Source organism: Capsicum annuum, chromosome 12 (genome assembly GCF_002878395.1).
Source record: "Capsicum annuum cultivar UCD-10X-F1 chromosome 12, UCD10Xv1.1, whole genome shotgun sequence".
NCBI classification, from domain to species: Eukaryota; Viridiplantae; Streptophyta; class Magnoliopsida; order Solanales; family Solanaceae; genus Capsicum; species Capsicum annuum.
The window spans coordinates 13,598,597-13,670,685 of record NC_061122.1 but is presented as its reverse complement, the minus strand read 5'-3'; the positions used below and the strand labels follow the sequence as shown (position 1 = coordinate 13,670,685).

At 34.8% G+C, this 72,089-nt stretch overlaps 1 protein-coding gene, 3 long non-coding RNA genes and 1 pseudogene across 4 annotated transcripts; 2 read left to right on the top strand and 3 right to left on the bottom strand.

Moving 5' to 3' along the window:
• Positions 1-2,882: 2,882 nt before the first annotated feature.
• Positions 2,883-3,539, bottom strand: LOC124889502 (5-epiaristolochene synthase-like). Its single transcript, XM_047401425.1, has 2 exons — positions 3,363-3,539; positions 2,883-3,255 (listed from the first exon to the last, which is right to left on the bottom strand). The coding sequence occupies exons 1-2, from the start codon at positions 3,489-3,491 to the stop codon at positions 3,121-3,123; spliced, it is 264 nt and encodes an 87-aa protein (XP_047257381.1). The 5' UTR covers positions 3,492-3,539; the 3' UTR covers positions 2,883-3,120.
• A 4,679-nt stretch (positions 3,540-8,218) lies between these two features.
• LOC107849997 lies at positions 8,219-10,709 on the top strand (annotated as a pseudogene).
• A 15,032-nt stretch (positions 10,710-25,741) lies between these two features.
• On the bottom strand, positions 25,742-40,417 carry LOC107851409. The gene is made up of 3 exons (XR_001668986.2): positions 40,009-40,417; positions 38,655-38,726; positions 25,742-25,800 (listed from the first exon to the last, which is right to left on the bottom strand). It is a non-coding gene; the product is annotated as an uncharacterized LOC107851409 (long non-coding RNA).
• LOC124889501 lies at positions 29,724-34,523 on the top strand. Its single transcript, XR_007048545.1, has 2 exons — positions 29,724-30,828; positions 33,890-34,523. It is a non-coding gene; the product is annotated as an uncharacterized LOC124889501 (long non-coding RNA).
• Positions 40,418-42,993: 2,576 nt separating the features above from the next.
• On the bottom strand, positions 42,994-44,828 carry LOC107850031. The gene is made up of 4 exons (XR_001668413.2): positions 43,803-44,828; positions 43,549-43,706; positions 43,342-43,462; positions 42,994-43,247 (listed from the first exon to the last, which is right to left on the bottom strand). It is a non-coding gene; the product is annotated as an uncharacterized LOC107850031 (long non-coding RNA).
• Between the last annotated feature and the right edge of the window lie 27,261 nt (positions 44,829-72,089).

Here is a 72,089-nt window from a genome sequence, read left to right as displayed (position 1 = left end):
CGCACGCTCTATTTCACCCCTTATTTTATAGCTTCTGAATCCACGTAATTTGGGGGCAATTAGGACATTTAACTCACTAAAAATCGTCCAAAATACAAGATTTGAAGCACCAAAGAGCATTGTAACACCATTATTCTCTTCTTTTCACTTCAAGAAAATCCTAGATCCCCAAAGATCAAGAATCAAGATCTTAAGTCAAGAATTTCAAGAAAATAATCAAGATTTGGATTGTTATTCTTTACACCTTCTAATCTAAGGTACGTGGGGGTTTTCTAAAACTATATGGGCATGGTGAAATTGTTTTTATGATGAATAAATGTTTAGAAATCATGAATTTACAAAGGAGTTTGGATTTACAATTACAATTATGCATTATGAAATCTTGTTGATGATAAAGTTTTCGTCTTGAGGTCTTCCCCCCTTAAATTCGATTTCGTTCATCTATGTTCATATGTGGGTTGAATGTTTGAAACTTGATTTGAGAGCACAAAGATTTATACTCCCTCTCTCATTATGAATTATTCGATTGCATATTGAGAAGCATGACATAAATGTCTTTACTATTATTTGTTGACTTGGTTTTGATGATGACTTGAAGAGAGGGTGTCTTTCTTAATTGCATAAATGAAAGTGATGATTTTAAAGAGAAGTGAATGATTTGTTACAAGGTACTTGACCACCATGTGTTTGTGAATTGAATTGAGGATCCTTGACTCTGTTTTCATAAATTTCCCTATACGTATCCTCTTATACTGTTTGACTAGTTTGGTGGTCTGAAAATAATGTTTTGAAAGAGAAGAATGTAACATGATATTGTATGGCTTAGAAATATGACTTCCAAGTCTTGGTATGACGATACGAAATAAATAAATGTCATAGCTGATTCAGAACAGACTAAAAATATAGATCTTACTCAGATTTTGAATTCAGAAATATGTATGTTTAGAAAAGGTCAAAAATAGGCTTAAAGAGAGTTAGATGGTTTCCTGAAGAAAGTACTAGTTGAAAGACTCAATGCTAGAAATCATGATTTGTCGACACGGGGTTATGGTACCCTGTTGTATGGCCTTGTGTACATTCATTCATGCCATCCCAATTAGGGACTATGGTTAGGAGCCATGCTTTTTGGTCTTGTGCACTACCATGACATGTTGATTTGATTGGGGATCATGGCACTATGTTGTGTGGTCTTGCGTGTCTCCCCTTACTGATACTCTAATCCTTGCGGTAAACTTGGATTGGAGGCTTGGCCACTGAGTCAACGGCAGATTCCATATAACCCGTTGAATTTTAGACTGTAGGGTGTACCATCTAGCTCTAAAGTAAGATAAAGAGTGAGTCGTGGATTCAAAGAAATATTTTAAAGTCTTTAAAGTGTGCCCATGTGTTTTCATATATTATATGTTAAGTGTTTTATGAATTGTTCTCACTTATGTTATGTATAAATACATTATTTTGGATTGTTCTTCTTACCAATACATCTTTATTGGCCCCCTATATTTCAGGGTCTGAGGTTTAGTCCAGAAGTTTCCGCTAAGCCGTAGATTTATCAGACAGAAGTGTGCAGTTGGTGAGCCTTCTTTATTTTGGAAGGCTTGTTTTTAGAACATTGTTATTTCACTTTAGTTTTGGGTCCGATTGGCAGCCTTGTCCCAGTTTTAGACAAGTTGTTACTTTCTGATGTATTAGAGATTTCGCAGACTGAAGTAGATGTTGTCTAGATACTTATGGATTTCATTCAGTATTTCTAAATTAAACTCAGAACATGACCATGATTCCGTCTGTTAAATTTCTGCATCTTTTCTTTATTGTTTATGAATGGTGTCCAGGATTGACAGATAGAAAGGGGAGACCGGGCCTTCATGATTCGGGATGCTCGTTGCGGCCAAGGCCTCGACTCGGATCGTGACACCAGGTGACCGAACTAACCAATGAAAAGGCAAAGCTGAAGGAAGATCTCGCAAAGTGTGAGAAAGAAATGGTTGAGATGAGTCTGCAAGTTGCTGAACATTAAGCAACTTGCACGACTCTTCCTTATGAAAATGATCGATTGAAGGAGAAGCTTAGTGAAATATCTAAGCAAGATTCAAAGGGAAAAGGTAAAGGGAGTAGAATACAGCTTTAACTGGACGAAGAATTAGTTGAGGTTAATAATAATATGACTTCTTAACTTGAAAGAAACTCAGTCCTTGCTAGGAACCTAGTTTGGGTTAAGTCTGACCTTGAAAAGGCTCTCAAGTGGACTACTTCGTCACAAGATTTGACTACCCTTACCGACCAAGGGTCTAGTAGCAGGAGAGGCTTAGGATACCACAGTTAAGGTGAGGCTTCCAACTCTTCTATAAGACATACAAGGAGCAAAGATAATATTCTATGCAACCATTGTGGCAAAGATGGTCACACAAGAGAAATGTGTCCATCCAAAGCAACAGCTCAAAGAAGCATGAGAAATCTCACTGCTTCAAGAAGAAAGAAAGGATGATTACCCAGTCGTATAAGAAAGAAGATGATCTTTCCTCTATCTCCTTATTGGAAACTCAGACTGAAATGGATTCCCAAGACTAACAACCGATTTATGATGTAGGTAAAAGCAAGAGAAAGCAGCTAAAACAGGAATGTTGATAATGGCTGCACTAAAAATGAAGGCTTAAATATCCCCTCTTGTTGTAGGCCCATGAAGGAGGCAATGTCTCCTTGGTGATGGAGTTGAAAAATTAAAATGTATTGATACTGGCGGTGCTATGCACTTGGTTGACAAAATTTATGTTCTCACTATTCTGGTGGAGGTGGGGGGGGGGGGGATTGCATATTCTTAGTAGATCTTTGAAGAAAGTTGGTAGGAAATTGGTTGAGTGAAACAAGAAGGGGTGGAGCTGATGAGTTCCAATTAAATGCTAGCTAACTTTAGAATTCTCCTTACATGGATATGAATTGGTGAACAGGTATCCTGGTTAAATGATGTCCTACATATCTAATTCAGTCTCATATCTTCTGTAGATATACACCCATGGCAAGGAGAAGAAGATGGAAAAAGAGAGGTGAGACAACACAAAAAGATCGAGTTCAAAGAATCATTTAGGGACCAGGTCCCTAATCAAGTTAGTATCATTTACTATTCCTCTACGGTGACCATTGTAAGCATTCAATAACACCAATCAAATTCAATGTCTCTGCCAATTTCCTCCCGGTAGCTAACAACATACTCCTTGTTTCTTCCTTCAACGCTTCAATCTCTTGAGCATACTTTTGTGCAACCTTTAAATAAATCGAAAAAAACAACAGAAATCAAACTACATTGTCTAATAAAAGCAAAGAACTAAGATGGAACTATGAAGAAAAGATAACTAATATTAATTACTTACGTTATTGTCAATGGAGAAGGAAAGAAAACTATAGCCCCATAGAATTGGAGAGAAGTTGGCAACTGGACGAATGATCTTTGCTTCTTCGATGTGGTTCACAACATTATTTCCAACTTCAGCTGAGGCCATTGTTGCAACAAACAATTATAAGAGTGTTTTTGGTTCTTCTAAGTTGGAATGAAAGAAACTCTCAAGTTGATGAGATAAATGGTAGGCAATGGACAAGTATTTATATTGGTGAGAGACACAACCAGTTTTGAAAGTGTGGAGTGATTTGACACCACATTTGGAAATTGTTTCCTAAAAAACAGAATGAGCTTCCATATATTAATCTTTTCCCATCAGTTGCCTCACTTGACATTATACAAGAACAGATAGAGGATACCTTTTATGATTATTATTACAAGAGTGAATGATGGAAGCACTGACTATTAATTTTTTAATATTTTTCCAGTTGCCCTACTTGACATTATACAAGAACATATTTGCAAGATACAGTGTGTTAATTACTGCACGATCATTGAATATATAAGATATCATTGTATTATCATTTTAAGTATCTCCTATTAGAGATCAAAAGATTTAAAAAGTTAGCTTTATGGTACCTAGTCCTAAGACTTGGCATACACCTGATATTGTTTGTGTTCATAAGACGACAAAGAAGCACGGCAATGATGGCGACTCAAATTAAATATTGAAAATAGATTAACATTTCCTACGATTCCAAGTGCCAACTAATACTGTTTTATGATAAAATATTTATATAATATAGTACAAAATTGAATCTCTAGAAAAGTAAAAGACACGCGAATTTGAGTGGAAGACATTGCAAAATCAGTAACGAACTGATCACAATATATGCTGCGATAATTAGATTCCCATAAGATTTTAATATAATTATAATTATAATTATGTAGAGGTATAATATGTCTGTGTTACTTACAAATATTTCGGTATAAGATGTTTCTTTTTAACTAGTTTAATCGCGGGTGCTTGCACGTGTAACCTTTGATTATTTAAAATTAATGAACTGCAAAAAATTTAAATCAGTTCTTAAAGATCCTTCACACGTTAATATAATAACATAAACATAATATATATTTTATAGTAAACACATATATATTTTACCACCAGAAGTTCAAGTGATAATGGATTGTCACTTTTATGTATGTCATGCACTTCTTTTTTCCTTGCTGCTAGAGTCTAAGAGAGACAGTATGATCATTTTCTTTATTTTTTCTATATTTAAAATATTTTTTTATTTTTAAAGTTAAATCTTTAGAAAAACTTTGATTACTTACTTAAAACTTTTAAAAATTTGTTACTTCTTATATTTTTTTAGTTCTAAGATTTTCATATTTATCCCTAGTTTTTTCAAATCTTCTTAAGTTGATTCAGAATTCTTAAACTAATGAAAAAGGTATTAGTTATCATTAATTGTGAGGACTTCTAATAAGGAAAATTTTTATTCTAAATATTTAATTACTTTTCAATGCTTAAATATTAGAAAACTGGTCAAAAGATGATTTTGTCTAAAACAAAGACTTGAAATGAAGGGCAAAAAGTTCAAACAATATTCCTAAGGCCTTCACACTTACATATTCTTCGATGATATCTTTATTGATTGATGAGATAGCATATATGATTCATGCGCTAAGAGAGCAATAAGCATTTTCTCAGTTATTTATTTAATTTTTTTTAGATTAAAAACTTGACAAAAAACACCTTAAAACTTCATTACTTCCACAAATATATAATTCTTGAAGGTCTACTATATCTTTAATATTATGTTGTTGACGTTTGACGGCTGATTTTTATCCCAAATACTAATATTAAAATACTTTATGAATTTAAGTTTGATGCACAAATTTAAAAATTATCTAAAAAAAACTCTATGAATTAAAATACTTCATCCTTTTAATGTTCTTAACTTATTTTGTTTTAGGTGCTCTCTTGACACCATCTATGGCCTATAATAGGAGATATTGATAAACCTCCTTCAGATTCTGTGTTATTATACGAAGACTAATCCTTAATTTTATAATTAAAAATTTATAAAGCTTTTGATTTTCTTAAGTTATTAATTTACAAGTTATTTCATGCTTCATATTGAACAAACTCATTTCAATTATCAAAACCCGCATTCACATAGTATAATCCTCCTAAAGGGACGCCATCTAGTATTAATAAAATAATATTTCTGACATACTAACCTTTAATTTCATAATCAAAAACTTATAAAGCTCTCGATTCTAGCTCTCAAACTTTCAATTTTCAAGTTATTTCATGCTTCATATTGAACAAACTCATTTCAAACTATTAACATTCACGTAGCATAGTTCTCACAAAAGGAAATATAATATTGTTAAAATAATGTTTTTGACAAAATCTAATTGACAAAATCTCAGTTGATCTTAAAGTCATGATAATTAGGCTAAATCCTTATACTAATATTAGAAAGCATGTTAACAATCCATAATTGAAGAAAAATATATACAAATTAAATTTTATGTGGGCAAGATAGAGAGTGATAAATTTTAATGAATTACATCTTCTATATTCATCTTGCAAACAATGTAATTAATCAAATATAAAGAGAACCGTACATATTAAGTTATTTTTTTTATACAAATAATTACTATACTTCCTTCGTCCCAATTACGTGTCCTCTTTCAAATTTAAGATTCAAAATAGTCTTTCTTTGATGGGTTGTGGATCTATTTTTTTTAAGAAAATTATTTTCTCGTAAAATATTTAAGAAATAAATTTGTTATAAATAATACTATTTTAATTTTATGGGAACCATCAATATTTCCCTTTTTCTTTTCCTATTGTTATATAATTTAACTCTTTTTTAAGATACACCAGGAAAAACATACAATATTACTCTTCTAAATATTTTTTCTTACCATATATTTTAGAACTTCTTCATTTTAAAGATTATAATTAATATTATATTAATAATTAAATAATAATTTAAAGAAAAATAGTAAATGATAATTTTGGCTATTGCAAAATCTTTTAATGAAGAACAAAAAAAAAATGACAAATATATTGAAAATTTGGAACGAATAAACAATTCTTCTAAGTTGTAATTCAAAAATAATTTTCACTTTCATGTATAATAATAAAAAACCATATCTTAGTTTACCAAGATTTAAATAAATATTTTATGTGATGAACAAAAATTAAACTCCATCTTATTGAAACACAGTACCAAACTCTAATTTTGTCATATTAATGCCAAATAATTTTTCCTATAACCATTATGCATGCTACAAAAGTTATAAATAGGATTGTTAATCTTAAAGTCAATTCTTTAAAGTTTCCTCATTCTCTCCCCACAATTATTTTTGAAATAAATTAGAGCATCCCAAAGCTTTAACATTTGTAAACAAAGAAATTTATACACAATTAGCTTGGACGACACATTCATACAAATAAATAGTAAAATCAAAACTTAAAAGCAATTAGCAGCAATATATTTTTGGTCATCATCAAACTCTACTATAACTATAGTATCATCAAACAACGATATTGTAACAGTCTATTTGAAACTCCATTTGAAACTCCATTGCATATTTCATTGAACAATACTATATTGTCTGCAAACAACATATATATACATGCATGATTAACCATTGCTCAAAATCTATAACATTGAAATATTAAACATTAAATAAAAAGTAAAAAAGAAATAGATATTGAAATTTATTAGCAAGTTGAGCAATTACAGAACTTAAGAAATCATAGCAAATAATATATAGCGATACTTTAAAAGCATACCTTGAAGATGTATTTGACTTTGGTGTTTCTTGATCTATATATTTATATAAAGTCCTAAACCTTGTTAACTAAATTTAGTGTATAAAATTTTTCCATAATTAGTCGATATATATAGAAAGTCTAATACTTCCATGTCACGAAGAAAGAAACCTAATTGCCTAGAATATATTGATTCAATTAGGGCCGAATTTCATCCATCTTCTACATGAATTAGTGCTTACTTTTGGTGAAGTTGAAATGTGATTCTTTACTATATTTTAGCACCCTTAATTTCTTTTCATATATTTTGGATTCATATATTTATATTTTAACACTCTTAATTTCTTTCCATATATTTTGGGATTCATATATTTTAGGACTCATATATTTCACATATTTTAGGATTCTTATTTCTTTCCATGTATTTATTTGACAAAGATTTTTCTCATATATTTTATGAGTCCTTAATTTAATAAAATAATAATAGAAGAAAAAAATTAAAAAGACGATTTTGTCTATTAAGAAAATTTTTAATGAAGGTAAAAAGTTCAAATCACATTTCCAAGGCCCTTCATACTTTTAATATATTATTATTATAAATATAAATATAATTATAAATTATAGATATAGATTATAGATATAGATATATGAGTTGAATATACATCATTAAAAAGATACTAACATAAAACTTTTATGAACACTTAAATGTGGCTTGAAGTGGCTTACATCGTCTACCACACATTATTATCTGTCACTTAAAACTCCGTAGGACGAAACTTTGATACCATAAAATTATATCACCCAAAATAGAGGCATTTGTGCTAATGAACCCATGTTATTTTCACAGCAGTCAAAATTGCTTCAACTTAGTAGAACCAACTGATTGGATTCCAAGGTGGCAACTACCTACTAATAAAATCAACTCCCCTGTGATGAGTCAAAATTAGGAAGACAAAAAACAATTGTCATATTTTTACCAATTGTATTCCATGTTGTTGAACAAACTATTATTTTATTTGCCAGAAACTTATAGAAGAGCATATAATGAAAATGAACTTTGAAGAATCACAAGACATAATTACTATCTCTCCCAAAATGCAATTCTTCAGCTTTACTTCCATCTTCCTTTTTCTGTCTTTCCTCTTTTTCCTATGGAAATTCTGGAAGAACTCCAATACCCAAACCAAAAAATTGTCTCCAGGTCCATGGAAACTTCCTATTATAGGAAACATGCATCACATCTCTAGTGGACCTCCGCACCACGTCTTTAGTGATTTAGCCAAAAAAATATGAACCGTTCATGCATCTTCAGCTTGGTTAATTTTCTTCAGTTGTTGTTACTTCTTCTAAGTTGGCTAAACAAGTACTAAAAACTCATGACATCGCTTTTGCATCTAGGCCTAAACTCATGGCCATGGATATCGTCTTTTATGATAGGTGTGACATTGCCTTTAGCCCCTACGGTGAGTGTTACGCATTATCCCTAATATCTTTTCACTATATTAGGAATTTAAATTTTTCTTGAAGGAAAAAAGTATATTTTTTCCATAATTGATTTTAATTTTCTTAGAAGAAATATGTGCATAAAAATTCTTTAGAAACCTTAATTCCTTTCAATTTATATATCATATTCCCAATAAAATCCTGAAAGGAGTCATGTTTAGTGGGACTTCAGGATTTATGTTTAGTGGGAGAACATAAACTTGATTAACTCATATTTAGGTTACTAAATTGACCAAACCATGTAACATTGTTGTGTTTCTTTTGATATATTTCGATTGTTGTCTTATTTATCGTTATTCAATATTTGTTTTGTTAGATTTTGCATGACACATGATCATATCTATCTATCTTAACAGGTGAATATTGAAGACAAATGCGTAAAATTTGTGTCATAGAACTGTTGAGTGCAAAGAATGTTCGCTCGTTTAGCTCAATTAGGAATGAAGAAGCCACAATCCGATCCTCTTCATTTTCTGGTGAGCCAGTTAATTTTACAGAAAGTATCATTTGGTTCACAAGTTCCATGACATGTAGATCGGCATTTGGGCAAGTACTAAAGGAGCAAGACAAGTTTATAAAACTAATTGGAGAAGTGATAAGATTAGCCGGAGGTTTTGATGTGGCTGACATCTTCCCTTCATACAAGTTTCTTCATTCTCTCAGTAAAACGAAGAAAAAACTTTTAGATGTCCACTGTCAGGTAGATTCAATTGTTGAGGATATCATCAACTAGCGCAAGAAGAATCTTGCAACAACTCACAAGGGTGATCATGCATTAGGAGATGAAGACTTAATTGATGTGCTTCTAAGAGTTAAGAAGGATAGAAGTCTTGAATTTTCCATTACCAACAACAATATCAAAGCTATTATTATTGTAAATTTTGAATACTATCCATGTTCTTACTTACTCAACCATATCGTCCTTCAATATCCATTGTCATAGCGAAAATATTAATCAGAAAAAAATTCTAGTTAGAAAATGTCAGATAGTCAAAATAGTTAGGTGAGGAAAGAGCTTGTGAAATAGTCACATTATACAATTAACATATCTTGCGCCGTATTTGATTTAATAAACTGCCATAAATTGCAGGACATGTTTGGTGCTGGAACAGAAACTTCATCAACAGCTACTGTATGGGCTATGGCTGAAATAATGAAAAATCCAAGTGTATTCGCCAAACTCAAGAAGAAGTGCCAGAAGCCTTTAGGGACAATGCAACATTCAATGTAGAGGAGCTAAACTACTTAAAGTTAGTTGTTAAAGAAACTCTGCGACTTCATCCACCAGTTCCACTTTTGACCCTAAGAGAATGCATGGAAGAGACCGACTTAAACGATTATACGATTCCACTGAAGACCAAGGTCATGGTTAACGTTCGGGTAATCGGACGAGACCCAAAATACTTGTATGATGCAGAAAGCTTTAAGCCAGAGAGATTTGAGCAGTGCTCTGTGGACTTTAATGGTAATAACTTTGAGTATCTTCCCTTTGGCAATGGAAGGAGGATTTGTCCCGGAATATCATTTGATTTGGCTAATGTTTATTTGCCGTTGGCTCAATTGCTTTATCACTTTGATTGGAAACTCCCTATTGGAATGGAGCCAAGCGACTTGGACTTGACTGAATCGGCTGGAGTAACTTCCTCCTTGAAAAATGTGTTGGGTTCTATATGTGTGTTGAATGGAAAATGGAGAAATCAAGTGGAAGAGAAAAATTGAGTTTACACCAAAATGGAAAGTGTACTCAAAATTGAAAAGTTTACTCTTTCTCCCACATTGGTGGAAGAAGAGAACTTTAAAGTGTTTATATTGTGAAACACACTTCCACATGGATAAGTGAGGCAAGAAAATAGAGATGTCTTGTGTCGTCGTCGTCGCTCGCTCGGCCTTGAACTTTATTTGAATTCTGAACAATGCCAAGAGAAAACACAGTAAATATTTTCTGTGTTTAATCCTCCATTTACGTATGTATATATGCATGAAGTAATAGGGACGCAGGAACTGATGCTACTGTTTTACGCGAACAGTGATGCAGAACAGTTGCACTGCTTCGGAAATGTTGCATTGCTTCAGAACTGATGCACTGTTTTCTATTTTTTAACTGAACTGATGCACTGGTTGAACAAACAGATGCAACCATTCAGCAAAAGACACACTGATTCATGGAAAGATATGACTGTTCAGGAAAGGATGCAATCTTTGATGAACAGACATGAACTTACAGCAAAGGTGCAACCTTTGGAGTGAACCATTGCCTCCTTTCTAAAGAGGCATCTTGTGGCTATAAATAACCTGGTTTTCATCCACAGGTTTGAAATAGAAATTACAGAAATTTCAGATTATAAAATCTTTTTCTTCTCTTGAAAAACTATTCTGTGTGATTATTAAATCGTTCAGTGTGTTCATAGAATCCGCCTATTTGAGGAACCGCTATAGTCGGATTGAAGGACATTTTATCCTGGGAGGAAAATTCCACAACCTTGGAGGGGAATTATTTCCTTAAGGAAACTCCGTGAATTCGGACAACTTGGCCTTATTCATTTTTGTTTCATCTTTATTTTTCTGAAAAATAAATACACCTCTTGAAAAGGTCATTTTGATCTTGTGTTGAGGGTATTTGATACTTCATTGTGTTCTTGTTTAAACTTGAACTCGAGTTGAAGTTATTGTGTTCTGCTATACAAATTCTGCATACCCGAATATATTGTGGAAATAACAAAATGATCTTTACTTGATTGCCACTCCTTATCAACCTTAATGGCATCAATTTTCAAAGTTCCTTCTTCATCCTCATCCTCGTGGCATCTTTCTTGTGTTTTAGGTTTTACTGATTTTTAGTGTATATATGTTTATCAAATAAGATTTTATCTTTTATCACTGTGTATGTAGTTCCTCTGGTAATTTTGTTTTTTATATTTAACATGCGTAGAGATACTAACCCTAGGGATGGAACATAATTCAACGAACTACATAGAAAATGAATAGTGGACAATGAAGGAACAGAGGTCATTGCTAAATGCCTTTTCATTTAGTAGTAGGATATACAAAACATAAAAGCGATTAAAACTTTTTATGCTGCTCCATTTAATACCTTGGCCATGAAATTTAGGAATGATGCTCCTGTAATTCTTTCAAAACATAGCCCCTTTGCAAACTATTTATTACATGACACGAGTTCTTGTAATTAAGAATTATGTGTCATGGCTGATTTGGAGTTATCAAAATGGTGACTTGTGGAGTATGCCTCAAATGGAAAGGATCAATATGGACAAAGCTGGTAAAGTTAGAAATAGTAATGGAGAGCTGGTGTATGCCTTTGCTGTCACGGTACAATGCAATAACCATAATGTGGCACAAGCCATGGCCACAAAGTACGCGACCCAGTAGATAAATGGGGTCTCTTCAAAATCTATAATTTCTTTACTAAAACTTAAGGAAACTAGGCACCTGTATGTTTGCCAACTTGATCAGTGTAACACCCAGCATTTCGGGCTAGAACGAAAACCGTCATTTTTATGCATGGATGAACCAAAAGCCTTAAAACCTATGCAAATTTGACATTTTAATCAATTATGTGGTGTGGGAACCTATTTGATCATGAATTGAGATCATAGAGGTCCCTTAACTCAAGGACTAGTTGAAAGCTTTCCTATCGTTCAAGTTTTTGTGATTGTCAAAACTTGGATTAATTTTAATCGACTATAAATCTTTGTATATGATGAACTGGATAGCCTACTATATATCAAATGAAAGGTCTTTGAGTCCTCTTTCCAACACCACTGGTTTCGCTTTAATCCGATATCGGAGTAGAAAGTTATGCTTATTTTACTTTAAAGTGTTTGTCTGCCAAAACGTGACGACGAGGTTGACGACTTATCAGCTGTGTGACGGCCCATCAGGCCTAGTTGTAAACCTAAGGCAGTGAATGGTGAAAACCAGCCCAAAAGTGACGACTTGGGTGACGACTTATCACCTGAGTGACGGCCCGTCAACCCTGATCGTCAACTGATGCAATTATGCGATATTTTTTGGGTTCCTTAGGGGTATTTTGGCCTTTCCCTCACTCCAAAAACCTTTCACATGAATTAAATCACCCCTTAAGCATTATTAATCAATCACTATCCGTTTTACAACATCAAAAACCTCCTCTTCACTCTCAAAATAAGATCAAATTAGGGTTTTCTCAAAGAACAAGAAATTCAAAAAAATCAAGCCTTAAGTTCAAGATCTCCAAGAAACAAATCAAGATCCGTGATATTAAGATTTTTATGCATGAATTTCAAAGGGTTTTTGGAATCTATGTTCTAAATTACATACTCCGAATGTTTTAATGTTACTATTATTTTAACCTTGTGGTCCTATCCCCTAAATTGATTTACATGTATACTATATGTATGGGATTTGAGATTTAAGATTGTTTGAGAGAATAAATTATGAACTCTCTCTCTTGTATTGGATTAAAGCTTATGATTTTGTTGGAAAAGAGTTGAAATGCATGTTTTATGATTTGAAAGATGTTTTCTCAATGTCCTTGTACTTGAATATAATTTTGAATTGTTGAGAGGGTGTTTCTTCATATAACTATGTGATGTTAAAGAGAAACAATTGCATGAGATTGATACTTTTAACATGACCACCTTTGTTTACTAAATCATTGATAAGGAGAATTAACTGCATAGTTTTACATGAGTTTCTTGAAATAATTGTTGATATGGTGGTCCTAAATTTTATGATTTGAAAACAGAGATATAAATTGCTATAAATGGCTCAAAGAATGTGACTTCCAAGTCAATGGTATGACGATACCATATATATGTAATGACATGCCAGAGTTAAAGATTTTAGAGTATGTTTTCAGAGCATGCATTTTTAAAGAACTAAAAATGGGCATAAAGAGGGTTAGGTGGTTACACGAAGAAAGCATGAGTTCAAGTAACTCTTTGCCTGAAATCGTATTTACCGATACGGGTAGATTATTATTGTACGCTGGCGACGGCCGTGTGGCGTAGTAGATTCAGAGACTCCGACCCTTGCAGCACACTTGGGTTGGGTTCTTGGCTGCCGAATTGATGACAGATTCCATATAGCCCATGGGATTATAGATTGTAGGGTACACTACCTAGCACAGAAGGAAGACAAAGAGTGTCACAGATTTTAGATGTTTTCACAGAGTTTTTTAAAATACCTATGTGATTTCTTACTATATGATATGTTTATGAACTACTTTAAACTGCTCTCATATATGTTGAATATAAATGATTATTTTGGATTTGCTCTGCATACTAGTGCATCTGTATTGACCCCCTACCCTACCTCTCATGTTCTGAGGCTTATTCTATGCGTCCAGATAAGCAGTAGATAATTTAGACAGTAGATCAGATTGTGTAGTGGTGAGTCTTCTCTATTCCAGAAGGCATGTCCTTTCAGATTATGTCATCTATTATAGTTTTGGTCTACTGGGGGACTTGTCCCAATTTTCAGATAGTTGTCAGATTTTCATGTAGTAAAGATTTTGCAGACAATTCCAGATGTTGTTTAGTTGATTTTGAATTTCATTCCTTATTGTTAAACTTAATCCAGAGTATGACCATGTTTCTGTAGTAGATCAAAACTCCGCATTTTATTTTATTATATGAATATTGTGCATGACTACCAGATAGAGTAGGACGTCCAGGCCTTTATGGTTTGGGATGTCCGTCATGGCCAGGCCCTAGTTCGGATCGTGACAAACTTGGTATCAGAGCACGGTTCATGGTCCTAGGGTGTCTGCAAAATCGCGTCGGGTAGAGTCTTGTTTATAGGTGTGTAGCATGTGACACTTATAAGAAGGAGGCTACTAGGCATTTAGGAATGTCTCATTTTCTTCATGATTTAGTTCGTGCCATGGAGTCAGAATGTTCCTCTTTCATACTCTAATTCATGCTATGGTGTTGCCCATATGAAAGTAAAGTTATCCCAATTCTTTCCTTACTTTGATGTGCTCAGATATGTCTCATTATTAGGGTGATTCAAGTACAGAAGTTTAGAGTTTAAATGGTATGGTGCTTTCTGATTGATCCATATAAGATTTTAAAATTTTTACAAGGGCTTGAGAAGAGTCTATTTGTGCTTCAGAGTGTATTGATTCTAGTGTGAACTTTGATTCTGATGAGATCATGATTTTCAGCCTACAGTATTAAGTGCATTCAGTCCTTTCCAAAATTTATGTTGCAGATGTCATGCCTAAAAACGGGAATAATGTGTAGCAGAATGTTGGAACAATATTTCCACCTGGATAGTAGTATGAGTTAAAGTGTTATTGTCATGACCTATTGGTAGTGATATTGGACCAATAAGTTGGAGATATGAAGTCACAAAGTTAGAAGTCAGAGTGAGGGTGACTTATGTGTAGATAAATATTTTAGTTGAATAACCGATGATTGAGGATGATTTATCCCTTTTATAATGATAGACTAATGCGGTAGCTAGTAGCATGTGTGGATTGTATGGTAGTCTGTAGGGAAAGTGTCACGACCCAAACCAGGGCCCTGGCCGTGACAGACATCCCGAACCATGAAGGCCCGAGAGCCCTTCTAACTTGTAATCATATACATTATTCATATAAAAATAGGAAATGAGGAAATAAAATCTGCTACAAAACATGGTCATAATCTAAATTTAGATTAATAATGAGGAATAAAATCCAATATCAAATAAATACCGTCTGAAAACCTTCTGCGAAATTTCTACTACATGATCAAATAACAACTGTCTGAAAATTGGGACAAAGCCCCTAGTAGACCAAAACTATAATAAATAATAACTGTCTGAAAGAAACTAGGCCTTCTGAAATATAGAAGGCTTACCAACTGGTACTCTTCACTCCATTCTGATGAAATCTACTGCTTATCAGGACCCCTAGACTGTGCCTCAGAACCTGGAGGGAGGGGGTCAAAACAGATGTACTGGTACCAGAGCAATCCAAAATAAAGCTTCTATATAAATAAAATAGTTGAGATCTATTTATAAACATCATGAAAGATATAATTTTCCAAACAAATGGGCATTCTTGAAAAAAACATAAAAAACCTTTCTGTCAAAAGAAATTTCTGATCTTTGTATTACTTCTGAGTTAGGTGGCACTCCCCTACAAGTCCGATATTCCACGGGCTATATGGAATCCGCCATTGACTTATTGGGAAAACCCCCAACCCAAGTGTACTGCAAGTGTTGGAGTGTTTGAGTCTGATATGCCACAGGGTACTAGGCCAGTGTATAATAATATACTCGAATCAGCAAATCACAATTTTGGGCAATGAGTTGTCTGAACACATGCCTTCTTTGGAGAACCACCTAAGCTTTATTTATGCCCAATTTTATCCTGTTATGAATCATGCATTATTCTAGTTTCAACATCTGAAAAATCTGACTTCAAACATGCATTCTATTCTATTCTGAATTACCATGGCATTATCTGGATTGGTGTCATCACACAAAGACTTGCAAGTCCTATTTATGAGCCTAAATGAATCATTCATGATTCTTTCATTAAAACATAGTTCAGACCGCCCAAACATGCAATTTAACAAATAGAATTCATGCTCCGAAAACATAAGTCAAAACTATGCAAAATTTTCATCCTTTGAATAAACAACTGGTGGTCATGTAATCTTTAACAAACCATGCAACCCTTCTCATTATATGATTATGTTCAATATTCATCAACATAAACAACCCTCTCTATTTTAAAATCAAAATCATAACCCAAATATAACATTATTCAAGACATTTCATAACATGCTTTTCAAGATGCATTCAAACGATTTCATAGTATATCATAAGTAAATGAAAATCATCACAAGAGAGGGATTTTTCATGAATTATGCTCTCAATTCAATCATCAACTTTAAAACACATGTTTTCAATATATATAATTTTAAATCAATTTTGGGGGAAAGCCTAAAGTCCAAAACAATATCATCAATTCTTCTAAAGCATGAATATATTCATAAATCTGAAAAACCCTTTCTTAAATCAAGATTTCCATACCCATGAGATTTTAGGAAAACCCCGCGTACCTTAAATTAGAAACTTTTGAATGAACTCTAGCTTTTTGGATGCTATACGTATGATTGATGGGTGCCTCTTGTATTCCTCACAATGGGAATTCCGAAACTTGAAGAATTAAGAAAAACCCACAGTTAAATCTTGAGATATTTGAGTTTTTAGTTTGAAACCCTAGGGTGAGTTCTTGATGAATTTGAGAGAAAAGAATCATATTTTGGTGTTTTTGGAGTTTAATCCCATGTTATATCTGGATAAGGGATGGAAGATACCCATATTGCCCTTAAAAATGCAGAACAGAACCTGAAATTTTAGTGCGTGTGTCGCACGCTTATCGCATGATGCTACTGTCTCAGTCACTAAAATGGCCACAACTTTTTGTTCAGAAATCAGATTTTGGCAAAATTAGTATCGTTAGAAGGTAATTCGAAGAGATTTCATTTGATATATAGTAATACCTCTAATTCATTATATACAAAGAGTTATTGTCAATTGAAGTTGACCCAAGTTTCGACGCTCACTCAAACTCGAATGATGGGAAAGCTTTCAACTCATCCTTGAGTTAGAGGACCTCTATGATCTTAATTCATGCTTAAATAGGTTCACACACTACATAATTGATTAACATGTCAAATTTTTATTGGATTTATGTATTTTAGATCATCTATGCATAGAAACGAAGATTTTTATTCTAGCCCAAAATGCGGGGTGTTACATTATCTCCCTCTTAGAATCATTCGTCCCTGAATAATAGGTAGGAATGTTGAAGTCTTAAAGGTATGGAATAACATGGACATGATATGTCTTCGAATAAAGAATATACCGATCTGAAACATTTAAATTTCCATCATGAAACTAAATTTTGAGCTGACTTGCCCTTACTTACTTTAAGAAGCTAATTCATGCTGAGAATTTAGGATTCCCTTGAGGTGTTCATGATCTAATCATACGTATCAAATTGAGAAGTGATAAATTATGTAAGTACGATTCTTGAGACAACAAGATTTAGATCGTACAAAGGAATTACACTGTCTGAGATAAAATGTCTAGAGATATTTGAGACTATGCGCTGAACTCTTATGAACTGAGTCATGACAAAATAGCTGAATTTGAAACATGATGTTCGGACTAAAATGAATTCGCAATTTTCATGGATGGAATAGATTATCTCTTGGGATGGTCATACACATGGGACTTCGGATAGCAGGACTGGGTGTAAAGGTGGAAAACCACATTAACTTGTCTGCCTGACTGTTAAACTGAACTGCTAATTATACTGGATGAATTATACTGGAAACTTATACTTAACTGGAGTATCTCTTTAACACTTTTTCTAAAGAAGTTCTAGTAGCATTCGGGATCAAAGAATCTTGGGCATGAGTTACACAAGACACCCAACTAAGGAATAACAACAGTGACACTACTCTATAGCATAGAATATAGACATATAACTCATAAAATAGGATAGAATTACTAGGCCTTAGGCAATGCAACTTCTTACTTTCAATCTTAGCGCACTTCTCGAATACTCCCTTAACTATATTATTCCCTTTAAATACCATACTCATTTGATTTAACTTAGAATTCTTCTATGGGCATTGATAAATCTTTCTACTAATTCCTAAAGTAACATAAGTCTTCTCACCATGATCAAGCCTAACTTCAAATCACAAAATACAACATGCCACACCACGATACTAGTCTAAACCATATGATTCAATTTTTTATATATATATTTTTTCTTTAGAGATCACACCCTAAGCATATCGTGCCTTACCACTTCAATGACTAACTTTGATCTCTTACTATGGATTCACTAGCACATATTAAGTTCCTCCACTTAAATCTCAATATGTCATTTAAGCCTATCTTTATAACCACATATGAACTCAAAGGAAAACACCCATAAGGACATACTTCACATATTCTCTAATCCACTATCAATATAACTCCCATGCGCTACCCCAAGAATATACACACATGAATTTCCACTAACTATCACATATATCAAAGACTTGGCCCTAGATCTTACTTCATACTTATGGCCTTATCTAAAACAAGCATACTATGATCTTTCATTAACAAGAAACATTTACTCATCACCACTATCATCACATAAGGAGGAGTCACTAAAAGGTTAAAACATAAGACCTTGAAGTATGGGAGGATATTATGCGAGACTTGACACTTAACTTAGGCCGAAGGAATAGCAAATCAACATCAGGGATTCATCAAAGTGATCTGAATTGGGGCATACATGACTATAAGTTGAATCTCGTCAATCATAAAGAGTATAGCATGGATTATGGGAACTGAGCACACCATAAAGCGTAAGTACATGAGTCATGAACTGCATGAACTCAATTTGAAGTTCATAACATATGGAATGTGATTCCAACTACTGAATGAACTAGAACTCCTCATTTTAGAACTGGAAAAGCACGTGATTCTCTATCATATATATGAACATAAACTATGATCATGGAACTAAAACATAAGGCATGAGTAGGTATTGGGATCATTGAAAAATACTGAGATAAGAATGGGTTGAGTCTCACCCTCACTTTCTGATGTTCTATATCATACTGACATCACTACTATAATCTGAGAGCCTGACTTAGTTACTTGTTCTATCATATCCCCCAAAGCTTTAATCCATCATCTTAAGTTTGAGAGATACCTTACTAGACTCTAAACTGAACTAGCAACTCAATCTCATGTGAAAAGATTCGATTATACATATATTCAACCAACACAAGAACAACAAGTTGAACAACAAGTTGCTAGTGAATCGAAATAGACCTCAGACGGCTTCACTAAACTTTGATTTTTGTGTTTTGAACAAGAAAATGAAATAAATAACAAAGCAACTATGCTAGTGAATCCAAAGAGCCCCACACAACTTCACTAGACTTTGATTTTTTTTTTTAAAAAAACTATGATAACAAGATTACATATTACAAGAGATAGAAAATTGACACACAATATTCAATAATCTAAGGATACACATCTTACTCTATATAAATAAAAATCTGAGTCAAGCACTTTCCCCACAGACTATCATATGATCCACACATACTACTAGCTACCACATTAGTCTATCACTATAAAGTGGTAAATCATCCTCAAACATCGGTTATTCAAATAAAATATTTATTTATACAAAAGTTACCCTCACTCTGACTTCTAACTTTGTGACTTCATATCACCAACCTCTTGGTCTAATCTTACTACCAATAGGTCATAACACCGACACTTTAACTTATACTACTAATCGGGTAGAAATATAGTTCCAATATTTTACTACACATCATTCCCCCTGAAGCATGCCATCTGCAACATAATTTTTTGAAAAAAGATGGAATACTCTTAATACCGTAGGCTGAAAAGCATGATTTTACCAGAATCAAAGTACACACAAAAATCAATACACTCTGAAGCACTAACAGTCTCTTCTCAAGTCCTTGTAAAAATTTTAAACTCTTATATGGTTCAATAAAAAAGGACCATACCATTTAGACTCTAAACTTTTGCATCTGAATCACCCCAATAATGAGACATATCTGGTCACATCAAATTAAGAAAAGAATTAGGATAACTTTATTTTCGTATGGGTGACACCATAGCACAAATTAGAGTACGGAAAAGGAATATTCTAGCTTAATAGCATGAACTAGAACATGAAGAAAGAAAAACATTCCTAAACGCCTAGTAGCCTCCTGCTTATAAGTGTGGCGTGCTATACATCCATAAACAAGACTCTACCCGATGAGATTTCACAAATATTCTAGGACCATGAACCGTGCTCTGATACCAAGTTTGTCATGACCCAAACTAGGTCCTTAGCTGTGACAGACATCCTAAACTATGAAGGCCTGAGAGCCCTTCTAACTTGTAATCATATACACCATTCATATATAAATAGGAAATGCATAAATAAAATCAGCTACAAAAACATTCTCATAATCTAAATTTAGTTTAACAATAAGGAATAAAATCCAATATCAACTAAACACTGTTTGAAAACCGTTTTCAAAATCTCTACTACATGATCAAATAACAACTGTCTGAAAACTGGGACAATGCCCCCAGTAGGCCAAAACTATAATAAATATTAACTGTCTAAAAGAAACTAGACCTTCTGAAATATAGAAGGCTCACCAACTAGTACTCTTTACTCCAGTCTGATGAAATCTACTTCTTATCAGGACCCCTAAACTTTCCTCATAACTTGGAGGGAAGGGGGTTAATTCAGATGTACTTGTATGAAGAGTAATCCAAAATAAAGATTTATATAAATAAATAGTTGAGAGTTATTCATAAACATGACAAAAGATATAATTTTCAAAACACATGGGCATTCTTGAAAAAAACATAAAAAACCTTTCTGTCAAAAGCAGTTTTTGATATTTGTATTACTTCTGAGTTAGGTGGCACTCCCCTACAAGTCTGGTATTCCATGGGCTATATGGAATCTGCCATTGACCTGGCGGGGAAGCCCCCAAACCAAGTATGCCGCAAGAGTTGGAGTGTTTGAGTCTGATATGCCACAGGGCTATAGGCTATTGTATAATAATATACCCAGATTGGCAAATTACGATTTTAGGCAATGAATTGTCTGAACTCATGCCTTCTTCGGGGAACCACCTAAGCTCTCTTTATACCCAATTTTATCCTATTCTGAATCATGCCTTATTCTAGTTTCAACAGCTAAAAAATCTAACTTCAAACATACATTCTATTCTGTTCTGAATTACCATGGCATTATCTGGATTGGTGTCGTCACACCAAGACTTGCAAGTCCTATTTCTGAGCCATAATGGATCATTCATGATTCTTTCATTAAAACATAGTTTAGACCGCCCAAACATCCAACTTAACAAAGGGAATTCATGCTCCGAAAACATAAGTCAAAACTATGGAAAATTTCCATTCTTTCAATAAACAAATGGTGGTTATGTAATCTTTAACAAACCATGCAACCCTTCTCATTATATGATTATATTCAACATTAATCAACATAAACAACCCTCTCTCTTTTGAAATCAAAATCATAATTCAAATATAACATTATTTAAGACATTTCATAACATGCTTTTCAAGATGCATTTAAATAATTTCATAGTATATCATAAGTAAATGAAAATCATCACAAGAGAGGGATTTTCATGAATCATGTTGTCAATTTAATCATCAACTTTAAAACACATGCTTACAATATATATATAATTTCAAATCAATTTGGGAGAAAACCTAAAGGCCAAAACAATATCATCAATGCTTCTAAATCATGAATATATTCATAAATCTGAAAAATTCTTTCTTAAAATCAAGATTTCCTTACCCATGAGATTTTAGGAAAACCCCGCGTACCTTAAATTAGAAGCTTTTGAATGAAATCTAGCTTTTTGGATGCTATACGTACGATTGATGGGTGCCTCTTGTAGCCCTCTCAATGGGTATTCTGAATCTTGAAGAATTAAGGAAAACCCACAGTTAAATCTTGAGATATTTGAGTTTTTAGTTTGAAACCCTAGGGTGAGTTCTTGATGAATTTGAGAGAAAAGAATCATATTTTGGTTTTTTGGGAGTTTAATCCCGTGTTATAGATGGATAAGGGATGGAAGATACACATTTAACCCTTAAAAATGCGGAAACAAAACTTGAAATTTTGGTGCGTGTGATAGGGCTTGCGTCGCACGCTTATCGCATGATGCTACTGTCTTAGTCACTAAAATAGTCATAACTTTTCGTTCGGATATTAGATTTAGGCGAAATTGGTATCGTTGGAAAGTTAATTCTAAGATATTTCATTTGGGAATGAAGTGATACATCCTTGTGTGTTAGTTTATTAGAAGGTAGAGATAGAGTTATTAGTCAAGGTGATATGAGATTGTGGTATTTTTTTTTTCCTTCTAAGGCTATTACATTTTGTGTGTGGCTAGTGGTACCGTTGAGTTTCTAGGGGGATAAAGACTAGTTAGATGGTACATGGTGTTATAAATGGCCAAGTTAAGGAGTTTTGACTGCTAGTGCTGAGCCTTTTGATATGATATTGATCCTCATAGTAGAGAGATATAAGTTTGGGGTCACGATATTAGTAGACTATGACGGAAGAAGTATGGTTCTTTTAAAGCTTGGTGATATCCATGTTAAGTGTTAGAATCTAAGTTTGAGTTTTGAACATTGAACTAATATAAATAAGAGTAGAAGCACCAGACAGTGTGCACTTCAACTATGGGGATACTTATGAAGATTTGAAATTAGTAAGTGTTCATGTGTTATATGATAACTATTAGTGTCTATAGAAGATAGAGTGTATCTCAAAAGGTAGTATTAACTGTGGGTTTTCAACTTTTAGGTGTAGTCATTTGGGTTAAGTTCTATGATATGCGTGTATGGTTACTTTTCCATACTCTAGAGTGAAATAAATGTCGTTCAGTAAGATTCTATTAAGAAATCTCTCAAACTTAAGATGATAGCTTGAAGCTAAGGGGGAGATGATAGAACAATAACCAAGACAGGCTCTCAGATTCTAGTAGTGATTTCAGTATGATATAGAACATCAGAATGTGAGGGTGAGACTCAACCCATTCTTATCTCAGTATTTTTCAGTTATCCTAATACCTACTCATGCCTTATGTTTCAATTCCATGATCATAGTCCATGTTCATGCATATGATAGAAAATCATGTTTTCTTTCAGTTCCTAAATGAGGAATTCCAGTTCATTTCAGTAGTCGTCCATAAGTTATGAACTCCAAGTTGAGGTCATGCAGCTCATGACTCATGTACTCACGCTTTATAGTGTGCTTAGTTCCCATAACTCATGCTACACGCCAAATAATTGGAGAGATTCAGCTTATAGACAGGTATACTCGCAATTCTAATAACTTTGATGAATCCCTGATGTTGATTCGTTGTTCCTCAGGCCTTAGTTAAGTGTCAATTCTCGTATAATATCCTTTCATGTTTCAAGGTCTTATGTTCTAAACTTTTAGTAACTCTTCCTTATGTAATGATAGTGGTGATAAGTAGATGTTTTTTATTGATAAAAGTTCATTGTATGTTTGTCTTAGATAAGACCATAAGTGTAATGTAAGATTTGAGGCCAAGTCTTTGATATATGTGATGGTTAGTGGAAATTTGAGTGTGTATGTTCTTGGGATAGTGCATGGGATTTATATTGACAATGGTTTAGAGACTATGTGAAGTATGTATTTACGGGTGTTTGCCTTGAAAGTCATATGTTGTTATAAAGATAGGCTTGAATGACATGTTGGGATTTAAGTGGAGGAACGTAATAAATGCTAGTAAATCCATAGTAAGAGTTTAGAGTTAGTCATCATTGAAGTGGTATGGCATGTTATGTTTAGGATGTGATCTCTAAAAGATATAAAAGACTGAATTATATGGTTTAGACTAGTATCATTGTGCGGCATGTTGTATTTTGTGGTTTGGAGTTAGGCTTGATCGCGGTGAGGGGATTTAAGTCACTTTAGACATTAGTAGAAAGATTTATCAATGCCCATATGAGAATTTTAAGTTGAATCGATTGAGCATGGTATTTAAAGGGAATAGTACAATTAAGGGAGTATTCGGGAAGTGTGCTAAGCTGGAAAGTAAGAAGTTGCATTGCCTAAGGCCTGGTAAGTCTACCCTAGTTTATGAGTTATATGTTTATATTCCATTCTATAGAGTAGTGTCAATGTTGTGATTCCTTAGTCAAATGTTTGATGTAGATTATGCCTAAGATTTTTTTGCTCCTTAATTTTACTAGAAATTCCTTAGAAAGAGTGTTGAAGAGATACTCCAGTTAAGCATAAGTGTCCAAGTATAATTTAGTCTGTATAGCCAGCAATTTAGTTTAACAGTCAGGCAGACAAGTTACTGTGGTTTTTCACCTTATCACCCAGTTCTACTATTCGAAGTCTCATGCGTATGGCCATCCCCAAGAGATAATCTATTCCATCCATGTAAATTGCGAATCCAGTTCAGTCCAAGCATCATGCTTCAGATTCAGCTATTTAGTCATGACTCGGTTCATAAGAGTTCAGCGCATAATCTTAAATTTTTCCAAGTATTTTAGCTCAGACAATGTAATACCCTGGTACAGTCTAAGTCTTGTTACCTCATGATTTATACTTGACTAAGTTATCACTTCTCAACTTAATATATATTATTGGATCATGAACACTTTGAGGGAATCCTAAATTCTCAGCATAAATCAGCTCTTTGAAGCAAGTAAAGTCAAATTAGCACAGAATTTAGTTTCATGATAGAAGTTTAAATATTTCAGATCAGTTATATCCTTTCTTAGAAGAAACATCATGTCTGATTTATTTTATATCTTTAAGCTTCAACATTCCTACCCACCATTCGGGGACGAATGATCCCAAGGAGAAGATAATGTAACACCTCGCATTTTGGGCTAGAACAGAAACCGTCATTTCTATGTGTAGATGATCCAAAAGCCTTAAATCCTATACAAATTTGGCATGTTAATCAATTATGTAGTGTGTGAACCTATTTGAGTATGAATTGAGATCATAGAGGTCCCTTAACTCAAGGACTAGTTGAAAGCTTTCCTATCGTTCAAGTTTTAGTGAGCGTCCAAAACTTGGATCAACTTTAATCAACCATAAATCCTTGTATATAACGAAATGGGTGGTCTACTGTAACGCCCCAAAAAATGGGTCCCGGAGCGTCACACGGTGCTTGAGGATACGAGTAGGCCCAAGCTAACCCTTTGAGCCATTTTCATTCAGTTCAACACAAATCAATGGGGTTTCCATAAATAACCCTCAAATATCAACAAAGTAATCATTATCCAAGAATAAAAGAATTTCAGAAAGATAACAAAATACGACTTATTAGTCAACTCCCAACATCTATACTAGTTTGACAAGCCTCTAAGAGAATCAATAAAACCAGCGAGCCATTTAGACATGCCCCAACTGACTCATACTCAGTTATCAAATGTAAACAATTTCGTGAAACCAACATCAGACATCACATCCTCGGAACATGAGGACTCACCATAATAGAGGATGTAGAACAGCGTGCCAGAAAAATCACTGTCAAACCTGGAACTTAGCACCTGAACCTACATTCCGAGAAAATGCAGTCTACATCCAAAGATGTGAGTCAGTACCATGGAAAGAAATCGAGTATATGGGGGTGTATACAATTGTATAAATATCACCTTCATAAATATTTATAAGAAATAGGCAGGATGTATGAAAGACTCACATAGCCCGAGGAAAATCATCATAATCATGAGAGGATGAAATAAGTACAATAACACATGTGAGTCATCATATAATTTGTCAATCACTTTAAGTTCATCAAGAATTTCAATTCTCATAATGTAAATATCATTTAAATCTTTCGAAAGAATAACTTTCACAATTCCACTTTCAAATCACTTCACCATTCACCATAGACACAAGGAAACACACACACACTAGGAGATCCTATAACTGACATAAACCATGTGAGCTACATGGAGTCCAACGTACAACCCACATTGGGGAGAGCCATCCTATCCTTTCCATAGGAGTAGGACTATCGATATCAAATCCACACCAACTAGTGATCACTATATAAATCAGCCTCAGGCTCACTCCTACAGGGGCACATAGTTCTAGGGAAGTAAGGTCGCTTTATACCTCCCACTCGGTGCTAAGGATTTCTCCCAGACTTAGCTCAGATCATTTCAAAGACAATCCACAACAAAATAATTTTAGTAATATATAAATATATATCGGGAGTCATCATGCTTCCCATATATCAAAATCAACCACATTGTAGATTTCTTTCACACTCGAGTTCAAAATAACTCCATTAAGACCAAAAGGTCAAATCATTCAAAATATCTCAAATATTCAACATCAACGTGCTTATAACACATACTTTCTCAAAAAAATAGAATTTTCAATGGGGATTCATGACCCAAATATCAGAATCATGATAAATATCGTTCAGGATTCATGTTTTATATCTCCACATATGTAAATTCATCTTTCAAAATCATAAACATTAAGATTTCATAATAATCATCATAAGATATGGGTTCATGCTTCGAATTCGTAAAAATCAAATAAAAATCATGCCTTTGTAAAGAAAATTACTTTTGGGCACAAGAACGAAAGAGAGTTCTTGTTGAAAAACCCCATATACCTTGAATGATGAACTTTAGATCGATAATCATTTTTGAGCTATTAATCGTGCCTTTGAATGATGGTTCTTGGAGTTCTTGAACTAGGAACTTAGAATTTTGAATAAATTTGCAGAATTAATGGTGAACTTTGGAAGTTCTTGAAGTTGGATGTAGGAGCTTAGGATTTTCTTTTTGAAGGATTTTGATGAAATATAACATATAATGCTTCTAATAGGCTTTAATATAGTGTTTGGATGGATTTTGGATGAGGGAGAATGACCAAAACGCCCCTAAAAATCAAAAAAATTCTCGAATTTATCCTTTGGTGGACTGTTTTGATAGTCTGAAGTAGATCAACCATAACATTTTACTCTGATTTTCAAATTGGATGAAACCAATTTAATTAGAAATAAGACTCTCATATCTTTCCGTTGATATATAGTATCTCACCCAGATCATTGTGTACAAGGAGTTATGATCGTTTGAATTTGACCTAAAAATTCACTTTTGATAGGCTGAAGTAGATCGACCATAACTTTTACCTTCGATAGACAAATTGGATGAAATCAATTTCATTGGAAAGAGAACTTGCATATCTTTCTGTTGATATATAGTATATCAGCCAAATCATTATGTATAAGGATTTATGATCGTTTCAATTTGGAGCAAAAATACGCCAGGCCTCAGTACTTTTTCCTGCACATTTTACTATTCACTACTATTCACGGTTCGATCGGAATATTCATAACTCGTCGTTCGGGTGTCCGTTTTGGATGATCCACATATCTTTGAAAATATTATTCGATACTCCACATAATGGTGGGTCATAATCTAAGACATTTCGTACGAAAAATTTATAATTTATTCTAGAAGATAGAACCCAATACGTTTACGCACAAAATTTCAACGAAAAAATTTCCCGGGATATTACATCTACTATATATAAAATTGAGGGTCTTTGATTCCTCTTTCCAATTCCATTAGTTTCTCTTTAATCCAATATCAAAGTACAAAGGTATACTCATTTTACTTTGAAATGTCTGTCTTCCAAAACGTGACGACGAGGCTGACGACTTATCAGCTGTGTGACGGCCCATATGACCTGGTCATCAGCCTAAGGTAGTGAATGGTGAAAACCATCCCAAAAGTGACGACCTGGGTGATGACTTATCACCTGAGAGATGGCCCGTCAACCTTGGTCGTCAACTGATGCAATTATGCAATTTTTTTGGGTTCCTTATAGGTATTTTGGACTTTTCCTCACTCCAAAAATCTTTCACACGAATTAAATCACCCCTTAAGCAGTATTAATCAATCATTATCAGTTTTACAACATCAAAAACTTCATTTTCACTCTCAAAAAAAGATCAAATTAGGGTTTTCTCTAAGAACAAGAAATTCAAGAAAATCAAGCCTTAAGTTCAAGATCTCCAAGAAACAAATCAAGATCCGAGTTTCATCTATCAAGATCTAGGTTCCATCTTTTAGATCCTATATTTAAGGTATGTGGGATTTATCCTAAAAACTGCATGGGCTTAAAACCATTAGAGCATGATTTTAAGATTTTTATGCATGAATTTCAAAGGGGTTTTGGAATCTATGTTCTAAATTACGTACTCCGAATGTTTTAATGTTACTATTGTTTTAACCTTGTGGTACTATCCCCTAAATTGATTTACATGTATATATATGTATGGGATTTGAGATTTAAGATTGTTTGAGAGCATAAATTACGAACTCCCTCTCTTGTAATGGATTAAAGCTTATGGTTTTGTTGGAAAAAAGTTGAAATGCATGTTTTATGATTTGAAAGATGTTTTCTCAATGTCCCTGTACTTGAATATAATTTTTAATTGTTGAGAGGGTGTTTCTTCATATAACTATGTGATGTTAAAGAGAAAGAATTGCATAAGATTGAGACTTTTAACATGACCACCTTTGTTTACTGAATCATTGATAAAGAGAATTAACTGCATGGTTTTACATGAGTTTCTTGAAAGAATTGTTGATATGGTGGTCCTTAATTTTATGATTTGAAAATAGAGATATAAATTGCTATGAATGGCTCAGAGAATGTGACTTGCAAGTCAATGGTATGACTATACCATATATGTGTATATGTCATGCCAGAGTTAAAGATTTCAGAGTATGTTTTCTGAGCATGCATGTTTAAAGAACTAAAAATAGGCATAAAGAGGATTAAGTTGTTACCCGAAGAAGGCATGAGTTCAAGTAACTCTTAGCCTGAAACCGTATTTAACTAAACAGGTAGATTATTATAGTACGCTGGCGATGGCCATATGGCATAGTAGATTTAGAGACTCCGACCCTTGCGACACACTTGGGTTGGGGGCTTGTCTACCGAGTTAATGGAAGATTACATATAGCCCATGGGATTATAGATTGTAGGGTACACCACCTTGCGTAGAAGTAAGATACAGAGTGTCACAGATTTTAGATGTTTTCACAGAGTTTTTTAAAATACCCATGTGATTTCTTACTATATGATATGTTTATGAACTGCTTTAAATTTCTCTCATATATGTTGAATATAAATGATTATTTTGGATTTGCTCTGTATACTAGTACATCTGTATTGAACCCCTCCCCTACCTCTCAGGTTCTGAGGCTCAGTCTATGGGTCTAGATAAGTAGTAGATAATTCATACAGCAGATCAGATTGTGCATTGATGATCCTTCTTTGTCCTTTCAAATTATGTCATCTATTATAGTTTTGGTCTACTGGTGGCCTTATTCTAGTTTTCAGATAGTTGTTAAATTTTTGGGTAGTAGAGATTTCGCAGACTGTTTCAGATGTTGTTTAGTTGATTTCAAATTTCATTGCTTATTGTTAAACTTAATCCAGAATATGACTATGTTTCCGTATTAGATCAAAATTCTGCATTTTCTTTTATTATATGAATATTGTGCATGACTACCAGATAGAGTAGGACATTCGGGCCTTCATCATTTGGGATGTCCGTCACGGCCAGGCCCTAGTTCGAGTCGTGACAATCAGTAAGCTAAGTTTGAGTATATGACCATAGAGCAGAATTTTATCTTCCATGTTTACGATAGATATTAAAAGGAAAGCCTCTCTGGTCATCAAGATAGGGATCATTAATCGGTTGCAAGATTCATACAAATAGCATTTCATACAGTTTAGCATGTTATGCTGAGACTTCATGCATAATTTTTCCTTTCCCATAATAAATTATTGCATAGAAAAACTCGTATCAATTAAAATTTACCTGTTAGAAGATCATTATCTTGAAATAGTTATTTCAGTACATATGATAGCTTCCATTCTATAGTAACACTATCTTTATATTCTAATCTTTCCATCAGCTTCTTTATAGGTTCACTAAAATGAAGATACTAACCTATGCTCAAATTTTCAGTATCAGTTACTGTTGAGATTTTGCATACTGTACATGTAAATAATAGTGGAATAGGATAGTTTACATACTATAACTAATTCTCTATGTGTTTGGCCCAATATTGTTTTAGGCCTGTTTATTTATGCTTATTTGTTATCTTTCTGGGTCATATATAAAGGGACAAGGCCCATGTCATAAGCTGAACTTTCCATTTTTACTTAGAGATATTTTTTCATCCACTCTAGAAGATTCTTCCATCAGTGAACTTTTCTCAATGGAGGTTTCATGATTCTAACGTGGTATTAGAGCATAGGCCGTCGTAGATCTGCTCCTAAGCTTTCTTCTGATTCTACCCTCAACGATTATTGTTGACATTTGTTTGTGACAATAAAAATTCCGATTATCTCCGGTTGGTGGTTTCGTTGGAGTTTTTCATCGGATTTCAGGTGTTGCAGATTCCAATTACTATTTTATTCAGAATTATTATAGTTTCTTCAGAATTGTTGTGGTTTCCTCGGAATTTTTTGTTAGATTTTAGAGTTCCAACTTCTCATTCGTGAGTTCTTTTAGTGTGTGGTTTTGTAGTACGAGGCCGTCTCCTTTCGGTTGCGAAGGTATTGGTAACTTTCTTGTCTTCTCAAATTATTACTTGTCTCTGACTGTATTTTTTTGCTGAAAATTTTATGTATGTCGACTTCTGCGGGTGCTTCTACTTCATCGACCACAAATCGCACTGTCTTTCATGCTGAGGATTATACTCATCCTTGTCATCCTCTTTATATTCACTCTTCTGATGTGTTGGGTACATCCCTGGTTCCATCTCCATTTGATGGATCCAATTTTGGTAGCTGGCATAGGACTATCTTGGTTTTACTGTCTATTCATAATAAACTGGTATTTATTGATGGAACATCTATTAGACCTCCTTGTACTTCACCATTAGCTAGGCAATGGCAACGTTGCAACTACCTTGTAGTGTCTTGGCTGACTAACTCCCTTTCCAAGGAAATCGCTCGTAGTGTTGAGTACTCTGCCTATGCTAGAGATATTTAGGTTGAATTAGAGGAGCGTTATGGAAAGGCTAATGAGGTTAGAATATTTGAATTAAAGAAAGATTTAGCCTACATTTCCTAGGGTCCACTGGACATAGCTTTCTATTTTAATGAAATAAAGCAACTCTGGGATGAAATTGCTTCTTTAACTATAAATAATGCTTTTTCCTGCACTTGTGGTGGGTATAAGAAATCCGATGATGAGCGAAAAGTTTATCAATTTTTGTTGGATCTTAATGATACATAAATCCAAGTGCGCAACAACATTTTTATGATGAAGCCTCTTCCCTCTGTTGGCACTATCTAAACATCCTGTTGGCAGATGAAAAATAGAGAAATGTGCCTTCCTCATCATATTTTTCTCAACGGACTGCTTCTTTCCAAGCTGGAGGTTCAAAGGAAATTTTTACCTCCAAGATAAATTTTGACCCTCCTAAGAACCCTTTCACCTCCAAGGTAAATTTTAATTCTTCAAAGAATCATTCCTCTATTTGCAAGTATTGCAAAAATCCAGGTCATAATATTGAAAAATGCTACAAGCTTTATGGGTTTCCCCACATTTCAATTTTAATTCTGGGAATGATGACACTATTGCTGACCCAAACCAATTAGAACGATCTGATATTTCTGGCCTCACCAAATAATAGTATTCCATGTTGATTATGCTACTACAAAGGGCTCAACTTCCTAATTCGTCTAATGCTCCTTCCTCTATTAGTCCTTTAGCTTCAGCAAATTTTGCTGGTAAGTTTTCTCAGGAAAATACTTTACACATGTTTATTGAACAAAATAGATAAAACAGTTTGGATTATAGACTCTGGAGCTTCTGATCACATGACTTCTGATTTATCTCTTCTTTTTAATATTCAATTACTTTCCATTTCTTACTTAGTGTCTTTTCCTGATGGAGATAAAGTTAAAGTCAGTAGAGTTGGATCTTTGACTTTATTCCTTGATCTTATCCTTACAAATGTTCTCTACATTCCTAGTTTTCAGTACAATCTTATATCTATGTACAAATTGGTTGAACAACCTAGTTTTATGATACAATTCACAAATCTGGTTGCACATTACAGTCCCTTTTTCTGAGGAAGCCAGTGGTGCTTGGTAGACCTGAATGTGGATTGTACAAGATGTTCAACTCTTTGGATTCTACAACTGACTCACTGTTTTCTTTTAATTCTTCATCCCTTATACATAACAATCTGTTACTCCTTCTTTACCTTTTAATGTTTCTCATTCTTGTGCCACTGTAAATAATATTGTTCCTATAAATAAAACTGATGTTATGTGGCATTATAGACTCGAACATGCATCTTTTTCTAAAATGAGAAATGTTTTTGGTCTTGTTGATTTGGTTTCTACAAAACAGTCATTTACTTGTCCTGAAAAATGGAACTTTATTTTCTGTTCAAGACCCTCGTGAAAAATGGGATTTTACTTCTGTTCAGTACCCTCCTAAAAAATGGGATTTTACTTTTTGATCAGGACCCTCCTGAAAAGTGGGATTTTACTTTCTGTTCAGGACCCTCCTGAAAAACATGACTTTACTTTATGTTCAGGACCCTCCTAAAAAATGGGATTTTACTTTCTTTTCAGGACTCTCATGGAAAATGGGATTTTTCTTTCTGTTCAGGACCCTCCAGAAAAATGGAATTTTACTTTTTGTTCAGGACTCTCCTAAATAATGGGACTTTACTTTCTGTTCAGCACCCTCCTAAAAATGAGATTTTACTTTCTGTTCAGGACCCTCCTGAAAAATGAAATTTTACTTTATATTCAGGACCCTCCTGAAAAATGGGATTTTACTTTCTGTTTAGGAACATCCTAGAAAATGGGATTTTACTTTCTGTTCAGGACCCTCATGGAAAATGGGATTATACTTTCTGTTCAGGACCCTCCTGAAAAATGGGACATTACTTTATGTTCAGGACCCTTCTGGAAAATGGAATTTTACTTTCTGTTAGGACCCTCCTGAAAGATGGAATTTTACTTTCTGCACAGGACCCTCCTGAAAAATGAACTTTACTTTATGCTCAAGACCCTCCTGAAAAAAGAGATTTTACTTTATGTTCAAGACCCTCCTAAAAAATGGGATTTTACTTTATGTTCAGGACCCTCCTGAAAAATGAGATTTTACTTTCTTCTCAGGACCCTCCTGAAAAATGGGACTTTACTTTATTTTCAGGACCCTCCTGGAAAATGGCACTTTACTTTCTGTTCAGGTCCCTCCTGAAAAGTGGGACTTTACTCTATGTTCAGGACCCTCCTGAAAAATGAGATTTTACTTTTTGTTCAGGACCCTTCTGAAAAATGGGACTTTACTTTTTGTTCAGGACCCTCTTGAAAAATAAGATTTTACTTTTTGTTCTGGACCCTCCTGAAAAATGGGACTTTACTTTATGTTCAGGACCTTCTTGGAAAATGGGAATTTACTTTTTGTTCAGGACCCTCCTGAAAAATGAGATTTTACTTTCTGTTCAGGACCATCCTGGAAAATAGAATTTTACTTTCTGTTCAAGATCCTCCCGAAAAATGGGACATTACTTTCAAAAAGGAAATCCTTCTTTATCATAATCTTTGTTTAGGATAATTGTTGCTCTAGTTTTGATTTTGATTGCAGGAGCCCGTCTGAAGAACAGGGTGAGAAAATTGCAAGTCAGGAGCCCGCCTGAAGAATAGGGTAATGGAATTGGAAGTTGATGAAACCGAAAGTCAAAAATGGCAAGTCAGAAGTCCGCCTGAAGAACAGGGTAAATAAATAAAAGTCAAGCAACACAGTGAAGCAATTGAAAGCCAAGCAATAAGCTGAAGAAATGGCAAGTCAAGAGTTCGGCGAAGAATAAAGTGATGAAACTTAATTCAGGAATCCAAAAGAAACTACATAGATAGGATTTTTTCAACTTTATTTATTTTTAGCTTGTAATTTTTCATTTCTGATGTAATAATAGAGCTGCGGACCGAAACCTCGACGGGACCTTACACGACTCTCCAACTTGGTGTAGTCCTTCTTCTTCCAATCTTTTGAGATACCTGTCAATTGATTCCTTCATAACTGGGGTAGGTACGATGTCCTAAGTCAAGACTCGGTTGTCCTTCCTCCTTCTGTTTCTTCCTTTGAATGATGGTCGGGTCAAAATTCTGTCTCATTGTCTACTTCTTTATTTGAAAACACTTTGTGTTTACATTCAAAGGGGGAATGATGTAGACACGTAATTTTGTCCCTCCGAAATATTATTTTTCGCCTATTTACCTTACTCTACCACGTACCCTCACCACATTCTAATTCCCCTATTAAAAGATAAAATAACAAACTCCCTAACAAATTTTATCCTATCCTAACCCTCTAGTCACCCTTCCATACCCCTACCCCACCCCACCCACATGACCCTTTTTTATTTTTTGTATACAAAGAAAAGAAAAAGGACCTTGACAATACACTCTCAAGGGGGCCCATAGAATAATATTCACACAGGACACAATTCATCATTTTTCACGGGAAATTTCCATATATACACACACCGTGCACGCATATGAGGGCTTCTTCGATTTTTAAGAACCAAGGGAGAAGACAATACCTCACTGGAAAGGAAAATATACTCACAGAATTCCATCACCCTCTTAGAACACAATAATTCATTCGCATACACTCAACTTCTCCACCAAAATCGCACACACACATCAATACACATAGAGATGGCGAGAAGAAAGTGAGAGATCGGAGAGAGGCAATATAGAATTAAGAGAAAAGGAGAGAATCGGGAGGGAGAGTGAAGAACTAAGAGAAATACAAGAGAGACAGTGGGAAACGGAGGGGGAAGAAAGGATAAAAGAAAGGTCCGAGCGAATATTCCAGTGACGTTCTCACCGAAATCATCATCTCATCTTGTAATCCACCTACCTTCTCTCCAAATCCGTTCAAACCCATTGGAAACACCTTCTCCTTGCCGGAAATGTGTCAAACAACTCAAAAAACCACCGAAAACGTGACCCACTTCTTTTGCTGCCACTATGGTTGCTGATTCTAGTGAGTTAAAATGTCGTAAAAACATCAAGAACACGGCGGTTTTATCTCTAAAAATTTGGGATCCGAGTTAGGGTTTGAGTCGAGGTTATCGGACGTGGATTCTCCCAGTTTTAATTGGAATAACACATTAATTTTGAAAGCGTGATTGGAGGTCCCATTCTATCTCTTCTTACTTTTATTTTATTGTATGGGTTTGATTTATGTGAAACATGATATGATATGAGTGTTTCAATGATTTTGATTCTTTGTTTGATTTCATTGACAATGATTGTGGATTGTTAAAATGGTGATCGTGAATTGTTGATTTGGGGTCGGGATCGAAAATTATGAAATGAATATGGATTAGTCCTGATTTATTGATGTTGATTTATTTTGGGATGAATATTGATGTTAAACGTGATAGTATCATGTTTTAGGTTGAGTTGGGTAGGCAAATGCTAAGTCGGGTAGACAACTTTTAGGTGTTTTTTTGTTGAATGATTGAATGTGCGTGCGCATGTTTCTTTCTATCTTAACGCACAAAAAATTAAAATTGTACTCATTTGGCCGGGAAATACTCCGAGGAATTTGTATTGATTCATTCGGGGAATGTCCCGAAGAATCATGTACGCAGAGGGGGCTCGTGATCAAGGCCCGAGGCATCAGGTAAGGCATTGGAGCGTATTTTTAGGATTAGCTTAGAATATGATTTATATTTTCGCATTTTTCTATTTGTTGGACTGTATAATTGGACTGGACACTATATTTTGGATTATTTTGTTTTGTTTACTTGCTTGATTGTTTTTGTGTGGTTTATGCACTTGCAATGTCAAAATTTGTCGGTACGCTCTACCAAGGGACTGTGGTCAAACCACGGGATCGAGGGGTGCCTAACACCTTTCCCTCGGTCAACAGAATTTCTTAGCCAGAATCTCTGTTCGCGGATTAGTTTAAAAGAGTCAAAAACAGTTTTGAAAAAGGGTTCCCAAAGGTGACTTGGCACACCTAATTATGCCAAGTGATGACTCTGAGTTTAAATGTAAATAATCCTTTTCGAAACAAAATTTTATTTTTTGTCACTTTAATAAATAAAATCCTTTCTAGACCTAAAATCGATAATTCTTTTCAAGTTGAAAAAAAAAGGGTGTGACAATAGAAAGTAAATATATATTTTTGATAAGTAATACCTTTTAAAATATAAATAGTAAATACATGTAAATATAGCTACTCATAATTTTCCCTTTTAAATATAGTTAATTTTAGTGTTTTTTTTTAATTCTTGCATTAATTACGAAATTGATTACTCTTACTATTTTTTATATATTAATTTTTTTATCATAGTGTTAACTTAATATTGTGTTTTCAACAATTTATGTCACATCTCAAATTTTGTAGGCATTATAGGCTAATATTTCATTCACAAAACCTATAAATATTTAAATACTTATTATTTAAATATATTATCGAATGTTGTTTTTATAAGTTTTAAAAGTTATCTATGCATTAGTACGTACAAACACACACACATATGGACAAAATGTATTTGTGCTTTTTATTTATAATATATGAAACCTTTTCAAGGTTAGATATTTTAAAAATTAAGGAGTCCTAAAATATACAGTAAAAAAAAATTTTAAATATTAAGAAGTTTTAAAATATATTACAAGAGAAAAATTTAGGATAAATGCAAACTAATTCTAAAAATATAGGATTCTTAAGTTGATAAAATTGATGTTGCGATGTAAGTGGGACTTTTCCTAACTTTTAAGAATCATACATATTAGTTTTTTTTTTTTTTTTTTTAGAAAAAAGGCCAAGAAGGTCACTTTATTATTTAAAAAAAAAAAGAAAACATACAAAGTTAAATCAAAAAAGCAAAACATACACGTCTTAAAAGAAAAAGTAAAAAAAGGACAAAAAACTGTGAGTTTATATTTGAAATTCATATTATTTTAATATTGATAAATAATTTATGAAAAAAAATAAAATTTTATCATATTTAGATGATTTCTTTCTTTAAGAAAAAGGTTTTCAACTTCTAAATCAATTAGAATTTTACCTTTTATATGTGAAAAGAATTTCAGTAATTTTATTTAAATAATATTTTGGTCAAACTTTAACACAGAAAAGCCGTCACTTCGGTTATACTTTTCTTCTTATCTTGATTATGATTGAAGTTGTATTCTTTCATCATTATCATCAGTGATAAATTTAAAGGTTGTTTTTGAATTATAGACAATCAACAACTGACAATGATTTATTCCTTTTCAATAATTTATTGTGTTTCTCTTTCAATAAAAAATTTCTGATTGAAAAATTGGAGAAGACAAGTGTGTTGCTTCCGAATGAAGTAGCTGAAAAAAAATGAAATGTTTATCTTGTCTAGAAATTGATGTTTCTGTTATAAGAATGATGATTCTCTTTTTTATTGCCACAAGTTTGCTCCTTTCAAAAGAATTTCATAGTTTTTATGCAATTTTTTAAGATAATAGGGTATATATTTAGTTACAAAGAAAAGAACACTTTGAGCTCCATTTGGTTTTGAAGTCTTTATTTTTTTATTTTCTATTTGAACTACAAACAAATTTTTCTTTCATTCTTTTCTATTTTGAACTATGAATACAAAGACTTCTATGATAACAATTAAGGGGCGTTTATCGGTTGGTTTATAGTTCAATTTTATGCATTACCGATTCGATTCATTAGCTTTTGATTTCTAAACATGCTAAATTAATAACCAAGTCATAAGATATTTCTTATTGATTTGGGTCCTTAAAAGTTCTATTTTTCAGTTAAACAATAAAAAAACTCTCATTTTCATATGCTATATGAAAATATTCATATGGTCAAAGAATTTGTTATTGATTTATATGTAAGTAGTTTGATATTACGTGTATGCAGTATAATTTTGCACTATTTTAATTTTTATTTTATAACTTTATTATTAATTAATGTGACATACGTACAAAGCACGTACACTTGACTAGTATATATATATATATATACCGCACGTACGTTGCACGTGTGATATGTTTATCTGTCAATGGTTGAGTTGCAGTAAAAGTTTTTTGCACTCTTCGCAAGGCTCTTTCTCCATCAGTCATTACTCTACGTTTGCATCCTATCAATTGTGTAATGTGACGATGTTGCTAATGTGGTTGATTTTACAGTTCACTATAAAATAGACACTTTAACTTTTGTTAAGCTTACCTATTATTTTTGGATGGGGATTATGTTGAAATTCCATGATAAATTTCCTCTGTTCAATGAAACAGTAAGCTGTTTACACATTCGTAAGGTCAGTAGTAATTTTCATGTGTCCAAAAGGGGATTATCATTTGTAAGATCAGCAGTAGTTAAAAGATAAAAGGGATAAACTTACAACTCCTTTACACGTGGGTAGAACTTGCTGATGGTTTACAGAATCTGAATATCTCAATTGCAAGACACAAAGCTTGTAGTAAGAACAACAAACAAGTTAGTACAAAGTCGTCATGACAATTTCTAAAGACAAAATACACTTTAATTGAGCTGTATACTTTCTAACTTAATTGGTGACAGTCAACAAGCCTTCAAAAATTCAGATTTCTATAATGAAAAATCGGGGCAATTTAAGCATTTGATATATTTGGTCAGTTAATGATCAGATCAGCAAATCAAAACTCCTTAAGCAATCATGTCAATCAAGTCTAGATTGCTAACTTTCATTGCGATATCTGAAAAAGCAGGAGACACCGCTGTATAAAGAAAGTGATTACTAAATTTTAGGAAAAATGTGAATAGTTCAACACTGCGAAAATTCGGGCTACAACCTCATGTTACAAACAATTAGTAATTACAGAATTGTTATTAGTGTCCTGTTTGCAGTATTATTTTGCGGCTGATTAACTTATAATCATTTAAGACACTTTTAACCAACATCTGTAATAACCGTTTACTTTAACACCCTTCTTTTACGGCTATAATGTTTATTATTTGAATAAACAAAAGTTTATGAAATCAATGTATCTAAAACATTGATAGCAATATTCTTATTAATTTCAACCTGGGAGAGATAATATAGCGATGCCGATGCCAAACTAATTTTTTTTCTCAAAAGCGGATATAATACTATAGTGAATTGAATTTTGTACATGAAACCACAACCCCATAGTAATTACATACTCTTTGATAGTTGTGGATACAACTCTAAGTATCAAATATACTATAGCGAAGAAGTTTGAAAACCAAATGACCGGATAAAGCGGGTAAGATAGATATTCTGTAGATAAAGAATTAGAAAAGTCAAAATCCTGGTAGCCGACAAAACTGTTTGCTTCTCTATGTGTGGTATACCATGGTGAAGTTCAAAGTGGTTCTTGCCTTGCCGGGAATATTATAATATTATGTAAAGGCAAGATTCCGAGCAAAGCAAGAAATAACATCTTTCACCACCACTTGTTTTAAAATATAATGATTTGTCAATAATTCGTCATGTGTCGGCTGTTTTTCTTCGACAGAAACACACCCAAAACTGGATTTACTTGTTTTCAATTAACCATGTTAGCCACATTAGGCATAAATTTTATAATGAAACGTGATCATAAGTGTCATTAGGAAATAAGCAGAGGAAGATGTGTCAACATTTTGGCTTGCCCAATTGACTTTCTAAATACACAGGAACATTTATATACAAATTAAGGAACACATACATGTATGAACTTTAATTTAAATTTATATATTTCTGGGGAACTTACAATTCAAATTCAGGTTGAACGAACTGACCGGGTTTTTGATTTTGACAGAAAAATATATCGCAAAGAACTTTGATAGCCGATCACAGTAGCAGCTTTGATGTTGTAAAATCGATTATTACAGAACGTGTGGCGTGGATAGCCTTTAACAAAAGCCGAAGTTGGTATGTAATTCAAAAGTTAATTTTTCCAGAGAGAATGAAATTTGATGTTCAGCGTATTTGTTTGTTAGGGTGGGGTTGGGTGGTATGGGTTGTTTGGAAATGTTGCAGTAGCAGCTTTTGTGGAAGCATCTTTTTGGAGGGTATGCAACTGAACAGGGGGAAGCGTTAAGTTGCGGTCTTTTGCATATAGCATATATGATTCTTATTTTTATTTTCTTTTTAAGATTTTTAACTGTAATTTGAAGGGTTTAAAGTTACTAAAAATTACGCAAATACACAACTTATATTTTTAATATTACAAAAAATCTTAATTTCCTAAACATATTACAAAAATACCACATATACATAGAATGCTATGTAAATGTCGGTTATGTTATGTATATTACTAGGGAGAGAGTAAAGTAATTAAAAAAGTAGAAGAGAGTGTAATTTCTTTTAAGGGAAAAGGCTCAAATATGACATTGAACTATCAGAAATGACTCATTTATGCAATCAGTTAAACGTTTGGCTCATTCATGTCATCGCTGTTATAAATCGGTTCATCCATGCCATTAATTTTTAACGGTGGTTTTCAAAAACAGCTTTGCCACGTGGCATTTTATTAAAGGTCCACGTCATTAATTAAAATAAGAGAAAAGGCTCAAATATGTCACTGAACTATCAGAAATGACTCATTTATGCTATCAGTTAAAAATTCAGCTCATTTATACCATCATCATTATAAAATCAGCTCACTCATGTCATTACTTTTTAATGGTGAATTTTCAAAAATAATTTTGTCATGTGACGTTTTATTAGAGGTCCGCAACATTAATTAAAATAAACTAATATTAATTTTAAAATATCTTAGATCCATTAAAAACAACCGATTCATTTAACATAACCCGACCCACATCCATTAAAGTATTTTTTTCCTACAACAACAATTATTTTTCTAATCAGAAAAAATAGTGATTAATGTATATCCTTTGGCTATTTCTAGTTCATTCTAAACCATTATAAATGTTACACTTAACAGAAACCTCAAAAATTATATCCTACAGTAATTGATTAGTTTGAATTTCAGTGACTCCAACATATACTCCGAAGTTACAAGAAAATAAGTCAATGAACGATTAGGGCAAGCAAAAAAAAAAGAAACAGGCGTACCAATACAGCTTCTCCATTCTCCCATCACGAATTAGGGGAGTATACATTATTGAAAAATCATTTCAGATAAATAATCCCAATACTAACTAATTTCAGATAAATAATCATAATTTCTTTTAATTAATGGCGTGAACTTCTAATAAATGACCACATGGCAAAGCTATTTTTAAAAACCCATCATTAAAAAGTAATGACATGATTGAGTTGATTTTATAACGGTGATGGTATAAATGAGCCAAACTTTTAACTGATAACATAAATGAATCATTTATGATAATTCAATGGCATATTTGAGTTTTTTTGTTTATTTTAATTAATGACGTGGACCTCTAATAAAAGGTCACGTGGCAAACTGGTTTTTGAAAACCACCGTTAAAAAGTAATGGCATGAATGTGATGATTTTGTAACGGCGATCATAAATGAGCTCAACTTTTAACTGATGACATGAATGAGTCATTTCTGATAGTTTAATGGCATATTTGAGAATTTTTCCTACTTTCAAAAGGTTGATATTTATGTTATTTATACTTAAAGTTATTATAATTTCTGTTGGTTTATACTTAAAAGTTATTATAATTTCTGTTGGCCATTCCAATTTCCAAGGCCCAAGAATTTAAAGTTAATATAAATAACATAATTACCAACCTTTTAAAAGTAATTACACTCTTTTTCACTTTTTTAATTACTTCTCTCTATCACTATTAATATACGTAACATAGTCAATATATACATAACATTTTGTGTATATATGGAATTTTTGTAATATGTTTAGGGAGTTGAGATTTTTTGTAATATTGAAAACATAAGTTGTGTATTTGTGTAATTTTTTGTTAAAGTTATTATAATTTCTGTAGGTTTATGGCCATTCCAAGGCCCAATCTGGGCATAATGATTTTTCTGTATTACTTAATTAAACATACTTGTTATTTATAAAGTAATTCCATGGTAAATGTCTTTTGGATATAGCATATATGGTTTTCTCGTGGTTATTAATGGGAATTTTATGACAATATATCTTTTTACAACCAATCGATTAGTCTCACATTCTCCATATGAGTATACGTTATTGATAATAGATGCCGTCAGTAATTGTTAGTTTTGTGAACGAAGCTAATCCTTTTTGGCCTATTACATTATTGGACAAATTTATTTGGGATCCAAGCCCAAGTAACGACTGAAGCTGTTTGCAAGGGATTTGGTGTTAGGCATGTGAAGTTAAAATTTTAATAACGCTTTGATTTTTTTTTCTTTTTGATATCTCGACACCCTTCTTAGTTGTATTTACAATATCTCTTTTCTAGCGGATTTTTTTTTTTACAGATTATGATTTGACTTTTTATTTTGTCTTATCTCCCTTCTTAATTATAGTTACAATTAATGTTTTTTGTTGACAAACTATACACTATGTAAATGTTTATCACATAAAAATTACAGAGACTTATTCTTCAAACAATACTTCATAAAAATTACAGAGACTTAACCAGTGGGATTTTATTTAATGTCATTGATCGAAGGCTTTTCATTGTATTTTTACTTTTGTGGGACGGAAAGTTACAACTCGCTTGTTAGATTAAGTTATTTATGTGCATCTGAAGATAAATAAAAGTTTATAATCATAACATTATATATAATAATTAACATAGTTCATCTTGGCCGCACAACAATAACTATATATGTTGTAATAGAAACGATTCACAAATAATCTGAATTCACACTTAACATACATAATACATATGCTATGAATTCGGTAAATTATATTTTTTCCAATTTTATTTTTTTATTATTGATAGTTGCTTTTTTTTCCTCTCTTCCCACGCATCCTTGTTGATTTAACTTCTTCCTCCACAACTATTGGTCCGGCATCTTGAATTTCTTCTATCTCTTGAATAATTAGACTTCTTCTTGGGTTTGAGTTATTCATATTGATCCTAACAAGAAAGTTGAAAAATTTGGTATGTAAGCCATAGTAATTAAAATAATTAATAATTAGTTACTATAAGTTATTGTAAATAGAGTTCGTACCTTTACAGAGGTTGAATCGATGTACTCTTTGACGTTGTAACTAAAGAAAAGTTTTGCTGCTTCAAATAGTATAACTCGTGCGCGTCATTCTCCATCAGAAACTTCTAGCCTTAAGGAGTATCTAAATGAAGGAAAAATATTTCATAGTTAAGCTAAATATGAATCACATATTGGGTAATATTGAAATTTCATAAATGTGAATCTCACCTCATTTCATAATCAACATTTTCGATGCTACAATTACTGCAATTTGCGGTATCTTCTATGACTTCAACTGTCTTGCGGTATTTTTTGCAAGAAGAAAATCACAACTTATCTTTATTGAGAATCTCTACAATCGTTGCTTTGAACTTGTGAACTGATTCCTGAGCAATCATAATAACAAATAGTTTACATTATATTTTATATTCTATACATAACAATGATCCTTTAATAAATGTTAAAGCGTTGGTGAGTAGTACCTGTGTTTCGGGAAGTGACCCATCCATAATATTGTCCAATTTGACTTCTTTGGATTTCTTCATTAACTTACTTGGCATAATTGAAATTTCTGGTTGATCGGCCTTTGTGATATCACGCCTGTAATTTTGGCATAATATATAAATATTATTCTAAACTTGATATCCAATTATAACTTTGATCTTAAACTTTGACAGTGCACAAATATGACCTTTAACTATTTAAAACTGCACAAATATGACCTCCGATCCTACGTGACAAAACGCGTGTTCAACACGCAAAACTGTGCGCGTCCAGCTTATAATCTAAGGGCATAATAAATAAATATGACCCTAACTTGACACCAAATTATAACTTTGACCTTAAACTTTGACAGTGCACAAATATGACTTTTAACTATTCAAAACTGCACAAATATGACATTTAAATGACTTTTCACTATTATTTTTTCATTATTTTTAGCTCAAAGATAAAAATGACATCGAATTTTTTTGTCATTGCGGAAAAAGAGCAATATTGAAGATTTATTAATTAGGTGGGTCAACCTTATACGAAAAAATCGTTGTAGACAAGTAATTTTATCCCGTCAAAATATTTCTTATTACATTATCACACAATTTAACCCCCATTTTTATAATTTTTCCACAAGTAAAACAAATAAATAATCACCTCATCTTTCACTTATTTATTTATTTATTTATTTATGGGTCTTTATCCAAATAACAAAAAGATAACCAAATTTATCTTCTTTTAAAACCTCCTAACAACCCCTCCAATAAAATAAAGTCACGTCACATTATTCTAATCATCACCACCCTGTCTACCCACGTGACCCCCTCCTATTACTTGTTCACAAATAAAAAAAAGAGAAGAAAAACATCCTTTGAAATGAAAAGGGGTCCCACGAAGGAACCTTCCTGGAAGATGCCAAGGAACCTTTTTTTTTTTTTTTTTACATACAAAGACCATACTCCATTTTTTTGGCATATACACATACACAATTCACAAAAACTATGGTCCTTATCCATAATTTCACACAACAGATATATATACACACTAATACATACATATGGGGGAGTAAGAAAAGGAGAACCACATTTTTTGTCTTGGGGGAGAAGCCATAGAAACACCATTCTTTTCTCTGGCTTTCTTCATTTTATTTTTTGGCAACACATACATACCTAAAATCATGCAAGCACATACACACGTAGAATAGAGAGAGAAAGAACGACGAAGAGAGAGAGGGCGGAGATCGGGAGGGAGATCGAGAGGGAGAATGGAGGGTTCGAGCCTTTCTGGTGAACCCGTCGCCAGAACTATATGTTTTAATCGAATACAGGTATTACAGGTTCAAAAATCTACCAGAGTGTTGAAATTCCTCAAAATCTTCTTCGTTTTCCATTAGTTTTAGTTGAATCTGGCTGAAAATAGTGAACTTTTTGCCAAAATTCATTGTTAGCTTTGGGTTTACCGTCGTTGATCGAACCATCACTGACTTATTCATCTCTATTTTGAATTGATTTTGCGATAACTTTTGCATATTGGTTTGGTTCGCTCGAATAGGGTTTCTGGTTTTGGTCCTTTGGTTTTAGCACGGGTTTGAGGGAATTCGTACACGGTCGGTCTTAGTCGTCTTGTCGTGGTTAGTCTCGGATTGCGGTGTCTCTATACCGAGTTGGGATTTCATCACCGTTGAGGTTTTCCATTCGGTCTCTCGAATTTGGTTTTCTTAAACATTATTATCAACATATTTGATTCTTCAAAGCTCCATTTCTTCTCCCAATCTTTACCTTATTTTTATTTTTTATTGATGTTACGGGTGTGATTGATTTATGTGTTGTGTGCTTAGTTTGAATCTTCGTTGGTTGTTTGCGTCAATGTTGGTTTCGAATTTTGAGACGTGAATGGATAATAGAAGCATGCACTAATCATGTGGTTAAAAATGAGTTTCAGGGTGAGAATTAGAAATTTGATAAAATTAGAGATATTGGTTAGTTTGATTTCATTATTTGTATAACTTGAAATGAACGTTAATTGAACTTGGTGGTATCATGATACGTCGATTGCTTTAGAAAAATAGGTTGGGTAGGCAAATGTTTAGAATCGGTGTCTTTGATTGAATGTTGAAAATTTCATGGAATGTTTGAAATTTTGTTGAATAGTTGATCTTATCGCACTAAAAAGGTATTCATTTGGCCGGGGAATTCCTCGAAGAATCTGTATTGATTTATTCGGGGAATGCCCTGAAGTATCTTGTACTTGAAAGATGTTCGTGGTGAAGGCCCGAAGTGTCTGGTGGAGCCGTGGAGTGTAGATAGGATTAGTGTAGGTTAGATAGGATTTATTTTTGCATTTTTTATTTATTTTGGGACTGTATAATTGGACTGAACACTATACTTTAGATTTATTTTGTTTCGTGTGTTTGTTTGTTTGATTTGTGTGTTTTGTTGGTTTATACATTCATAATGTTCAAATTAGCCGATATGCTCCACTAAGCGACTGTGGTCGAACCACGAGATCGGGGGGTGCCTAACACCTTTCCCTCGGTCAACAGAATTCCTTAGCTGGAATCTCTATTCGTAAATCAGTTTAAAGAGTCAAATCATTTTGAAAAGGATTTTTCAAAAGTGACTTGGCACACCGGATTATGCCAAGTGGCGACTCTGAGTTTTGAATTTAATGAATCCTTTTCAAAATAATCTTTCTTTTCTCACTTAAGAATAAAAACCCTTTCAAACTTAATCCATAATCTTTTAGAGTCAAAAAAGGGTTGTGACAGCTCTGGCGACTCTGTTGGGGATCTTTTCAGAATTCGAGCTTTTTTGGAGTCGTATCAGCTTTGTTTGGCATTACGAGTGTATAAACATTGCTTGTGTTATTGTTATCACTGTAATGTGTTTCTGTGCTCTTTGTTTACAGTTTTTCTTTATGTGTTATCACTTTATATCTGGCATCATATGCATAACCCGAGTCATTCTTTCTGCAACAAGTCCGTAGTACACGTGTGTATACGATTTATAGTTGAGTAACTCTTATTTTAGTGGGGGAGACATTGGGTTGTGTGGAGTAGGTGGCCATCTAAAGCAAGCCGCTATCGACCATACGCTCCCCCAAACAACCTTGTTAGTAAATCCCAGCGTAGGTCAGCCTTCAGGTCATACTTATCTGCATCATTTTGGGACCTAGCGGGACCCACTTGGTCCTTCGTAGGTGACTTACTTCTAAAGCATCCCTACATGCTAAATGTTGCATATTTGAGGGTAACATGGTCATTTGATGGACTGATTCGGGGAAAGCATGTGTTAGAAGTAAAGTGCGTAGGCAAGAAATGTTGAAAAAAATAGAAAAAAAGGTGAGTCGAAAAGAAAAAAAAGAGAGTTTAATGATTTTAGAGTTATTTATGGATTTTATTTTTCACAATTCAAAATACAAGAAAAAAAAAGATTTCTTTTACCTTTCACATTTGTTGTCTCAAAAACATCAAAAAGATTTTTCTCTTATTCCTTTACCATGAATTCATAATTCGAAAACTTCAAAAAGATTTTCCCTTTATCTCAATTAGCATGCATTCATAATTCTGAAATTCCAAAAAAGATTTTCTTTAGAAGTTTCAAAAGTGGTAGTAGTTGTGTCCATTTCATAAAATGAAAATACCAAAAAGAATTTTTTTTCATAGTTGTTGATGTCAGTTTTGTGTGAAGGGTCTAATTGAGAACCCCCAAAAGATTTTATTTTCATCATCCATCTGTAATCGCGTCTCTTAGTCAAGTCTCAGTCCATTTTGATCCTTAATTGTCCAACTTGGATGAACTACGCATACCTAATTCCCGTCCCTAGGGACGGGATACGTAGGTAACCCTCGGTGGGTCCGGTAATCTTTATTTTGTCTTTGTCTTAGCCTTAGCCTAGGTCTTTTTCCTCATAATTTAGTGTTGTTAGCAAGTCTTAGCCAAGTAGGCTAATTTTATTCAGTGATACTGTTCGGCGAATCGGGGTCATAAAGTGGTCTGTCCCTTCGACATATGTCCACGTCAAAGTCCCAAGAGTTGGGAATCTTTCGTTCCTATAGAATTTTGAGATAATGTCTTATGTGTCATTATAGGATGGATCTGTCCACAAAGTCTAAAATCCAGATGGTTGGCAAGGTGCCTAAAAAATTAATCAAGTGGTGGGGCACTTTAACTACGTTGACCAACAAAAGCTAATTAAAGTATTAGGTGATCTTACGGAGCTTCTGCATATCTCACCCCAGACAGATCTGATAGATGCTATATTAACCTTTTGGGATCCTAGTAATTTCGTGTTTAGGTTTGGAAAGTGTGAGATGACGCCTACCTTGGCAGAAATATCCGATCTGCTATATTTGCCTTATATTGATAAAAGCATGATCCGAGCTCGGAACCACTCTGACAATAGGTTTCTGCAAGGTTGTGGATTGAAGAGTAACAACAGGAATTTGGGTTGTCTGAATCAATCATGGATTTCCTTGGATTTTTTATTCGCGAGATTTGGGTCTTTGGAAGGTTTTGACTACTTTTGGGATGAATTTTACATGACTAAGCAGAAGTGGGAGAGAAAGCGTCTTGAAGTCTTCACCCTCGCCTTGTTAGGCACTTTAGTATTTCCACAAGAAGAAAGACTGGTTAATACATGTTTGCAATCTATGGTGATGGCTCTATTTTATAAGGATCAAAAGGATAAGGGCGCTAAGCAAAAGGACAAGGTCACTAAGCAAAGGACAAGGTCGGGATTACTATCATACCCATGATCTTAACAGAAATATATAAGGCTTTAACCGAGGTGAAAGGGGGGATGAGATTTTTTTAGGTCAGTAACCTGATATTGCAACTGTGAATGATGGAGAATTTTCATACGCCTTTCTTAGTTAGACTGGACGTGATTGATCTTTGCATGCCCAATCGAGTGAAAGCCATGGACCTCAGGATGCACTTGGATAAATTCTCGCTACCTATGGGAGTCGATGCTTAGATTGAGTTTCTTGAGTCAAGGACTGAGGATAATATTTTGTGGACCTATTTGTGGCTTTGTCCAAAAGTAATTTTTTTGGGTTGTCAGATTCAACTCCTTCTGGTTATGTTAGGTCTTAATTGCACTAGACCATACACTCCTTCTAGGGTAATGCGACAGTTGGGCACGTCGCAGGATATGCCACTAGTAGTGGATCTTCTAAAAGGTGTCGAGTACTTTAAGGACCAAGCCTTAGGCAAGCGCAAATACGAGCATTTCTGGATTCATGTAACAAAGCTAGGAGTGGATACTTTCAAAGAAAGTTTGGATAATCCGGGTTACACTTAAAGATATTGAGATCTGGATGCAAACCATACCTTGGGGTATTGGTAGGCCATTGCCCTTGCAACTTAGAGCAAGAATACATGAAGAATGCATTGTCGATGACAGTCAGGATGAAAGTGCGGGGGTCAAAGTGGAGACACTGAGATTTCAGTTATCAGATTTGCTCAAGACTGTAGAAAGGTGTCAGAACAATCTTTCCAGGTGCACTCTCCATGAGGCGGGGATACGTACCAGAAACATCTTCCCAAAATCAGGGTGTCTTTGTAGGATATGCTACAGAGTTTGAATGGGAGAAAGATAACTTCACAGACAGGTCCATCTCATCCAGGGTCATCCCATAGCGCACCAATTTGAAGGAGCAACTCTTATCTTTTATTTAGTTTGAGTCCTTTATTTTTCTGTCCTTGTATTGTTGTGTCTTTATTTAGTCGGGTTCAAGTTTGTTTAAACATTAAGAGTCTTTACTAGGAGTATTACACATGTTATCTTATGGGTCTAGAATGTTTTTTAGTCTTTGTTGATCAGTTTTTAAGCTTTCTTAAATTCGAAGTTTGTTTTAGTTGTCTCTTTTATGAAATGTAGTGAAGTTGGAGAATTGTTTCCTTTTGTGTGTTCTTTCTTAAAAAACAAAAAAAAATCTTCAACTTTGTGGTGTTTATGCATGCATCTCCAGAACTATGCAAGATCTGATAACATGATACGTAGGCAACCTACTTTTGGGTTCTATCTAATCATTTTGTTTCTTTGATTTTCCCCGATTTTCCTCTTTTAAAGAAAAAAAAGCCATAAAGAATGATAAAAGGAAATGAGATCACGAGAGTAGGAAAGAAGAAAGAGCAATAAGAGAAGAAAAGAGGAAGAGAAGAGACTGATGCAAAAGAAGAGAGAAGTGAAGGTGAAAAGAAGAAAGAACGAGGTGTGATAATGTAATGGGAAAATTGGGATGATGTTAAAATGACCTCATTACCCTCAAAGGCCGGTAGAAATGTGCATAAACCTAGGATGTATACAATGTGATTTCTATGCTTGTTGCCTGACCTAATCCTAATGGGTTTTGTCTTTGATGAGCATGTTCTTTCAGATAAGTGGTTGGTTTGTAGCACTCTGGATAGTCATCCGTACTTCACTAGATCAAAAGTGAAGCTTACCATGTCCAGTAGAGAGATTGAAAATTCACTCATTGACCAAGATCAGGATCCCAGGGAAGAAAGTTTAGAACGCAATGATGAGGTATTGAGACTTAGACAACAATTTCTAGATCTGCACCGAGAATGGGCTACTGGCATGCCTCCTCCTCCACTCCTTGGAGATCTTGGGAATATTCCCAATTGCCTACCGCTCTCTCAGGCATAATTCTCTATTCCCATTGAGTCACCTGGGCACGCACCAGGATTCACTCTGCGACAATTTTACCTTGGCACTTCTAGTGTGCCCCTGGCAGTTCCTCAACCAAGGCCCATGACTCCATCGGCGCCATCGGCATCTCCTATGTTTGCGGTTCCGCCACCATCTGAAGCTCCCACATATGCTGTGTGTTCGACAATGGTTCTTCCTCGGTATGCCAGTGAGCCAGTATTAAAGGTTTCAGATAGTTAGTATTATGCCTCGGATCCTAATTTGAGAATGAATAAATCGTATAGGTACGCTCAGCCAACTGCATTTTCATTTGATATGGATAAATCTATCGCAACAGAGGAACAAGAGGTCATAGCATAGAAATTGAAAAGTTTGGAACATGCCATGAGGAATTTGCAGGGAATCGGAGGTTATAAGGGTATTTCCTATAAAGATGTTTGCATGTTCTCGGATGTCAACCTTTCCCTCGATTTTAAAATGCCTAAGTTCGAGAAGTATGCTGGTCATGGTGATCCCGTGGCACATTTGAGACACTATTACAACCAATTGAGGGCTGCAGGGGGAAGGGAAGAGTTGCTCATGGCTTTCTTTGGCGAGAGTCTTTCTGATCTGGCTTCAGAATGGTTTGTTGATCAAGATATCAAAAAGTGAAATAGCTGGGATGTCTTAGCTTCTGTGTTTGTGCAACATTTTAGTATAAAGTCGACCTGATTCCTGACGAAAAATCCTAGGTCAACATGAAGATTAAAAGTACTGAATGCTTTTGGGAATATGCGATAAGGTGGCATGAATAGGCCGCCAGGGTAAAGCCTCCAACGAACGAGAGTAAGATAGTAGAGGTCTTCATTCAGGCACAAGATGAGACCTATTTTCAACATTTACTTCCGGTAATGGGAAAGTCTTTTATTGAAGTCCTTAAAATGGGAGAGATGATAGAGGAAGGAATCAAGACCGGATGAATAGTGAGTTTTACTGCGTTGAAAGCCACCACACAAGCAATTCAAGGTGGCTTTGGAGCGTTTGGAGTTAAAAAGAAGAAAGAGAACATGGCAACCATTGTAGCTGGAACCCATTCCTATCCTAAAAGACCGCATCGACCCTATCCCAAATATCAATCCCAAGCCTACGCCCAAGCTCCATATATTCCTCCCTATCATTACTATCCCCCAAAAAACCCACTATATTCTATTCCACCACCTCTGTACCCAGTATATAGCGCACAACTATATGCTCAAACCCTTTCTTACCCGTAATGGCGTGCACAAGCTCCATAAAATCATCCATCAGCTCTACCAAATTACCAAAACCTCTCCAGACTCAGTTTCCAACCCAGACTCGAGTACAAGAAAGAGAAGGTGGTCAAAAATCAGTTCACACCTCTTGGAGATTTATATGCTAGCTTGTTTGATAGGTTGAGAAAGATGAAGGTCTTAATCCCAATTCAAGAAAGGCTTTCAAATCCACCTCTGAGAAATCTTGATTATTCATTAAGATGTGCGATTGTTCTGACATGCCGGGTCATGATATCGAGAAATACTGGCATTTAAAGAGAGCTATAGAAGATTTAATTGATGCAAATCAAATTCTGGTCCAGGCCCTGAAAGCTCCAAACATTAACCAGAATCCATTGTCAACCCAGGCTGAAACCAATATGTTAGAGATGATATATGATAGGAAAGAGTCATCAAGAAGTTATAAGCCTATTGTCAGAATACAAACCAATGAGGAAAAATCAGTGAATGTGGAAGATTCGTTGAAAGCAATGTCATTGAGCTAGGAAGAAACAAAAAAAGATAAAGTCGAAGAAAGAAAATAAAAACCCGTGATCACGATGAAAGGAGGCAGAGCAACTGTTGGTTTAAGTCAGGATAAACCTAAGTTGATAGTGGTAGGAGCTACAGGTAAGCCAATATTGACGGTAAAAGGAGCGCTTATAGTCCCTATTATCATCAAACTGGTGACCCAACCTCCGATAGTTGATACGAAAAAGGTCCCTTAGAACTATAAGAAGACTCTGATGACTTACCAGGGGAAGGAAGTCATGGAAGAAGTAGATGAGGTAGAGGGTCTGACTTGATCAGAAAAATGCTTTGTGCCTGAAGGTCTAAGGAAGCCCAAGCCAATCGTGAGTGGACCTTCATCTATCAAAAAGCTTGTCATCGAAGAAGAAGCCGAGGAAGTTTTAAAAAAGATAAATTTGCTAGAGTATTCAATGATAGATTAGTTGAAGAAAACCCCTGCTCAAATTTCCCTCTTATCTTTGTTGTTGCATTCCAAGGAACATCATGATATTATATTGAAGGTATTAAATGAAGCATATGTTTCTAGGGAGATTACAGTAAATCATCTTGAGAAAATGGTTGAAAAATCTTTGAGGTCAATCGGATCAGCTTCTCTGACGATGAATTTCCTGTTGAAGGTACGGGGCATAATAGGGGTCTTTACATTACGGTGAAGTGCAAAGATTTCTACGTCACTCATGTCATGATTGATGGAGGTTTAGGTGTAAATATCCTGCCTATTTCTACTTTCCAAAAGTTGAATATTGGTGTTGAGAGGATCAGACCCAACAATGTATATGTCAAGGCTTTCGATGGTGTAAAATCAAACTCCATTGGTGAAATAGAACTAATGTTGATTATACGGCCTGTTGAGTTCGCCATAGAGTTTCAAGTATTGAATATAGACTCCTCTTATAATCTATTGTTGGGAAGACCATGGATCCACAAGGCCAATATGGTTGCATCTACATTGTACCAAATGATCAAATTCGAGCATGATAGGCAAGAAAAGGTTATTCATGGTGAAAGGGATTTGTCTGCCTGCGAATATTCTCCCTTGTCCCTTATTGAAGCAAACAATGTAGAGGAAACATTTGTCTATCAAACTTTTGATACAATGTCAGTGAATCGTATCGTTGAAGGGCAGGTTATTTTGGGACCATAATTGTCTTCCACTTCTATCATGATGGTGAGTGAGCTTTTAAAATATAGATTTGTGCTAGGGAAGGGTTTAGGAGTGTCTCTACACGGTATCATTCATCCTATATGTCCGAGAGAAAACATGGGCACTTTTGGCCTGGGATTTGAACCTACGACTGAAGATCTGAAGAAGGCCAACGGAAGGAAAAAGGAAATATGGTCACTCCCTCGCCCAATACCGCTACTCAGTGAATCATTTGTCAAGAGCGATGTCACGAAGCCTATAGAATTTAAAGCTTAATTGGTTGATGACTTTAAGAACTTGCTGATTGATGTTGACATGGTTGAAGCAGGAGTGTGTACCAGTAAGGCAGGCGTGTAGTTCATCGGTCCTGAGGTCCAGCTCAACAATTGAGAAGTCACTCCACTCCCTGTGAGGAGGGAAGTATAGTAGTTCATTTTGTTTTTCTTTCTATTTATCTGAGTTATTCTAGGGTTGTAATTCAAAATTTAGCTTGTTTACATTCTGTTGTCATTTGTGTTTAAACCCTCCTATCTTTCCCTTTTAATGAAATGAAATGTCCCCTTATTTTGTGTCTAATATATTTTTATTTTGTCTTTTTCTTTATACAGTTTTCTTTATGATGATTCTAATGACATGGCATGCATGCGAAATTTTTAGTCTGATCTTAAAATCCAAACTAATCAAGATATAATGAAGCAAGAGAGAGAATATGATGAAGAAAAGGCACTAGAGGAAATAAGCAAAGAGTTGGAACAGTTTGAAGACAAGACGAATCATAATTTGAATGAAACTGAGCCAATCAATCCAGGGAATCAAGAAGATGTTAGGGAAACTAAAATCAGTGTACATGCTTTGCCGCAGCTAAAAGATGGAATGATTCAACCATTAATTGATTATAAGAATGTTTTTATATGGTCTTATGATGATATGCCTGGTTTAAGCACTGAATTAGTGGCTCATAAATTGCCAACTGATACCACATTCCCCCCGGTGAAACCGAAGTTGAGGAAGTTTAAAACTGACGTAACTATTAAAATCAAAGAGGAAATCATGAAACAACTTGAAGCCAAAGTCATTCGAGTGGCTCGTTATCCTACGTGGTTATCCAATGTTGTTCCTGGACAACTACGCTAAACATGAGGTTGCCTCTTTTGTGGATTGCTATGATGGATACCACCAGATCATTATAAATGATGAAGACGCAGAGAAGATATCTTTTATCACACCATGGGGGACCTATTGTTATCGAGTGATGCCGTTCGGTTTGAAGAATACTGGAGCAACATACATGAGAACTATGACCACTATGTTTCATGATATGATACATAAGGAGATTGAGGTCTATGTAAATGATGTGATTATTATATCAAAGAGTTAGGCTGACCATGTTAAAGATTTAAGAAAGTTCTTTGAAAGGCTTCACAGGTATAATCTCAAACTCAACCTGGCAAAATATGTATTTGGAGTTTCATCTGGAAAGCTGTTAGGGTTTGTAGTCAGCCGTCGAGGAATTGAATTGGATCCTTTAAAAATCAAAGCCATCCAGGATTTTCCTCCACCCAAGAATAGGACAGAGGTGAAGAGTTTGCTGGGTAGATTGAACTACATTATTAGGTTTATTGCTCAACTCACAACCACGTGTGAGCCCATTTTCAGGTTGCTAAAAAAAGTGCTACGGTAAAGTGGACTGAATAATGTCATGAAGCGTTCGACAAAAGAGTGCTACGGTAGAGTGGACTGAAGAATATCATGAAGCGTTCGACAAAATCAAAAGATATCTGTCAAATCTGCCTGTGCTGGTTCCATTAGAGTCTGGTAGGCCTTTGATCTTATATTTATTTTTCATGGATAATTATTTTGGTTGTGACTTGGGTCAACATGATGTCACGGGCAAAAAAGATCAGGCTATTTATTATCTTAGCAAAAAGTTCACTGCATATGAGGCCAGGTACACTCTTCTTGAAAGGACGTGTTGTGCCCTAACTTGGGTAGCATAGAATTTGAAGCATTATCTTTTGTCCTACACTACTTATCTCATCTCCCGCATGGATTCTTTAAATTATATCTTTCAGAAGCCTATGCTGACCGGTTGTTTGGTAAAATAGTTATTATTGCTTACTGAGTTCGACATTGTATATGTGACTTGAACCGCCATGAAAGCCCAAGCCTTGGCAGATCATCTTGCTGAGAATCCCATTGATGAAGAGTACAAGCCATTAAAGACATATTTTCCCGATGAAGAAGTGTTGTGTGTCGATGAAGTTGTTATAGATGCTGATCCAGGTTGGAAGTTGTTCTTCGATGGAGCTATCAACATAAAAGGAGTCAGAATAGGTGCAGTTCTTATCTCTGAGGTGGGGCAACTTTTTTGGGTAACAATACAACTTCAATTTTATTGTACCAATAACATGGCAGAATATGAAGCTTGCATTCTGGGTTTGAGGCTAGCTGTTGATATGGGAGTCCAGGAACTATTAGTATTGGGGGATTCAGATTTGCTCATCCATCAGATTCAAGGTGATTGGGAGACTCGAGATTTAAAGATAATACCATATCAACAATTCTTGAAAGATCTATGTCAACGGTTTGTGTCTGTAAAAGTTTAGGCATATTCCAAGAATTCGAAATGAGATTGCTGATGGTTTTGCCACTTTGTCTTCAATGCTTCTATACCCTGATAAGGACTGCATCGATCCAGTGCATATACATAGTCGTGATCAGTATGCTTACTGTAATGCAGTTAAAGAAGAGCTCGATGGAGAACCTTGGTTATTTTATATAAAGCGATACATTCAGTCAGGAGAATACCCAAAACATGCCAGCAGTGATCAAAAGAGGACTATTAGGTATTTGACTAGTGGATTTTTCTTAAGTGGGGGAGTTTTATATAAGAGAACCCCAGATCTGGGACTTTTGAGTAGTGTAGATACAAGAGAAGCCTCGGCATGGTTGAAATACACTCTAGAGTATGCGGCCCACATATGAACGGTTATGTCTTGTCAAAGAAGATACTTCAAGTAGGTTATTATAGGCTTTTTATGGAGAGGGATTCCATTTATTTTGTTTGAAAATGTCATCAATGTCAAGTACACGGTGATCTGATACAATCTCCTCTCACTGAAGTGCATACAATGTCTGCTCCATGGCCTTTCATAGCTTGGGGGATGGACGTGATCGGGACGATTGAGCCAAAAATGTCAAATGGGCATAGATTCATTTTGGTGACCATTGATTACTTAACAAAGTGGGTAGAAGAAGTAATTTTCAAGTCAGTAACAAAGAAAGCAGTGGTAGATTTTGTTCATGCCAATATCATTTGTAGGTTTGGAATTCCAAAGATGATCATTATAGACAATGTTATTAATCTCAATAGTCATTTGATGCAAGAAGTGTGTCAACAGTTTAAGACCACACATTAGAATTCCACTCCATAACGTCCAAAGGCAAATGGCGCTGTGGAAGTCGCCAATAAGAATGTCAAGAAGATACTATGAAAAATGGTACAAGGGTCTAGAAAATGGCATGAGAAGTTTCCATTTGCATTGCTAGGGTATCACACTACTATTCTCACTTTCACCCCTGCAGAAGTTAAAATTCCCTCTCTCGAGTCATTGTGGAAGTAGAGATTGATGATGACAAGTAGGTCAAAACCCGACTGGAACAATTGAGTTAGATTGAGGAAAAAAGGCTAACGTCGGTATGTCATGGCCAATTGTATCAGAAGAGAATCGCTTAAGCGTATAACAAAAAGGTACGACCCAGGCATTTTGAAGTTAGTCAGTTGGTATTAAAGCGTATCCTTCCTCACCAGGTTGAAGCGAAAGGCAAGTTCTCCCTAAACTGGCAAGGTCCCATATTGTGAAGAAAGTGTTACCCAATGGAGCCTTATATTTGACAAATATTGAAGACAAAATGGCAGAAATAGCTATCAATGCTGATGCGATCAAAAGATATTATGTATGATATTTTATCTTTTGTTGATTTTATTGCATGTTTAGTACTTGCATTTTTGAAGATTGATATGATGAAGACATTTTATTCTTTTATCCAAACATTTTGTCATCCTTTGTTACCCATTTGATCTTAGTTTTATTTTTCTTTCATATCCCTCTTTTGGAATCAAAATAGAGTCAAAAATAAATGTCAGGAAAATAAGAATAAAAGAAAGAGTTCGAAAATAAAAGAAAAAAAATCAAATCAAAACAAAGAACAAGCTGATGGAACTACGTGAGACCTGATTCTCCTCTCTTAGGAGTGAGATACGTAGGCTGCCCTATTCAGGGCTCGGTCTAATCAAATAAAGATTTTAGAGTCACCCAGTCAACAAAAATTGGGGCATGAGTTAATGTGTTGTTTGAGTCAATTCCAAAAGTTGTAAGTCCTACCCCCACTTAAAGTGTCGTTTGAGCCTCTTGCCATCCTTTTCTAACCTTATCCAAAATCCAAGTTACAACCAAAGAAAATCCTTCAGATTAATTTTTGATAATGTTAAGGCTAAGTATGTAATGGATATGATGATACATTGTGGGGTACTACTTGTCTTCCTCAGCATAAGAAATCAGGAAAGAAATAAAAATGAGAGAGTCTTACTGGTGAAAACCCTCACGGGCACCATAAGGCGATGGGGATTTGAGAGAAAATAAAAATGAGAGAGTCTTATTGGTGAAAACCCTTATGAGCACCATAAGGTGATGTCTAGTTCAAGAGAAAAGTGAAAAGAAAAGAGATTTGTTGGCAAAAATCTTTTAAGTTGTCTTCAATTGAATGAGATATATGAGTCCAATGGATTTGAAGAAGCGGCTCAGCGGCAAAGGCATTAACTCAACAAAAAATGGGAAGTTTGGATAGAAAGATCAGGCAGCTTAATCCAAAATGCATTTCATACTCATTGGAGTTGGTTGCCGTATTCAGATAAGTTTTCTTTGTGAATAAGGGACATTACCCTTTTCTTTCATTTACCTATTCATATTTTGTCTTTTTATGTCACTTATCAAAAGAAAAGTCACCATCATTTCTTTACATGTTTGAGTCTATTCTGTGTTAAAACAAGTGAGAAAGAATTTCAAAACTTGCTACCAGTCTTTCTAATTGTGTGAGGAAAAGCCAAGACAGCACATGAGATAAACATGATCATAATTCGAAGCAAGGCAAAGGTAGTCTATCAACTGACAAGTTGCTGGATTCATGGGAGTATCAAATGTCAAAAGGTGTATCTCAGAGGCATAGTAAAATAAAAGCTTGGTATTTGAGTCAAAGGCATTTCCCAGATCTAGTCTGGGTCATTGATGTGACAAGACAGGGACAAGTGTTATCAATTTGAAACAAAGATGAAAGAAACAACTATTGGAGAAGATGCCTGGAAAGCCAAGTGCTGCAAGACACCACTACGTTTTTAACTGACAAATTTTCTTTGTTGAAACAGGGGAAAATTCACTTCACTTAATGCAACTACCATTGGAAAAACACATCAATGGGACTTTACTTTTGTTCAGGACCCTCTTTGAAAATGGGATTTTACTTTTATTCGGGACCCTTCTGGAAAATAGGACTTTACTTTCAGTTCAGGACCCTCCTAAAAAATGAGCTTTTACTTTATGTTCAGGACCCTCCTAAAAAATAAGATTTTACGTTATGTTCAGGACCCTCTTGAAAAATGGGAATTTACTTTCTGTTCAGAACCCTCCTGAAAAATGGGATTTTACTTTCTGTTCAAGACCAACCTGAAAAATGGAACTTTTGAAAAATGAGAATTTACTTTCTGTTTAAGACCCTCCTGAAAAATGGGATTTTACTTTCTGTTCAGGACCCTCCTGAAAAATAGGATTTTACTTTCTGTTCTGGACCCTCCTGAAAAATAGAATTTTACTTTCTGTTTAGGACCCTCCTAAAAAATAGGATTTTAAGTTTTTTTCAGGACCCTCCTAAAAAATGGGATTTTACTTTTGTTCAGGACCCTCCTGAAAAATAGGACTTTACTTTCTATTCAGGACCCTCCTGAAAAATAAGACTTTACTTTTTGTTCAGGACCCTCCTGAAAAATAGAATTTTACTTTCTGTTTAGGACCCTCTTGAAAAATGAGTTTTTACTTTCGGTTCAGGACCCTCCTGAAAAATGGGATTTCACTTTATGCTCAAGACCCTCCTGAAAAATGAGAATTTACTTTTTGTTCAGGACCCTCCTGAAAAATAGGACTTCAATTTTTGTTCAGGACCCTCATGAAAAATGAGACTTTACTTTCTGTTTAGGACCCTCCTGAAAAATGGGATTTTACTTTTTGTTCAGGACCCTCCTGAAAAATGGGATTTTACTTTCTGGTCAGGACCTTTCTGAAAAATGGGACTTTACTTTCTGTTCAGGACCCTCCTGAAAAATGGGAGTTTACTTTCTGTTCAGGACCCTCCTGAAAAATGAGATTTTACTTTCTATTCAGGACCCTCCTGAAAAATGGGATTTTACTTTCTGCTCAGGACCCTCCTGAAAAATGGAATTTTACTTTTTGCTCAGGACCTTCCTGAAAAATGAGACTTTACTTTCTGTTCAGGACCCTCCTAAAAAATGCGATTTTAATTTCTATTCAGGACCCTCCTGAAAAATGGGATCTTACTTTCTGTTTAGGACCCTCCTGGAAAATGGGATTTTACTGTCTGTTCAGGACCCTCCTGAAAAATGGAATCTTACTTTATGCTCAAGACCCACCTGAAAAATGGGAATTTACTTTTTGTTCAGGACCCTCCTGAAAAATAGAACTTTACTTTCTATTCAAGACCCTTCTAGAATATGAGATTTTACTTTAGGTACAGGACCCACCTGAAAAATGGGATTTTACTTTATCCTACAAAATAAGAATTTACTTTTTCTCAGGACCCTTCTGAAAAATTGGACTTTACTTTCTGTTCAGGACCCTCTTGAAAAATGGAATTTTTCTTTATGCTCAGGACCCTCCTGAAAAATGGAATTTCGCTTTATGTTTAGGACCCTCTTGAAAAATGGGATTTCACTTTATGTTCAGGAACCTCCTGGAGGGACATTACTTTCAGAAAAATAAAATCTCTCTTTATCTTAATCTTTGTTGGAGATAATTTTCTTTTTAGTTTTTATTTTTGATTTCAGGATCCCACCTGAAGAATAGGGTACTAAAATTGAAAGTCAGTATTCTCCTTGAAGAACAGGGTGGAGAAGTTGAAATTCAAGCAACAGGGTGAAGAAATTGCATGTCAGGAGCCCGCCTGAAGACAAGGAGAACGGATTGCGCACGCATACATACCTAAAATTTTGCACGCACATCCATACGTAGAATAAAGAGAGAAAGAACGATGAAGAGAGAGAGAGGGAAGAGATCGAGAGGGAGAATGGAGGTTTTGAGCCTTTCCGGCAAACCTATCGCCAGAACTATTGTTTTAGTCGAATCCAGGTATTAGTCACCAGAAAATCCACCAGAGTGTTGAAATTCCTCAAAATCTTCTTCATTTTCCATTAGTTTTAGTTGAATCTGGCCGGAAACAGTGAAATTTTTGCCAAAATTCGTTGTTAGCTTTAGGTTTCCTGTCATTGATTGAACCATCGCTAACTTGTTCATCTCTATTTTGAATCGATTTCGTGATGACTTTTGCATATTGGTTTGGTTCGCTCGAATGGTGTTTCTGGTTTTGGTCCTTTGGTTTTAGCACGGGTTTGAGGGAATTTGTACACGGTCGGTCTCAGTCGTCTTGTCGTGGTCAGTCTCGGATTGCAGTGTCTCTATACCGAGTTGGGATTTCATTTCCGTTGAGGTTTTCCATTTTCTCTCCTTAATTTGGTTTTCTTAAACATTATTATTAACGTAATCGATTCTTCAAAGGTCCATTTCTTCTCCCGATCTTTACCTTATTTTTATTCTTTATTGATGTTATGGGTGTGATTGATTTATGTGTTGTGTGCTTAGTTTGAATCTTCATTGGTTTTTTGCGTCAATGTTGGTTTTGGATTTTGAGATGTGAATGGATAATAGAAGCATGCACTAATCATGTGGTTAAAAATGAGTTTCGGGGTGAGAATTGGAAACTTGATATAATTGGCGATTTTGGTTAGTTTGATTTCATTGTTCGTATAACTTGAAATGAACATTAATTGAACTTGGTAATATCGTGATACGTAGATTGGTTTAGGCAAATAGGTTGGGTAAGCAAATGTTTAGAATCGGTGTCTTTGATTGAATGTTGAAAATTCCGTGGAATGTTTGAAATTTTGTTGAATAGTTGATCTTCTCACACTAAAAATGTATTCATTTGGCCGGGAAATGCCTCGAAGAATCTGTGTTGATTTATCCGGGGAATGCCCCGAAGTATCTTGTACTTAGAAGATGTTCGTGGTGAAGGCCCGAGGTGTCTGGTGGAGCTGTGGAGTGTAGATAGGATTAGTGTAGGTAAGATAGGATTTATTTTCGCATTTTTTATTTATTTCAGGACTGTATAATTGGACTGAACACTATACTTTAGATTTATTTTGTTTCGTGTGTTTGTTTGTTTGATTTGTGTGTTTTGTTGGTTTATACATTCATAATGTTCAAATTAGCCGATGTTCTCCACTAAGCGACCGTGGTCGAACCACGAGATCGGGAGTGCCTAACACCTTCCCCTCGGTCAAAAGAATTTCTTAGTCGAAATCTTAGTTCGCAAATTAGTTTAAAGAGTCAAATCATTTTGAAAAGAATTTTTCAAAGGTGACTTGGCACACCGGATTATTCCAAGTGGCGACTCTGAGTTTGAATATAATGAATCCTTTTCGAAACAATATTTCTTTTGTCACTTAAGAATAAAAACCCTTTCAAACTTAATCCATAATTTTTTGGAGTCGAAAAAGGGGTGTGACAATCGCGCGGGTATGTATATATATTATAAAGTAGAGGGCGAATTTATGTTATATAATATATCTAAATATAATTTATTTAAATATTAAATTAAAGATAAAACTATACTAATAAAAGAAATTATAGCTTTAATAAAACGTTATTAAATTAACATTATTAAGGATAGTAATAGTAGTATATTAAATTAACGTTATCAAATTAACTTTATTAAAATGTTATTAAATTAACGTTATTAAATTAACGCAGGGGCGGACCTACGTGGTTGCCATGGGGTTCACCCGAACCCCCTCGGTAAAAAAATTATGTTGTATATATAAGGTCTATATTTATGTACGTATATTAATGTTGAACCACATGAAATATTGCGTTTAGATAGCTCATTGGTGTTATTTGCTCTTCTTGGGTGCTTCCTTTAACCTACTGCACGGGTTCGATCCTTGCTAGTGGCTTTTTTTTTTAATTAAAAAAAAGCTAGGTGTTGTTGCTATTAGCGCTGGGCATAAAATATCGAAAACTGAATTACCGAACCGAATCGAAAAATTTGGTATTTGGTATGGTATTTTGGAATAAAATTTTAATATTTTGGAATTGGATTTGGTACAAGATATTAATACCGTTTGGTATTCGGTATTTACCGAATACCGAATATATATATATATATATATATATGACACACACACACAAACGCATACGATATGTCTAACCAACCCAATAAACAATAGTATTAGTCATCTCAAAAAATTTCTTAGACCTTGGTAATATATTCGTAAAAAGCAACAAAAATAATGCTAAATAGGGTTTCTTTTAAATATACTCTTTGAAGTTTAAATGTACATTTGCACATCTTCAATTTTAATATGGTATTACCAAATACCATACCGAATTGAAATTTAATTTACCGATTACCAAATCGATATTTATAAGTATGGTATATGGTATCTACGTTCAAATACCGATTACCAAATTACCAAATCCGAAATTTGAAAATACCGAACCGAATACCGAACGCCCACCCCTAGCTACTATAGAAATAAATAAAATAATAATAATAATAATAATAAAAAAACAACGCAGTTTTAACACAAAAAGCAAAACTTTGGCAGTGTACAAATATCACCTTTAACTATTCAAAACTGCACAAGTATGGCCTCCCTCCAAGTCAGCCCTTTTAACGACGTAGCACCGTGTGATTGGATGAGCTTTCCACATAGGTGCGAGTGAAAGTCACGCATGGGATTGCAAAATCGGAGGTCATATTTGTTCAGGTTTTGAATAGTTAAAGGTCCTATTTTTGCACTATCAAAGTTTAAGGTCAAAGTTATAATTTGATGTCAAGTTTAAGGTCATATTTATGTATTACATTTCTATTATGTTAGTTAATGTGATAGAAAATTCGAGTTAAGTATGTTGTAATCATAGCTCAAGATCTTAGTGATATAAGCTAATTCATGTCTTATACCAGGTTCGAAGATCAATAGCTTTCTGAAATATTGGATTGATCAGCACTACTCACAGGTATTGTTGATATCCCAAAAATTCCTAATTTCAATAGAGTTAGATTATCATTGAATCGTCATCACATGAAATATGTGTTTTTATATAAAAACATAGAATAGGTTGGGGATTACCTGATACTCTTACGTACATCACATAAACCAAGAATAGGTTTAACGTCTTTTAGCTTATCCAAAAATGCCCCATAATTTTCCGCGAAATCTCCCCATAGAGTAACAGTTGTTTGCTGCTGGTTGAATTTATAGTCTGCGAATTGGGCAATTAAATTAGAGATACGCATATGTAGTTGAGCACGAAAATAAGGTATAATAGGTGTGAAGCGTTACCAAATAAAGTGCCATCTCCAAATTTTTCTGCATCCTCCAATGATACAAACCATTAGAGAAGTTGTGGGTTGAAACGTCATGAGCAGTCTCCTTAACGATGGTGTTATCTGTAAATGACATTCCACTTCTTTGTGAACGGAAGAGTAGTTGGGGTTGACGCGATCCAAGCGACCATTAGCAATGTAGTAACTTTTATTTGGATTTACAAAGTCCTTCCATTTTTTGAAATATTTATTGAATAAGGTTGTCTGAACCTTTGTCCCCTATTATTGATTTAAACAAGATTTTGTGTCATCAATAAAGTCAATAAGAATGATAGTATAGCTAATATAACAAATAAATGATTTTAACTCTTCGCCGACTAATATTATAGTCCTGAGAGAGACTTCATTCCTTGCATTCTTATAAGGTATTATTGATCCCCTTCGAATAACAAATACTTTCATAACCCAATCTACAGAGTATTTGGGAATCTTGTTAATAGGTACACTTTGTTTTGATAGTTCCGCTTCAGTCGGCATATTGTTTGAACCTGAATGTTTGAGATACGTAGCTAAACTAACAACTAATTTAGGTACTAAAAAAACACTATTACAAATACGCACCTAAGAAAAACACAAACAATGAGTGGTATTTTAATTACATCAGTCTTAAGTATGACTGTAAACTTGAATACTTAGGGATAGAATTTTGTATTTTAATATTTGTTGCAAGTAACTGGTAAAGATGTATGAATGACTAACTGTTTTTTTACCATGATGTACCAAAAAAAAAAAGATTAGTCCATTGTTTGTGATATATGTTTGAAGATCAAATTGCAATTCATTCCTTATAAAGGGGGAGAAGTTATCATTGGTAACTAAGTTATTGAATTCGTTGACACATCAACGGAATTGAATTAAACTTGCGAACTTTGAAAGTAGTACAGATGAAGAAAAGAGAGACAGTCGAACGGATGATCCTGCAAGCTTTGACGCCTACAGCCTATTGCCGAAACAAAGCGCTGCTATTCTGTTAAAGTGTAATTAATTAGTGATGATGAAAAAATATAAAATTTTATATTCAAAGCATTGTGAAGGTGCCTGAAGAAGTTAATAGAACCTTACGATATTCACAAAACATGGATTTTGACGAGGAATTTTCATTGGCTGCGTTGTTATATAGATGCTAAAACGAAGTAGTGGAAACGCTTGGGAAAGTACTGTTTCCAGAGTAAGCAACTATTGAGGGGAAGAAGATGTGTGTGATGCGTTGCTTTACGTGTGTTATGTGTGATGATTGTCTTGAATGATATCATTGGTAAATAAGTTTGTGAATACGTCCATACGTTAACAGAATGGAATTAAACTTACAATTTTTTATTTTCACATGCCGTTGTTGCAGAGAAATTTGAAAGTATTGTAGATGTAGAAAAGAGAGGCAGTCGAACAGATGATCCGGTGAGATTTGACACTAAGATCCTATTGCAAAAACAAAGCGGTGTTATACTCTGAACGTGTAGTTAAATAGCGATCATGCCAAAATATAAAATTTTATATTCAAAGCATTGTGAAGGTGCCTGAAGAAGTTAATCGAACCTTAAGATACTCACAGAAAATGAAAGTTAATCGAACCTTAAGATACTCACAGAAAATGAATTTTGCTGAGGATTTTTCATTAGTCAATTCGTTATATAGATGGTGAAATGAAGTGGTGGCAACGCTTGGAAAGTACCATTTCCCAAAGTACGCACCTAATGAGGGGAAAAGTACCGTTGCTTTGCGTGTGATGCTTGTCTGCAATTTGGAAGCGTTAGTTGTGTGTGTGTGTGTGGGGGGGGGGGGGGGGGGGGGGTACGATTATTAGGTTTAATTTGAGTAATTAGGTTTTGTCAGAATAATTACAATGGTAAAATTGTAATTGTAATTAGCAAAGCATAATTATATTGGTGAATTTTTATTGGACTTCCACTTGTACCGACAAGTCCTCATTGTATAGATGTAAACGTTATTAAATTCATGGTTTCCTGAACTCATCTACTTCTCTCTTTTCAGTATCAACATCGAACCCTCTCGGTAGCTACCTTTTAAATGTGTTGGCTAATCCTCGACCACCATACTCTTCTCTGTACGGTGTAGTACTCGGTGCGTTGAAGATTTGATTTAAAAAATAAAATATGCAATGCAAACACGCCATTTCTGGTTTTATGAATTAGATGAAACAAATTGTACTGTCATTAAGTGTAGCCTAATCTATGGGTTATCATCTTAAAATTGACGAAGTAAAGAAATTGTTATTCATGTTTATTCCTTTTTACCGTGTTAGTTGAATAATTACTATCCTCCCACAGTGATAGTTACAGTACAAGAAATTAGCAATAGATGTCATTATTAGTTGTTAGTGTTCTAAAAGAAGTTAATTCTACTGGGGCGGTTAAAGGGTCGTAAAAGTTTATTTGGGATGCAGGCTTAGTTAGAATCTGAAGCGGTTTAAAGAAAGACTTGGTGTAGGCAGTGTTTTTTTGGGGATTATATCGAACGCTTGCTTTCTGTTGTGTCTCATCTCGCTTATTAGTTCTAGTATCATCCCCTTCTCCTAATTACCGTTTTTTTATTGTTCATCGTGGATTTAGTATTTATATTCTAGTGTAATTCGAGTTGTGGTACCTAGTTGTTACACATTCTAAGGTCTCATTGATACGGTAGAACCAATGGTGGGCAATAGATTATGGCATGGTGTTGTCCTTATTGTATAGATGTAAACGTTATTGAATTCATGGTTTCCTGAACTCATCTACTTCACTCTTTTTAGTATTAACATCGAACCCTCTCGGCAGCTACCTTTTTAATGTGTTGGCTAATCCTTGGCCACCATACTCTTCTCTATACGGCATGGCGTTGGTGATGGATTAGTATACAAGATCCTCTTGTACAAGCATGTGGCTGAAGGACAAGATTTAACTGAACATAATTGATATTGGTGATGAGCTTTAGTCGAAAGCACGAAATATGTGGATGTTAGTGGTTCATACAAGTTGTAATGTACAGATTTGGAGGATTGGGAGCTTCTAAAACTCTTCGTTGGTACTTGAATGTGCATAAATTACAATTGATTCCGCTAATATACTTTAATATAGTTGCCTGGACACAAATAAATTGAATGCTTCGTAAAATATATAAGTTAAAGTGCATAACTTATTAACAGAGATGAAAATGTAGGCTCCGTTAAATGATATCTGAACTTGTTGATTGTAAGAGAGGCAACACTTACTGATGACACCTTCAACATCATTCAATTCTCAAATTTTACATAAGGATCGTCACTTTCAATACCCTCATCTGGAAAGATGCAACTGGATGGACAAATCTCGACAGACAACATGCTATGAAATCCCTAGCGAAGAATAGGTACCTCCAACTATCACAAATTCAACAGTTGCTAATAGGTACTATTTGTTACACTTAATCCATACTTACTGCATTAGAATTAAAACATCTTTTATACTATGTTGGTATTCTTCTACTTTTTTTTTTTGGGGCAAAACGCAAATGGACAGACCCCATCTCAATCTTCCTATTCAACTTGCGGTAGTTCTTACTTTCTTCCAATTGTACTAAATAGGACAAATTTGATATGTTAGTCATGATAATTAAAAAAATTAATCATTAGTTACTATATGTTGTTGTAAATAGAGTTCATACCTTTACAGAGGTTGAATCGATGTACTCTTTGACGTTGTAACCAACGAAAAATTTGGCCGCTTAAAATAGTATAACTCGTGCGTGCCGTTATCCATCAGAAACTTCCAGCCTTGAGGAGTGCGGGGTCTATTTTTAGCTGACATACTACAGAAACGGAAATTTTTCCAGCGAGTGTTAATTTCCACACCTTTCTTGCAATCTATGTTGTGTTTGTATTCTCAATTTCTCTACATCATAATGCAACAATTATTTTTCTTGGCAATGAAACTGAAACTGGCCTTACTTGGATTAAAGTCCCAAATTTGTGAAGCTAATTTTCATCTATAAATAGAATTTTCCAAAAGATGTCAGTGCATCAGAAATAGAGATACATGTCTTACAGGGCCTCTCAACTTGTATAACAACATGAAAAGGGAAAATAAACATATACGTCCGTCTTTGGCCGTAACTGGAAGTTATATAATTGTGTACTATCATGTGAACATATAAACAGGCCTTTCTCTTCTTTGTCATATGTCGATAGTATGAACTTAGGTATTTATGCGCATAAAGCTTAATTGTTTAGCTATAAAGTTTGACATTATGTAAACACGTGTAACAGAAGTGAGATGTCATATAGATATAAATAGGGCATACCTTTTGGCAAACATCCGGATTGTGAGACTTGAAGGCAAGACTCTTCCCTGGCGTGATGTCGTAGGGATGGCAACATGTGACCATAAGAGAGATAAGGATATGTAAAGATATTATCATTTTAAAACCTTCTCGTGACCTATAGAATAACTGTGGATACCTTAACTTTCCAAATGACACATATATTCAAATCCTTTAGTTGTATCTTAATGGATCAATCATTTAGTCCTGACTAAGGTATAAATAAGGAAGGTTGCATTACTTTTAACATATTTCTTATTCATACTAAGACTTTCCATAATATCCTTAGTTTATACATTAGCCTTATTGACTCTGCGAGAATGATAAGGAATGATTTGTAGGCACATGTATTTATTGTAATCACATAAAACAGTTGACAGCTTATTAGTATAGTCACTGGGATTTCTACATGCGAATATCTGTTTCCCCCAATGAAGTTGTTGCTACCATACCAGTGGAACATGGTGGAGATATGACGTCCATAAATGAATTACAAATTTAATATTGAAAAACATGTTTTGATTCGAAAGCGACTATGTTTGGTTAAGCAGAACATGTTTTCATTCAAAAGAGACTATGTTTGTTTAAGCAGGAGTAACAGGGCATACCTTTGGGCGTCCATCTGGATTGTGAACCTTTTGATTATTAAATTGAAGTAAAGACTACATATCAATATTGCGAACATCTGCTTCCGCCATGAACTTGTTGCTACAATTCTAGCAGAACATGTACCATACCAATGGAACATGATGGAGATTTGACGTCCATAAAAGTATTACAAATTTAACATTCAAGAACAGGTTTTGATTCCAAATCAACTATGTTTGGTTAAGCAGTAGTAAAAAGGCATATCTTTTGGCATCTTTCCAAAATGTGAACCACCTGGTCTTTAAATGCAATTAAAGAATCTAGATCAAGACTGTAACCACCAGTTTTTCCCATGAACTTGTTGATAACATACCAGTGGAACATCTGGGATATTTGACATCCGTAAAAGAATTACAAAATTAACAGTGAAGAAAACGTTTTCATTCGAAAGTGATTATGTGATAAAGAAATGGACCTTGGGCCTAACTCAACCTCAAAAGATAACTCATGAGGGGAAGATTACCCAAGACCATATAAGGAGATCAAGGACCCTTTAACCCACTGATGTGGGACTCCAACACCCCCCGCACTCCCAGGGCTGGACATCTGAAGTGTGGATAATATAATACGGGGGTCCCAACATTGAAAACAATGAATTGGATGGGCCTAGCTTTTATACCATGATAAAGAAGTGGACCTTGGGCCTAACTCAACCTCAAAAGCTAGCTCATGAGGGGAGGATTGCCCAATACCATATAAAGAAACCAAGGACCCTTTAACCCACCAATGTGGGACTCCAACATTATGTTTGGTTAGGCAGTAGTAACAGGGCATGCGTTTTTGCGTCCGTTCGAATTGGGAACATGCTGATTGGTAAATTAAATAAAACAAGCCACAGCAACCCTGTGAACAACTATTTCTCCATGAACTTGTTGTTACAATACAAGCGGAACATATACCATACCAGCATAACGTGATGGAGATTCGACGTCCATAAAAGTATTACAAAGCTAACATGCAATTTTGATTCGAAAGAGACTATGTTTGGTTAAGCAGTAGTAAAAGGGCATACCTTTTAACATTAATTAATAGTGAAGAAAATTTTTTCATTCAAAAGTGATTATGTTTGGTTAGGCAGTAGTAACAGGGCATACCTTTTTGCATCCGTTCGGATTGGGAACCTGCTGATTGGTAAATTGAATAAAACACTCCACAGTAACCCTGTGAACAACTATTTTCCCATGAACTTTTTTCTACAATACGAGCAGAACATGTCCCTTACCAACAAAACATAATGGAGAGTTTGATGTCACGGGCTAATTTTTCACTGTGTCAGCGGTACATAATTTTGCCCGTGTGGCACCCATGTTTCCCCCAACTATAGGTTATCCTTCCTTATTTCCCAAGTATTTAGCACAATCCTGTGCCTGTGGGAAGCTCCCCTTAGAGGTTTTCTCCCTTTGGTGCCGCTCTATCAATATGTCGGCTGACATGGCCAACGTATAAGAAACTTTTGTGGTGCACCTTAAATCCTTGGATCTCATCCATATGCGTTCCTGTGGATGGCTACGGACATATTTGTCCTTTGCCTAGGCCTGAGCATCGCCATCGCATGCACCGTCCTATCCTCAAGCTTGACATCGCCTAGTGCCTGTTCACTTGGCCTTTGCTTTGCCCGAGTAGGGCAGCCCTCAATCCTTGACCTTTGTCTCAAGTGTATTCCTTAGTCATGCCCTCTCATGTCTTATGTCATAGACAAACATAGCCCACGCAACTTGCATCCAACTTCCATAGTACAGTGTTACCCTATAACTGCGTGTTTAGGCCAACGGACCCTTGCTTGCTTGGCTGAATCTTGGTCAAGCTCACGAGTCTCTTGGGGAGAGTATCTCGATTGCTCTATAGGCTTGGAGGCATCTTTCCATCACTTAGACAACCCGTGGGGCATGCAGTTCATATATCCAACCTCTAGCCTTTTCGGGGCGCCCAACGCTAGTCCACTCGCCCTTGCGTTGCCCATAAGGTTCTTGAGCCCTATGAGTACCTTGCGCATTCTTTTAACATGCCAAGGTAGGCCCTTGAGGTTGTCCCTCAAGGCAGTACACTTGGGGTAGCCATCTGTCGACACACCCGGGGGAGGCTGGTAGGCTGTCACCATGTATACCCCTCTTATATATGCTTAAAATAAATAATCCCAATGTCTGGCACTAGACATCATTCTGCCCAAGAATCATACTGGGGATTAGACAATCCATCCGATCTCCAAATTGGGTGTCGTTTGTTCCTATGCCTTTCTCTTGACTTCCTTTACACCTCCATGAAGTTTCATCCCATTCCCATACTCATGGAACGAGTTATGGACTTCGGACCAATTAGCAAATTATGACAATGCCACTGGACCTTGGCCAAGTCAAGCCCCTATCCAAACGGACTCCAAACAACCCCAAATTTGGTAAACATACATAAGGTACCCTTAATATAAAAACTTTAAACCTAAATACTTATATTCTACTTGTATCTCAAAATGGCACGGCGCTGACATCGAACACCGCACACGATCCTCACCATGTCTCTATCCCCTTGGGCTTACACCAAGCCCTCATCAAATCACCTAGGAACTCTTAGGAAGTGTCATGCAACATATATAGATGCTTTTTGGTTCATTTTATATCCCATTTCATCATTCTCAACTTTAGCACATTCCTTCAGCACATGCCGCTGGCATAGCTGACAGGGGTGTGGCCTAGTTGGCACACACGGTCTTGTCGGGTAACATGCCCCAAAACTTTGGGGAGTCACAGTTGATGTCCATAAAAGTATTACAAATTTAACATTCAAGGACATGTTTTGATTCGAAAGCGATTATGTTTGGCTAAGCAGTAGTAAAAGGGCATACCTTTTACCGTCCGTCCAAATTGTGAACCATCTAATTGTTAAATGCAATTAAAAACTGCAGATCAAGGCTGAAACCACCAGTTTTTCCCATGAACTTGTTTCTACCATACCAGTGGAACATCGTGGAGATTTGACATCCGTAAAAGAATTACAAAATTAACAGTGAATAA

Excerpts from the sequence above, each read along its gene's own strand:
- LOC124889502 (XM_047401425.1), bottom strand. The coding sequence starts at position 3,491 with ATGGCCTCAGCTGAAGTTGGAAATAATGTTGTGAACCACATCGAAGAA. Across the intron at positions 3,256-3,362 it reads CCTTCTCCATTGACAATAAC|GTTGCACAAAAGTATGCTCA; the intron begins GTAAGTAATTAA and ends ATTTATTTAAAG.